The sequence below is a fragment of the Helianthus annuus genome, chromosome 12 (genome assembly GCF_002127325.2).
Source record: "Helianthus annuus cultivar XRQ/B chromosome 12, HanXRQr2.0-SUNRISE, whole genome shotgun sequence".
Lineage (NCBI taxonomy): Eukaryota > Viridiplantae > Streptophyta > Magnoliopsida > Asterales > Asteraceae > Helianthus > Helianthus annuus.
The window spans coordinates 153,332,175-153,404,263 of NC_035444.2; the positions used below are offsets into that span (position 1 = coordinate 153,332,175).

General features: G+C 37.1%; 4 protein-coding genes and 3 long non-coding RNA genes across 8 annotated transcripts; 3 read left to right on the plus strand and 4 right to left on the minus strand.

Annotated features, from left to right (window-relative positions):
• Window positions 1-8,112: 8,112 nt before the first annotated feature.
• On the minus strand, window positions 8,113-10,477 carry LOC110908097. Its single transcript, XR_002574151.2, has 2 exons — window positions 8,921-10,477; window positions 8,113-8,650 (listed from the first exon to the last, which is right to left on the minus strand). It is a non-coding gene; the product is annotated as an uncharacterized LOC110908097 (long non-coding RNA).
• Window positions 10,478-21,463: 10,986 nt separating this feature from the next.
• LOC110908098 (probable LRR receptor-like serine/threonine-protein kinase At1g14390) lies at window positions 21,464-26,470 on the plus strand. Its single transcript, XM_022153004.2, has 7 exons — window positions 21,464-23,048; window positions 24,284-24,417; window positions 24,504-24,747; window positions 24,868-25,061; window positions 25,162-25,214; window positions 25,908-26,019; window positions 26,109-26,470. Exons 1-7 carry the CDS (start codon window positions 21,851-21,853, stop codon window positions 26,340-26,342), a joined length of 2,169 nt encoding a protein of 722 aa, XP_022008696.1. The 5' UTR covers window positions 21,464-21,850; the 3' UTR covers window positions 26,343-26,470.
• A 3,383-nt stretch (window positions 26,471-29,853) lies between these two features.
• On the minus strand, window positions 29,854-31,199 carry LOC110906429 (B3 domain-containing protein REM14-like). The gene is made up of 3 exons (XM_022151563.1): window positions 31,149-31,199; window positions 30,674-31,048; window positions 29,854-30,144 (listed from the first exon to the last, which is right to left on the minus strand). Exons 1-3 carry the CDS (start codon window positions 31,197-31,199, stop codon window positions 29,854-29,856), a joined length of 717 nt encoding a protein of 238 aa, XP_022007255.1.
• A 1,504-nt stretch (window positions 31,200-32,703) lies between these two features.
• On the plus strand, window positions 32,704-33,638 carry LOC110905290. Its single transcript, XR_004873807.1, has 5 exons — window positions 32,704-32,855; window positions 32,951-33,035; window positions 33,132-33,210; window positions 33,337-33,441; window positions 33,525-33,638. It is a non-coding gene; the product is annotated as an uncharacterized LOC110905290 (long non-coding RNA).
• A 26,114-nt stretch (window positions 33,639-59,752) lies between these two features.
• Window positions 59,753-60,944, minus strand: LOC110905291 (B3 domain-containing protein REM9-like). Its single transcript, XM_022151132.2, has 3 exons — window positions 60,831-60,944; window positions 60,325-60,735; window positions 59,753-60,165 (listed from the first exon to the last, which is right to left on the minus strand). The coding sequence occupies exons 1-3, from the start codon at window positions 60,879-60,881 to the stop codon at window positions 59,911-59,913; spliced, it is 717 nt and encodes a 238-aa protein (XP_022006824.1). The 5' UTR covers window positions 60,882-60,944; the 3' UTR covers window positions 59,753-59,910.
• A 2,698-nt stretch (window positions 60,945-63,642) lies between these two features.
• Window positions 63,643-64,903, minus strand: LOC110905293 (B3 domain-containing protein REM5-like). Its single transcript, XM_022151133.2, has 3 exons — window positions 64,726-64,903; window positions 64,213-64,638; window positions 63,643-64,043 (listed from the first exon to the last, which is right to left on the minus strand). Exons 1-3 carry the CDS (start codon window positions 64,774-64,776, stop codon window positions 63,789-63,791), a joined length of 732 nt encoding a protein of 243 aa, XP_022006825.1. The 5' UTR covers window positions 64,777-64,903; the 3' UTR covers window positions 63,643-63,788.
• Window positions 64,904-66,305: 1,402 nt separating this feature from the next.
• Window positions 66,306-68,209, plus strand: LOC110908100. 2 transcript variants are annotated; one of them, XR_002574153.1, is made up of 3 exons: window positions 66,306-66,640; window positions 66,973-67,078; window positions 67,722-68,209. It is a non-coding gene; the product is annotated as an uncharacterized LOC110908100 (long non-coding RNA). The 2 variants fall into 2 exon arrangements; XR_002574152.2 differs by having other exon boundaries at window positions 66,309-66,640; window positions 66,978-67,078.
• Window positions 68,210-72,089: the final 3,880 nt, after the last annotated feature.

Sequence of the window (72,089 nt, forward strand, 5' to 3'; positions counted from 1 at the left end):
GTCTAATGGTTTTCTGTTTTAAGTTTTTAACATCTTGAAGGTCACACATCCAGTGTAAATGTGCGTTTTAATAGAAGACATTAAAAAGCAAGGGTTTTTTTTTTTTTTTTTTTTTTTTTTTTTTTTTTTTTGTGAAGTATCATATTCTATTTGTTTATTTCAATTTTCAATACTTGTCAAGTTACATCAAAACAGAAGGTAGACGGGCAACAAGCTGCGCCGCTATCACTTTCTGAATTGCAAACCCTAATCTAACAAAGATAAAACCCCGTCCTCTTGAGGTTGAGCAATTGTTATGGATGACCCGTTGGACTCTGTAGAAAACATTACAGTAACGTGTTCTCACGATCCTAAAAATAATAAAATATGAGTGTCTACAATCATAAACAAATTGAACACACCAAGCTAGAGTTTGAAGATGGGTCCATCCGACTCATTTTCGGGTTGAATAACACAAATTAAACCACCCGTTTCAGATTTCAAGGCATTGTTTTCATGTGGGCAGTTGTACCTAAAATTCAATGTTCCCGACTTTTATGTGAAGACACCCACAATTTACCAAAACGATAAGGTTATTTAAAAAAGATTAACCCTTTGTTTTAAAAAGAAAGTATTTTTTTTTTATTTTTTATAGCATAGTTTAATGAAAAGACATTTGATAAAAAATCAAATAAATATTTGTTTTTAAAATTTAATCATGAATTTTATTTTAATTCTTCAAACATGAAACATTAAAACCGATAAATCGTACATATCTTTAGGTTAACCAAGCCGGTTGCCGGTCTCTTGACTACAATGGTTGAGTTTTTTCTCTCATTTATAAATTTACTTTTAATTCTTCAAACATGAAACATTAAAACCGATAAATCATACATATCTTTAGGTTAACCAAGCCGGTTGTCGGTCTCTTGACTACAATGGTTTAGTTTTTTATCTCATTTATAGATTTACTATTCATGGCTGTAAAAAAGAAGAAAAGACTCTTAATAGATTCACTCTTTTTTTATGTCATCAAATATTTGTTTCCATGAGTATTTTTCTAAAGAGAGTTATACAAAATGTAGATCATAAAACACCAAAATACTAAACAAGGGCGGACATACATATAGTCCAAGGTGGGCTGGCGCACCCCCGGGAAAAAAAAATTTAGTGCTATTTTCCGTTGAAAATCCCGTCTGCACCCCTTGGATTTTTTCGTCCGCACCCCTTGAATTTTTTCATCCGCACCCCTTGGAATTTTTCGTCCACACACCTTAGGTAAAAAATGTTTTCGATTTATATTTTAAATTTTTTTAGTAAACTCTAATTAAAAAAAACTACCTAAATTATATAAACTTATACTACCTAACTTAACCCAAATACCCAATACCTTAACCCACTATTTCATTAAACATAATTAGCCCACTAATTACTAGCCCATTAACCAAACTCAACCTAAGTTCAAACTATAATAATTAAAATAAGCCCAATAGTCCCTTAGAATTCATCCCGCCCTCCCTCTCTTGGGTCGTCTCCTACCAGCGATCATCGACCACAACAGCAACCACAACAGCACGTCATCAGCAGCCGCGAAACACCGCCGTCCGACACCAAAGGGTAACAAAATTCTTAAATAGGTTTGAAATTTCATGTGTTTTGACGTTGTTTATGGTTGTTTAGATGATTTTTAGGGTGATTATGTTGTTTAGATGATTTTTAGGGTGATTACACACGATTTCTAGGGTTGAAAATTAAAATTGAAACATTATTTTATGGAGCGATGAACTTATGCATCAATATGTTTGTGATAGGAACCATGAGTATGGACGTTATGGCGCAATTTCTTTTGTTTTACATGACCCGACCCGAACCGACCCGATACGAACCGATTTTTTTACTTATATACCTAGGGGCCTAAAATTTTTAAAAATGTTTCGCACCCTCATGGAAAAATTCCTAGGTCCGCCACTGATAGTAAATTGATTTTGATTATATTATAATCTATTCAATAAACAACAAATATCCAAAAAAGTACTAAGAATCTCATTCTTTTACACCCAAAGTCTTCATCTTCTTTTTCTCTAAATTTATATCATCCATTATTTTTGTTCTCATTTTCGATTAGATACATTTTTTTAGGAGTTAAATGCTTGGTTGGTCCCTGTGGTTTTCAAAAATTGCAGACTTGGTCCCAATGGTTTTACTAATTACACGCGTGGTCTCTGTGGTTTTCAAAAATGCACTCGGTTGGTCCCTAGCCCTAACATCAGTTAGATTTATCAGTTAAGTCCATGTTAAATGACCAAATTACCCCTGAGATTAAAATAACGCAATTAAAAAGGAAAAAATAAAACAAAGGGCCCACCCCATCATCTTCTTCATCATCTGCCCCTCCACCCGCTTCCCATCCCAACCCCTTCGTTTCCACCGGCGACCATCCCTCCACCGGAGACCACCCCAATCGTAAGTCCGAGCGCTGCAATCTGTTACAGACTCACCTTCCGATCGTAACTCCGGGCGAAACAGCTCCACTCTTCCGGTTACATTTACACCACCGGTTAAGATCATCGGATCCATTGTTCACCTCTTGAATTTGCCTAATCAAGATAGCAAGGACACAGACACACAGACTCAAAGTTTGAGACTTAATTTAATTTCCAATTTCTATGCCCATTTTTCATTCCAACATGCCTTTTAAGATAGCAGTGACTTATATGAACCATTTGATGCCTTTTAATGTGTTCCTGACTTGTCCTCTGTTTTGAAGAAGGAGAATCGGAAACCGACACTACCATCGGTAGCTGAGAAGTTTGTAAAGCCACCTGCAAAGTGGTTTTCATGATCAACTTCACATTCAGCCCAACAAAATCCTATGAAGAATTATCATTTCGACAACCAAATTACCATTTTTCTCAAACCAATCCACTCAATTCGACAACCAAATTACCATTTTTCTCAAGCCAATCCAATCAATTCGACAACCAAATTACCATTTTTCTCAAACCCAACAAAATCCTATGAAGAATTATCATCTCTCTAACCCACCACCTCCACCTTCAGCCCACATCCTCCACCAGCTCCAGATCTGATCCAATTAGATGAATTAACCTAATTCGCTTCTGGTTTTTTCTCATCAAACATCGGAGCCCTAAGTGATGATGATTTGGAAGTTGTACCGTATAAGCAGACACAACAAGAGAGGAGTTCAACTAATTGATTGAGCCCTAAACCTTTAGGGGAGACGGTAGTCCAGGTGATTGTGGTGGGTTGACCGCGGCTGTAGGGGAGACGACGGTGGAGGTAGGATGACCGCGGTTGTAGTGGATTGACGGTGGTGGAGGTAAGACGGTGGTGGTTGAGGTTGAACAGATGTTCTCCGATGATGGGGAAGGGAGACGGTGGTGGTGGAGCGCTGGAAAATGGGTGGGTGATGGTGGTCTATCATCAGGAGATTAAAGAAGAAGAAGGTGGAGGTGGGGGTGGGGGTGAGGGTGAGGGTGAGGTGGGGTTGGGATGGGAAGCGGGTGGAGGGGCGGATGATGAAGAAGATGATGGGGTGGGCCCTTTGTTTTATTTTTTCCTTTTTAATTGCTTTATTTTAATCTCAGGGGTAATTTGGTCATTTAACATGGACTTAACTGATAAATCTAACTGATGTTAGGGCTAGGGACCAACCGAGTGCATTTTTGAAAACCACAGGGACCACGCGTGTAATTAGTAAACCATTAGGACCAAGTCTGCAATTTTTGAAAACCACAGGGACCAACCAAGCATTTAACTTTTTTTTATTGCTAGCTTTTAGTGTAGGTGGGAGTTGAAAGCAAGAAAATCCACTTGTTTATCCTCCTTTATTTGACTTACCTCGATTACATATCACATGCAATTTTTTAAATTACCAAAGTGACATATGTAATATGAAACAAATTTAATTTATATACATTTTCTTTTATACATAAAATGATATGATATTTTCATATAGTTTTATTATTGTATGCTTTTGCGATAAATGAAGCGTCTAAATAATCATAAAAGATATTATACAGTCTTAATATCATCGATGTAGATGGATCAGTGACGGATTATCACTTTAGTAGTAGTGAGAAAAGGCAAGAAGATGACGACGACGGTTGACAGGCAGTAGACAAACGAGGACTGGAGTAACATGTGTCGGTGTTGGCCAAGGTTAGAGGAGGAGCACGCTAAAATGACGCAAAATATGTGAACATAAAAGATGAGGGGGTCGGGTTTGGAAAAGGACCAGGTTAATGGAGAGGACGATGGTTGTGGGGCTGACTGAATAAGCTACCTATTGTGTCATGTTCACTTATTAACTACTAAGTAAATGCTTTGAATAGGCTATATCATATAGTACGTTGAGCTGAAAAGTATTAATTGGACAACATCTTAGGTAAAATTGATTGTTTTAATATAGAAGATATATTGTATTATTGTTCTTTTAATAAGTTTTTTTTTAATAAACTTATTGAGCCAAAATTCTCTTAGATATCAGCAAAAATATAAACTTCCTTTAAGATAAAAGAAATATAAAACAAGTGTTTCTATAAAGTTTTTATAAGTTAGCTACTGTTACTACATGAAATTTCTACTATATTTATGTTACCCTTCCTCTTATTACTATACTTATTAATTTGCATAGACGATAATTACTTTAATCATATAAAGTTGACGATATTTATAATTTTACCATCGCGTGGAATTGGTAAAACTGCTCACTTCTCACGCTTTGCAATTAAAATTCATTTGTACCTACTTACTTATGCATGTGTAAAAAGGTAACAATCTAAGAATAATCTCAGGGAGAACAACATGACACAGGAAATAGAGACAAAACGTGACCAAAATCTTATTAACCCAAACCAATTAATCTTTCACTCTAGAAACCTTAGATCTTACAAACTGTAAGATTTGTAATGAATAGATGTTCAACAAGATCAACTGATTACAATATCAGTTGATCATCAACAACAATACAAGATCAACTCACGATCACGCAGGTTCAACTACAAACTTCTCTAACAAACCATAACAACAAGAAAGAAAGTGAAACAGGCTGAACAACTTAAAATAGTGAACCATAAAGTTCACTTATATGCCAGCTCTCAACAACTATACATACAGGCCTTTCATAAACGCTCACAAATGATCGCAACCTGATGAAACAGTGGTTAACCAAGAGAGGTTAATTCACTGGTCTCGTCAAGTAGGGTTAATCCCTTCTTTCTGAGGATCGGTGGCTGGATCATCCGCTGATCTGTTTCCTGCACAAGGAAAACACACTGTGACTCTTAACAAGGAGGATGGGGTGGGTGGTGCTCCTTGTTACCACTCTCCGGCATGAGAATCAGTAATTTGCTTGACAGCAAAGTGTGTGATATTAGTAGTAGTAGTGAGAGAGTTTGATAAGCGATACCTCAAACCTGGTCCGGGATGGGTATTTATAGCCGAGGAGTGAAGGAGGGTAATTGAGTGGCTAGACTGACAATGCGCAGCCCCTTTGTAAGTGTGTTAGGCTTGTCGGTTATGGAGGTGATGCCACGTTCTACTGCGGTGTCAGTCTGTTGCTTACGTGTGGGCTGACAGGCAATTGTCATTGGCGCCACTTGTTGTGTGGTGTCAGTCCCACTTGCCTTGTGGGCAGGATGCAGTGCCAGGCCGAATCGCTGCTCGTGGTAACTGCAGTTGTTTCCGTGTCCTTGCTTTGGTCAAGACATGTGCGGGATGCGGTGCTAGGTCGTATCGCCACTTGCGGTAACTGTTTTGTTACCTAGATCCCTTGTCGTGACGAAAATGTTCATAGGATGCGGTGCTAAGCCGCATCGCTCTGTGTAACACCCATTTTCGTACACAAGGTAAGTCTTCTCATCACTTGACCGATTGAATTCGTCCGTTGCGTTCGCGCGTGCCCGCACGGACGCAGATAAGTTCTTGCCGGTGGGGGTTTTTGATAAGGGTAATGGTCACTCGCAACCATGTTGGTGCGAGATCTAGGACCATACCCCTTCACAACCCTTCTAACCTTTGAACATGTGCACGTAAACCCCTCATCATATTTTATAACTTTCCACTTAGCACCTTCATAAACTTCAACTTTACAATCACAACTTGAAACTTCTTACACTGCACATTCATACACTAAAAAATACAAAACAAGTTATAATAATCATAGTTGTTAAAAGCCATTGCCTCTTGCGCCTAGGCCCATTTTTCAGGCGAGGCAAGGCAGTTGTGCTTTAACTCGAGGAAATTACGCTTTAATTCTCCAGGTGATGGTTCAGGTGCACATTACGACGAGATTCCTCGATTCCGGAGAGTTTCCTGTCAAATTCTCTAAATTCCGACAAGATTCTAGCAAGATTTCTACTTTTGTTCAAGGAAAACTATTTTTCTACACTAAAACACTAATGTTTTGGTACTAATTAGATGATATAAAGTGTTACATAACAGACATTGTTTATTTTATTTGAATAATAGTATTCTTTTTCTAATACATAATATATTTTAAAATTTGTTTTATTATGCGCTTTATTTTCTCAGACCCTTGCTTTTTTTGCGCTTTGCGTCTTGGCCCTAGGAGAGGCCTATGCGCTTTGACTGCGCCTTTAATAACTATGATAATAGTAATAATAATAGTAGTAGTAATAATAACAATAATAATAAACGAGTATATGAATGATAATGAAATATTGTATTATTTTAACAGCATGTAACTTGAATGTTTTAAATTCTATGAGAAAATAAACTTTATTGAAAAGAATATTAAAACAATAATAAACAGAAGTGATATGCAGTTAAAACAATAATAAATAACAAACAAATAAAAAAATGAAGGAATTGAAGTTGGGTGTTAATGAGAATGCATGGGCACATGCAGCCATGAGCCACCGGCAGGTCTCCGCCATAAGTCCACCAAACAGAACGAGTCAACATAAGAACCGCCGTAGTATTCTCTGCATGTGACTGATCACTTCTTAAACGTGTTGACTTTTTCTTCACACTATTTCCATATACCTCGCTTGCTTGAAATATAAGTATAAAAGATATATAATAATAGTTATCCTAACGCGAAATGATCTAATATGTGTATATATATAGCATAAAAGATACATAATAATAGTTATTCTGATATGAAATGATCTAATATATACATAGAAAAAATGTATCGTACAAAATGCCTTAACGTACGCTGCGTACGTGATGACAAGTTTGCATGATATAAACAGTGGCGGACCCAGGATTTTTGGACAATGGGGTCCAAAAAAAAACACACAAAAAAAACAAAGAGATTTTTGGACAATGGGGTCCAAAAAAAAAAAAAAAACACACAAAAAAACAAAGAAACATGTATTGAACCCATGACCTTTTGTGTGTTAACAAGGGGTTTTACCACCGCACTAGGCTCACTTTCATTGTTATGGGGTCCAACTAAACTGTTTTATGGGGTCTATAGACAATTTTATATACCGTTTCTACTACTTTTTAAAAAAAGATTGGGGTCCGGGGACCATGTTCCTCGTAACGTAGGTCCGCCCCTGGATATAAACCCGTAGAAGAAGTATCACATGTTATAAAAACGAAAGTTCGCACGTTCAAAAAACTAAAATTCGCATGGTCAAAACAAATACAATTTCGCATGTTGTATTTGAAAGTTGCATGTTGTGATTTAAACCCAAATTCGCATGTTAGTTTACTAGATTTCGCATGCTGATACCCAAATTCGCATGTTAGTCACTAGATTTTGCATGTTGATAATGCATCGCGTACGCATCGTACGTTAAGCCATTTTGTACGTTAACCGACCTCTATATATGTATATATATTAATATATATATAGTATTTTCTAAAAGGTTAAATGAATAAAGATTGTAAAAGGACTTTGAATTTGATGGCGGAACCAAAATATTTTTCTTGAGTCACAGTAGGGTTTTCGTACTCAATTTTCAATAGAGATGTTTTACACGACAGTTTGCCGGATTTTTTAGGTGAACTGAGTTGGTAATAAGAATATTTTTAAATTTTTTTTAGTGTAAATATAGGGTTTTTAATCTTACTAGGTTTCGTCCCGCCCGCGTTGCGGGGCGCTAGACCGAATAAAACGTTAACGTGCTTGAAACCTTATAAAAACAAAAATCTTTATATACGAATTTCCACCAAATAACAATCTCCTCTACCAGCTCCACATTTTTGTAAATTATAACTAAGACTATCCACATCAAGGATGTTTGTAGGTGATTCTTGGCCTATGTGGAGGGTATTTGTGAGAGGGATGGATTAATGGATGTTGTAGAGGATGACATGGAGGGTATTCATTCTTAAAGATTCTTGGGGAAGAATGGGGGAATGGTGGATCCTTTCTTTTTTTTGTTTAGTTTAAATTTAATAAAATAATTATAATAAGGTTGTTTGTGGGAGGGATATATATGTTATTGTTGTGGGTAAAAAGTGTTTGTGAGAAGAATAAGTGAAAAGCTGATGGGGCATGCTGATTAGGCTGTTTGTAGAAAGGATAGCCTTTCACTGATGCGGATAGTCTAAGAAACTATAGCAGCGCGAAACCTAACTTGATTAGTAATAAGTAGACAGAGTACATGATGCTGAAGAGACGTTCTGAAAGTAGTATGCCCAGAAGCAAAGATCCAATCCTACACTCTACCTGAAACAGAAAACATTATAAATTCTTCAAAACACTCATATACATTAACATTATAAAAATAATCAAGTATAATAGGGTGCAAGTCTGGTCAAATTAATAATACAGTACTATAATTTGGGTGGTTGGGCTCTAAGTTAATTTTATTAGCAACCATCACAAAATGATGAATGTGGTCAATAAAATGACTCCAATATAATAATCACAAAATACTTTCAAGGAAAGGTTTATTCTTTGTGCAAGACTACCACACACCTCTCTTCGTGCTCATACCTGGATGTATTCTTCCTTTGGTACATCAGATTGTTCTTTTTGGTTTCACCAGGCGTTTCCCACTTAATTTATTAGCAACCGAATTCGGGTTATTATCTCCCTTTTGTTGAACTTCATTATTGCTCTTCTTGGCTTCACCAGGCGTTTGCGGGAATCGATTGACTTGATTGTGCTCAGTATCCTGTGATTAATCAACAACAGTCAACCAAATACAGAATAACAAACATCCTTTATAGACGGCAACTTTTACGTCTATATATTTTTATACCGGACCCTTTACTTCTAAAATCCAAACCATCATTAGTCGAATCCAAAAACTTATACTTGTTTGGGCATAAACGCGTATGAGATATGCTAGGCCCTGCACTACATAACACTTGAAAGATAGCTTCTGAAGTAGCAGCCATTGAGTTAAATAACAACAAAATTCAAATTCACAAACAATTAAAAAGAAACACACACCTACATGAAAAAAAAAACCCAACCAAATTACAATAACCTAATCAAAATCAACAAAACAAAACAGAAAAATCAAAGAAATTAAACAACAGCAGCATACGATTCTCCACGCAAAGAGCAATGAAAAATGTTATGAAGTAATTGCAACCAGTTGCACAGACCTCCATCGCTAAAGAGTTGCCGATTAAGAGAGTACAAAGCAGTAGATGTTGATTCTTCACAACCGGAAATACTTTAGCTGCCACCAAGATATTGCACCAGATATTAGTGTTCACCAGGACTATTGAATTACCCCATAGAAACCCTAATAAGAAGACAAATGGAGATGTTAATAAAGAAGATTTCTTGTCTCTGGTATAGATTGACCGTGCAAGAAACACATATAGAAACCCTAATCGGAGCTGGCATAAGAATCACCAAATGCAGAATACGATATCAAAACTTGAATAGTTATACAACTTTATCCAACAAATATTTAGAAATCATCTAAAAAATCGTCTCCAAAACCAAATTACCACAACACAACCGATAAACACTACGCTCGACTCATTCTAAGAACGACACTACCCATCTGCTGCCAGAGTTATCCGCCGCAAAACCACCAACGACAACGTCGAGCCAAGCCCCCTTCCATCCGTAATCGACCATCGACACCCTTTACTAACCCTAACCAACTGCCTTTCACCAGCTCAAATCCAAGTAAGAAACATATGGCACCGCGCCGCTAAAATGAAGGAAAGATATACACAGAGGCAGTTAGCAAGTCTTGACGTCGGAGCGTCGTTGTCTACTGTCATCCCCGCCGGAATTTCAGCAATGGAGAAGGGGTTTTCTCTGCTTTTTACACAAATCAAAAAATGAACAAAAAACCCTATCCAGAAGGTGCCCTGACTTCAAAAAGAGGAATAAGAAAAAGAACTATTGAGATTCGAACAGGCGCTGGAGATATAGATTCATAATTGGCCAACCATTACGCCAGAGACTTAATCACGTGAAAATGTCAAATGAAAATCTATTTAGACAATATCAATATCGGAAGATGAACTAAAACCACAGCCAATGGGCATTGCCACATGAGAGGAAAACACTGTTCACAACATTAGAGATTTAATAGATTATATTATTATTTATATATATTATATTATATTATATTATATTATTATATAATATAATTTATAATTTGATTTGTGTGACCTTTTGATGTTGATTTCGATTTCAATTTCGGGGGTATTTTTTTCCTTCTAAAAAATTGCCTATAGTGACTTTAAATTGTCTATTTACTAAATGCAATGAGTACCATAAATAATCATAAATAACATTGCGAATACTATTGAGAACACATGGTGAAGATCCTTCTCAATTGTTGTTAGATTAGAGTAAAAAATCTGCATCATGTGTTCATCTTCAACTATATATGTGGATGAAGAAAAATGTTGTTGGTATTTTAAAAGACAGATAGCAACTTTTATGATTATAATAGGAGTAAATTACAAAAGTCGTCCTTTATGTTAACACTAGATTGCAAAGTGTGTCCGTTGTCTTCAGAAAAGTGCAAAAACGTACTTGATGTTTGCAAACCCGTGCATGTCATGTCCTTTAGCTCTAACTTAGTTAAATTTCATGGTTAAATAAAGGTAAATTGGTAATTTTACTCATTTATTTAAAATCTATTTAATAAATAAAACAAAAAAGAATTTTGAAATATTAAAAATATATAACCAGATAATCTCTTTCCTCTCTCAACTTTTTTTTTTCTCTCTCTTTCTTAACTTTCTCTCTCTCGTTCCTGTTCTCACCACCACCACCCACCCTAGCTACCACAACCACCACCACTATCACCCACCGGCCATCACCACCGCCTAACCTCCCTGACCATCACCACCACCACCTTCCCCCACAACCATCAGCACCTTCGCTCACCACCACTAACACCCACCTACCGTTAGTGGCGAAGCTTGAAAAAAAAGTTCGGGGGGTCGGAAGGTAACGGACCTAAAAAAATTTCTATCGCGTAGTTTCGAGGTGTATGTTCGGGTCGGACGTCGGTGACTCGATTCAGGTCGAGTCGGGTCAGACATTAATATCAAATAAAAAATGTTCTCAAACATTAAAACGTAAACATTGTTTAACAAACAAACGAACAAAGACACCAAAACATTAAAAAGGAGAGAGGAAGGTGGGTACCCGGTTCATTATTCGCTTCATTAACCGATTCACTTGTTGAAACTTTTTAACGTTTAATCTCATTGTTTCCATCAACAATTCCCTCTACTTTTTCTTCATTATTTCTTTTGAAAAAAGAAGTTATCATTTTATTCTTTCCCATAGCATAATCTAATAACAAAACAAGTTAACAAATCACCCTAAATTTCAAACTCTAATTTCTATCTAAATCAAATCATAATAAGATTAAACAAATAAAATTAGACATAGTTACAGAAAGATTCAACAAGTTTAGAGCAAAAATTCAGACCAATTTCACCCTTAATTTCAACCTAAATCACATAAATTGCAGCCCTTAATTAAACCTAAAGATAAAAAAAACACATCCCTTTAACCTTATGGAGATTGAAGAAGTCGAACAAGAGTACAAGACCACAACAACGAGCAGCGTTTTGGCTTCTGTTCTCGAACAAGAAGCTGAAGTCGAACAGTTCTGGAAGACTGGAACCTGCGTTTTCCCCCCTTCTGCAGTTCTGGATTGTGGCTTCTGTTCTTCTGGTCGATGTCCCAAAGTAAACGAATATGAGTTTTTTTTTATAGGGTGGGCTTTTAAGTTGGGCTATATAATGATTTGATTTTGGTTATATAATATACATTCTAGTATTCTACCAAATATAATGATTTGTGCTATAATATTTGGGCTAATTAAATATTTTATTTGGGCTATATAAATAAAAAAAAATTAAAACCGGGGGTCGAAAATGTATATACCTATTTTTTTATAAAACCGGGGGGTCGAAAACGTATATACCTACAAAATTTTATACGAAACGTACATATATAACACTACTGACCGAAAAGTTCAGAGGGTCGGGCACCCCCCCTCGCCCCTTAAATCCTGCGCCCCTGCCTACCGCCACCACCTACCCAACACCACCACAACCTGCCACACACACCATTCACCCCACACAACCTAAAACCCCTAAGAATCCTCAAACCACCATTAGATATGCGACGAAGGTTAACACCCATGGATGTTTGTCATACTATTCCCAATCGACCTATTATACCTGTTTTGACTAAGATCCAAATGAGAAAGCATCTTGAGCCTTGAAACAAAATTTAGAATCGGACCCTCAAAATGGTTGTTCATCATGTAGAGTAAAGATTTATCAGGAATCCGACCTTCTAGATTATTATCACCGATCAAAAGGTGTTGAAGGAAAGAAATTTTTTAGATTTCTACAGGGATGGTGTCTGAAAGATGGTTTTGCCTAAGATCTAACAACACCAAACTAGTTAAGTTTCTAATTTCTTGTGGGATTCCAAGTGATCGGGGGATGTTTGCGCTCGATTCAAAGTGACCAGATCTGCAAGAAGGTTTAACACCCATGGATGTTTGGACTCAGTTCCAGGTTTCAGCAAAGATTCGAACTAGTCGGCGACATATCGGGCAACAACAACTACATGGTTTCGTTCTTAAGTTACATCTGTTGAATATGGTGGCTGATTCAGTCACCCTTTTTCTTGTGCCTATTGTTTGTGTTAGATCGAAGAAGTTCGATGGATATTGTGGGTGGTAAATTAGATTGCAGAGAGAGAGAGAGAGAGAGAGAGAGAGAGAGAGAGAGAGAGAGAGAGAGAGAGAGAGAGAGAGAGAGAGAGAGAGAGAGTATTATTAATTTTTTTTTTGTTTTAGTTGTATAATATAGTTTTGTATTTTAATATATATAATAGGTAAGGGTACTTTAGTAATTTCACAAGCATTGGTCCACTTGGTCTAATTAAACTATGAAAATTAACTGAGTTAGTGCTAAGGACATAACATGCTAGGGTTTGCAAACATTGAGTATGTTTTTTGTACTTTTTGTAGAAAAGAACACAATTTGCAATCTAATGTCAACATAAGCACAATATTTGTAATTTACTCTTATAAAAGATAGAAACTCTTTGCCATTGGTTTCGTTTTTAAATTACGATTTTGCCCTCAGTTCAAATTTACAATTTTGCCATCGTTTTTGTTTTTTCCCCTATCAAATTACGATTTTGTCCCCAAGGTAAAATTACAGTCATGCCATCGTTTTAGTTTGTTTTTTCTTTTTGACAAAACTATGGTGACGTTTTGTTTTAATTGGTTGACTCGGTATAACTTTTGGCGGCTGCCTGACACGTGCTAGTTTGTCCTAGAAAATTACAATTTTGCCTTCAGTTTAAAATTATTGTAGTTCTATCTTTTTAGTTTTTTTAGCAAAAGTATGGCAGTGTTTTATTATAATTGGTTGACTCGAAGTAAAATTTTTTGAAATCGTGTTATGAGTAGTATGTACAAGTATACGAAGTACAGACGTACATATCATGAGAAAGAAATATTCGACTTAGGTAGCGTTTGGTATGCAGGAATGAGAGGTGGAATGGAATGGACCATTGAGAGGTAATGAAGAAAAGAGTGTTTGGTTGGTCGATGGAATGGAATCGCCCATTCCAAAATGCATTCCATTCCCTCAAAATCATTCCATCCCCCCCCCTATTTTTTTCCATTCTATTTCCTCTTTACCCTTCATTAACAACACCACAACCCACTACCGTTGCCACCACCCACTACCACTGTCATCCACCGCCGTCATCCACCTTCACCGCCACCGCCGTCACCCGCCACCGTCGTTGTCGCCACCCACCTCCATCCCCGCCACCGCCGTCGCCGCCATCCACCATCTCTGTTGCCAACCCCGATCACCGTCACCACCCACCTTCGATCATCGCCGCCACCGTAGCCGCTGCCACCTCTGATCACCTGCCACCACCGTCGCCACCCACCTTCGTCGTCACCCACCACCACCACCGCTGTCACCACCCATCGTCGTCTCCACCCACCCCCATCGCCGCCGCTACAACTGCCACCTATCACCACCCACCATCGCTGGCAATCATTGACCACCGCCATCCGATTTTATTCCTACGTCTTTTCTCGCATACCAAGCAACAAAAAGTAATGGTTCATTCCATTCTCACATGGTAACCAAACAAGACATGGAATGGTAATGATCAATTCCATTATCTCATCCATTCCATTACCCCATCCATTCTATTACCTCATACCAAATAGACCCTTAATGTTCCGCATCGCGAGCTGAGAAAAAACTAGTTAATTAATGACATTGGAAGGAATAAAGTATTGAGTTCGGATCTTGTTGTTGGGAATATGGAATTAGTTGGCATATTGTAACAAAATAATATGCCCATTCATTATTCAATTGTTAGATTTTTTTTAATCAATGGTGGTCATTATTTCTCAAATATTTTAATCTCCATTGGGTGGTTTTTAATCAATATCATTTGATTTTGAATCTCATATTGTTGTGCTTATTTCCTACCTTTATTATTTTTAACAATATCATTTGATTTTGAATCTCATATTAGTGTGCTTATTTCCTCCTACCTTTATTATTTTTAACAATTTATTTGATTTTAAATCTCATATTATTGTGCTTATTTCCTACCTTTATTATTTTTAACAATTTATTATTTTTACAAAAAAAAAAATATATATTGGAAGAATTACGCGTTTGCATAAGTTATACTTCTTTTTGTCACATCTAAAGCAAATGATTTGATTTGTTAATATCCATATACCAATCATAATTTCAAAGCTAGAGTTATATCAGATTTTCTTAGTCAATAATGTGAAGAATCATTATAATGCATTATTTGCCTATGGGAAAATAAAAAATGGATGATGAGTTTTATCCGATTAAGATTACAATTATAGGCTAGAAAGGACCATCTAAAATATTTAACTAACAACATATATCCCTTGGGTTGGGGGGGGGGGGGGAGGGTGTGGAGTGGCGTCCCATCTCCACATCAGCTAGTCACACCCTCAACATCGCCACGTGGGTGTTAAAGGGGCTCCAAAAGGGAAGGGGTGTGAGTAGAATGACGGACATGAAAGGAGGGTTAAGAGTGGGCCTCGTTTGCAGCTAAAGTGGACCAATAAGAACCCTTCATTCGGTGTGTGTGTGTGTGGGGGGGGGGGGGGAGGCTTTAAGGGGCTCCATTCTACATCACCCAACCAAATAAATAATGTGTTACAACAATGTGACCCTTATAGTGCTTTATGGATGAGGTATCTTAAGCACTCTTGCAATACAAAGTAAGTGTTATTACACATGCCTTGAATCTATGGTGAGATTAAGTATAAGACCATGTGTAGTGGTAATGCCTTTATCTTTGGGCGTTTTGCGTCATGTAACAGCCTAGTCAACAATGGGGTATTATGGAGTGTTTTCTAAAATGGGTGTAGTGGGGATGTGAGCATTATGGGGTATTATGTTTGTAATAAAATTAAATAAAAAAACATCACAAAATCTTATTAGATAAACAAAAGGAAGATAAAGGTGATTGGACAAAAGCAATGAAGTTGGGCGTGGAAAAAAGCAGGCCAAAAGCAATTTGGGCAAAAAAAAAAAAACGCCCCCGGGTGGAGAAAGGGCGTTGTGGGACGTTTTTAAGGAGAAAAACGCCTAAAATACCCCACTACGAATGGTGTAAGTGTATTGTAAACGAATTAAGATATTAGTGAAGGTAAATACCAAAGCACTTAAGAATGTATGCTTACATGTCAAGTTGCGGCTTGTTTAGCCGGTTCACTAATGACAAGTAATGCATTGGAATATATTTAATGTGTGGTCGCTACCGAATGAGAGGTCCACATCATCATTAATCCGTATGTATGTACAATGCACAGTGGCGGACCCAGGAATTTTTCCATGAGGGTGCGAAACATTTTTAAAAATTTTAGACCCCTAGGTATATAAGTAAAAAATCGGTTCGTATCGGGTCGGTTCGGGTCGGGTCATGTAAAACAAAAGAAATTGCGCCATAACGTCCATACTCATGGTTCCTATCACAAACAAATTGATGCATAAGTTCATCGCTCCATAAAATAATGTTTCAATTTTAATTTTCAACCCTAGAAATCGTGTGTAATCACCCTAAAAATCATCTAAACAACATAATCACCCTAAAAATCATCTAAACAACCATAAACAACGTCAAAACACATGAAATTTCAAACCTATTTAAGAATTTTGTTACCCTTTGGTGTCGGACGGCGGTGTTTCGCGGCTGCTGATGACGTGCTGTTGTGGTTGCTGTTGTGGTCGATGATCGCTGGTAGGAGACGACCCAAGAGAGGGAGGGCGGGATGAATTCTAAGGGACTATTGGGCTTATTTTAATTATTATAGTTTGAACTTAGGTTGAGTTTGGTTAATGGGCTAGTAATTAGTGGGCTAATTATGTTTAATGAAATAGTGGGTTAAGGTATTGGGTATTTGGGTTAAGTTAGGTAGTATAAGTTTATATAATTTAGGTAGTTTTTTTTTAATTAGAGTTTACTAAAAAAATTTAAAATATAAATCGAAAACATTTTTTACCTAAGGTGTGTGGACGAAAAATTCCAAGGGGTGCGGATGAAAAAATTCAAGGGGTGCGGACGAAAAAATCCAAGGGGTGCAGACGGGATTTTCAACGGAAAATAGCACTAATTTTTTTTTCCCGGGGGTGCGCCCGCCCACCTTGGACTATATGTATATCCGCCCTTGTACATGCAATGTTTTAAATACCGGTATGAACCGGCCGGTTATACCGGTTAAACCGGATTCCGGACACGTGCTTGGTACGATAAAGGCTGGTAAAACCCAGATACGGTATGTCTTATGTACCGCCGGTAAATCCGGTTCTACCGGTTCAAACCATTGAACCGGTTTGCATTATCTTAAAATTTGATTTTTTTAAATATAAAAAAATACGATATTAAGGTAATACTGACGTTCCATTGTTGGTAATTAACCTAGTGCCTTCCATTACAATATTTCATCGTTATTGAAACTGTTACTCACATCATCCGATTTAATATTGTTTATAAGTAATAAAAATACTCTTAAAATGCATAACATTTTACAAGAAAACAATTGTTTTTAGATAAAACCATAATCAGTTATATAACTCTTAATTAAGATTGCATTGGTTTTTTAGGTGAATTTGTATTTTATGGAATTATAGTGTTAATTAGTGACCCGGTTGAACCGCCTGATTGAACCATTTCAGAGCCTAACCCGGTATCAATAAAAAACCGGTTTTTAAAACATTGTGTACATGCATTAACCTAGGTATATAGTTGAATTTTGTTTAGACACTTGGTCTAAATGAGGGGGTTGTTCTTCATTCGATCGTTTAGTCAAGATGAGGGGTCGATGCTAGTACAAAAGTCTGGTACCGATGATACATCTTCAATCGTCAATATATATTATTTAAAAATTTAAAAAACAATAAAATAAAAAAATCAAATAACTAAATAAAACTAAAAATGTTCACTAAAAATCAAATCAGTGAGATGGAATAAGTTCCATATTTTCTTTTCAATCTTTTCTTGTTAAATGATATTTTTATAAGTTCTAATCATACATCTAACGCTACATTATTATAATTATTAAAAATTAAATTAAATCTATATATGATAAAATCAAAACTGAATGAAAGTGTTTTGATTTTATCATTTAATACTTTATATTCATTTATTAGGGTTGGGGCACGGGTTGGGTACAAATGTCCAGTGTTTTGATTTTATCATATAATACTTTATATTCATTTATTAGACTATGGGGTATGAGGCGAGTGCTGGGGGCATGGGTTGGGTACAAATGCCCAAGTCACCACCTTGGGTGGGCTTGGGTTTCGGCGTGGCCCCTTGGACGGCAGTTTCAGCCCGGGTGTTGGGCATGACTATCAGTCCTCCGTGGCCGGCTCTCATTGGCTGGGTTGGCTAGGCCATAGCGGCTAGGTTTAAATTTTAAAAAATAACAGTTTGGCTTTAAAGTTTTGATTTTATCATATAATACTTTATATTCATTTATTAGACTATGGGGTACGGGGCGAGGGTTGGGTACAAATGCCCAGTGTTTTGATTTTATCATATAATACTTTATATTCATTTATTAGACTATGGGGTATGGGGTGAGGGTTCGGGCATGGGTTGGGTACAAATGCCCAAGTCACCACCTTGGGTGGGCTTGGGTTTCGGCGTGGCCCCTTGGACGGGAGTTTCAGCCCGGGTGTTGGGCATGCCTAGCGGTCCTCCGTGGCCGGCTCTCATTGGCTGGGTTGGCTAGGCCATAGGGGCTAGGTTTAAATTTTAAAAAATAATCGTTTGGCCAAGCCAAACAGTTCACCCAAGTCATTATAAAAACCCCCAACCCCACCGTCTGTCCACATCGCTACCCCAACCCTTCACTCCACCTACCCGAACCCGCTACCCACACTTGATACCGGCACAACGCGATGAAGGGCCGCCAACCCGGTGAGACCCGTTACTGGCCGGAAGCTTTCGCTAGCTACCGGCACAACATGGGGAATGACCGGAAACTGAATGAACAGTGTTTTTTTAATTCTTTATTATGTGATTTTTTTTTATATTGAGCAATACCTTATATTCATTTATTAGACTATGGGGTATGGGGCGAGGGTTGGGTACAAATGCCCAAGTCACCACCTTGGGTGGGCTTGGGTTTCGGCGTGGCCCCTTGGGCTGGAGTTTCAGCCCGGGCGTTGGGCATGCCTAGCGGTCCTCTGTGGCCGGCTCTCATTGGCTGGGTTGGCTAGGCCATAGTGGCTAGGTTTAAATTTTAAAAAATAACCGTTTGGCCAAGCCAAACGGTTCACCCAAGTCACTATAACCCCCCCCCCCCCCCAATCCCACTGTCTGTCCACATCGCTACCCCAACCCTTCACTCCACTTACCCGAACCCGCTACCCACACTTGATACCGGCACAACGTGATGAAGGGCCGCCAACCCGGTGAGACCCGTTACTGGCCGGAAGCTTTCGCTAGCTACCGGCACAACATGGGGAACGACCGGAAACTGAATGAACAGTGTCTTTTTAATTATTTATTATGTGATTTTTTTATATTGAGCAATACCATATATTCATTTATTAGACTATGGGGTATGGGGCGAGAGTTGGGTACAAATGCCCAAGTCACCACCTCGGGTGGGCTTGGGTTTTGGCGTGGCCCCTTGGGCGGGAGTTTCAGCCCGGGCGTTGGGCATGCCTAGCAGTCCTCCGTGGCCGGGTCTCATTGGCTGGGTTGGCTAGGCCATAGCAGCTAGGTTTAAATTTTAAAAAATAACCGTTTGGCCAAGCCAAACGATTCACCCAAGTCACTATAAAACCCCCCAACCCCACTGTCTGTCCACATCGCTACCCCAACGCTTCACTCCACCTACCCGAACCCGCTACCCACACTTGATATCGGCACAACGCGATGAAGGGCCGCCAACCCGGTGAGACCCGTTACTGGCCGGAAGCTTTCGCTAGCTACCGGCACAACGTGGGGAACGGCCATCACAATTTAAAAGCGTGCCAACACAAGTGGCGCGAGCTACGACCGAAGCTCGACCGTTTTAAAGCGTACTACGATAGCGTCCCAGACGGTGATATAAGTCACGAAGACCGGGTGGCGGTGGCCAACATCGAGTTCCTGGGCAAGGAGCGGAAGCCGTTTGACAAGCTCGTCATGTTCGAAATCTACCTAACGCTTTAGGCTTTTTTTTAATTTTGTATTCTTTTTTTTTAGAATTTTATAATTTTTAGGAATTTTTAATAATAATTTTAGGCTTTTTTTAATTCTGTGTGTATTTTTTTTTAATTTTTGTTTTTTTTTTAATTTTTATAAAACTGGCTAACCCACGAGGGCTAGCCATGCCCCGTCATACCGACCCAACACGTCACTCACCAGCGGGTGGGCTCGAAGTCCACGTGTCAACCTATGCCCTAAACCCCCGCCCCACCATACCCCACGTTCGAAAACACCAGTGCTTTTCGCGCAACGCGCATCATTGAAAAACACTATTAAAATTTAAATTAAAATTAAAACTTGTGATGAATAGTGAATCACAATTTTTAAATATTTATGTGTTATTTTTATTAATAAATAGTAATCGATAAGTTTTGAGTATTTTTATTTTTTATTAGTAATATTTTATTGATTATTTAATTTGCCTTTTAGTGTTAAGTTTTTACAAAAAAAAAAAAAAAAATTAAATCCGTATCTATGTTTATTTATTTTTTTAACATTTCAAGTTATTTGTCCACGTGTTGTGCTGGTATGTTACCGTGTGCATTAGATCGAAATCGGTTCGGTTCGTTACTGTACTAAAACGATACATGCACTTGGTATAGAAATCAACACATGTTTTACATGGCCGAAAACGATAAAAATAAATACCGGTACTAGCATCGATGTTGTTCATACGACACCGATCGGTTTAGAGTGTCAGGGTACTAGTAACGTTATTGATGTTCGGCAGGGTAGGGTAGCTAGCAATACGATGTCAGTTTATCAAAAGAAAAATTATATAAATAAACCCCTAAACCAAAAATGATGTTCTTCGGTTGGGTACAATATTGTAGCAATACAGTGTCAATTAATCGTAAAGAAAATGAAAATAAATAAATGTTGGCACCGATACAGATGTTGTTTATTCGGTTCCAGTTCGGTTTGGTATGATTGCGACACAATATTCGTTATTAAAAAAATTTATATCCCAATGTTGAAAAAAATAAATAAACATAGAATGCAAACCAATTGAATCAATACTAAGCGAACAACATAGGTCTCGGTATCGATATTCATTTTATTTTTTCGAACGATGTAAGGTTTTCTTTTTTGATCACTATAGGCTATTGCGCGTACGAGTACTATAACGAAACGAACATATACCGACCGAAGGGAATCTCACTAGTTTGTCTTTAATTGAAAATGATGGAAAAATCCAAAACAAAATTTATTATTAAATTCCCACCGAGTCTGAACCAAACTTCATATAAAACTTTTTATCTCCAAAATTCTCAAAAATATATCAAAATACAGATAGACCATACACAACAACTCACAAGCCATGTTGGCTTTTAGAATCTCCAACACTTCACACTTCACATTTCCCACCTCATTTTGTCCATCATTCCTCTTATTATTAAAAGTGTTCCTTTTCAATCATTTACATTTCTTTCTCTTTGCAACCCAAAATTTCATGCAAAAGTTTTAATCTTTGCACAAAAAAAAAAAAAACACTTTTTAGCTGTAACCCATCTCCATAAACATTAAATTCATCACTCTTCCACATACTCACTTCTCTAGTTCTCTTAACTCCTTAACTCCTTCATTCATTGCACAAAATCCCAATAATTCAAACCAAGATCCATGAATCCTCAGTAAAGTTTCAACCTTTAAGGTTTGATCAGACCAAAAATGCATAAAAATCTCATCTTTATAGCTTTCTTTACCTTCATTCTTGTTCAAACTTCAACAGCACAACTGAACTCAGCTGATTCAAGAACCTTGTTTCAACTTCAACAAAAACTTGAGTACCCACAAGCTCTTCAATCATGGAACAAATGGACAAACTTCTGTTATCTCCCTTCATCTCCAAATCTTGTGATAGTTTGTTCAGGTAACCACATCACTGAGTTAACCATTGTGGGAAACAAATCAAACACAAACACAAGCACAAAGCTTTCTTCAACCTTTTCCATTGACTCTTTCTTTACAGTTGTTACAAAGCTCTCATCTTTAGAAAAACTTACACTTGTGGGCTTAGGTTTATGGGGTTCACTCCCACCTAAAGTTGACAGGTTTAAATCACTTAAAGTTATGAACTTTAGTTCCAATTTCATTAATGGTGAAATACCCACTTCAGTTTCATTAATCAAGAATCTTGAAATTCTTGATTTGTCACATAATTTGTTGAATGGGAGTGTTCCAGATCTAAAAGGGTTACAGAATCTTGAAATTCTTGATCTGGGTAGTAATCTTTTAGGACCAAAATACCCTTCTTTAAGTTACAATCTTGTAACAGTTATTCTAAACAACAACTCTTTCAGAACCCAAATGGGTATTGACTTTGTTAAGTATGTTCATCTTGAAAGACTTGATCTTTCTGAAAATAAACTTGTGGGTCCCATCCCTACACCTTTGTTTTCACTCAAGTCAATTCAGTATTTGAATCTTGCTAGCAATCAGTTAAGTGGTGCACTGCCTGCAAACTTATCATGCACTTCAAACTTGTCATTTGTTGATGTTTCTAACAATCTTTTGATTGGAAAGTTACCATCTTGTATTGGGTCGAACTCGGCGAATCGGACGGTTATTAGTATGTGGAACTGTTTGATAAACTCAACTTCAAAGTATCAACATCCACATAGGTTTTGTCAAAAGGAAGCTATTGCAGTGTTTCCTAAGAAGAAAAGTGGTGAAAGTAAGAAAGAAGAGGAGACTGTTAAGCTTGGGCTTGTTCTTGGTATCATTGGGGGTATTGTGGGAATTGCAGGGTTGATTGGGTTGTTAATTTTGGGTGTTTATAGAAAAAGAGAAGCTAAAAGGAGTAAAGAATATAGATCTGATAGCTTTGCTTTGGGTAAAAATGCTGCTTCTACTGTAGCAAAAGATGGTAAAGTTTTCTTACCTTTTGTTTCCTTTTTAGTCAATTTAGGGGTATTTTGGAATTTCTTTGTTTATCGGGTTAACAGCGTGTTCAATACAGAACCAATTTTTAAGTCCAGAACTGCAAGAATCGCATAATGCGTTTGTATAGAGTGGTTAAGCGGTTCACATGTTTCTTATTTAAGTTGATTCTGTATTGAACGTACCTTTATCTACTTTTTTTTTTGTTTTTTGTTTTTTTTTTTTTTTTTGCAAAAGCCGTCACATAATTAAGACTTTTGTTCAAAACTAGTAACTTTTTTAGTGCAACTTTTAAAGGGTCGATCGGATTATGTGAATATGAGTTAAATGCCATTTTAGTCCTTGTAGTTTGAGTTATTTTGGCAGTTTAGTCCAAAGGATTCACTTTTCGTCTGTGGGTCCAAAAAGGTTTCACCATTGCAATTTTAGTCCACTAGGTTAACTTCATCCATTTTTATGTGAACGAGAAGGGCAATTCGGTTATTTTATATGTAATTCTGTTAACTAGAAGGACATTTTGGCCATATAAAATGACCGAATTACCCTTCTCATTCATATAAAAATGGATGAAGTTAACCCAGTGGACTAAAATGGCAACGGTGAAACCTTTTTGGACCCACAGACGAAAAGTGAAACCTTTGGACTAAACTGCCAAAATGGCCTAAACTACAAGGACTGAAATGGCATTTAACTCTATATATAATTTTCTAAATATTTAATATGAACCTGTAATTTTTTTTTGAACGTTACAATAATCATACTTCAAAAATATATGAACTTGGAAATAATCTTTTTTTTTACATGGATATTATTTTGAACATGGCAACTTTCCACTCATATGACACTTTTTCTTTTTAGTATTTTGCCTTTATTTTAATGGGTAGGTAATGTTTTGAAAGTGATTATCTAATTATTGTGTTTTTAAGATGTAGATAATCATTTACAATCTATGGGTAAGTGAATATGATTATCCAAGATATTTAAAATAATTAGTTTTCACTAGTAGCGGTAACAAAGTTGATTATGATTATGATTAGCACATATATAACCACCAAGATCATATTCAAACACTATCTTCTACCACACATCTTGTTTTGATTATTTCATATAACATAATTACTTTCAAAAGGCACTTGTAGACCCCACCTAACTATATCATGTCACGAATATTAAGTATAACTCAAATCGACCCATTTTAACAGTAAATCGAACTTTCTATAGGTCGTAGACCACAAACGATGAGGACAGCCGCCCTAGGCCTACCACCATACACCATTTTCACACTCGAAGAAATCGAGGATGCTACAAACAACTTTGATGCAGTGAATTTGGTGGGAGAAGGATCTCAAGCACAAGTAAGCAACTCTAGTGTTATGTTCTTTAAGTTCAATTCAATCCCTTTTTATTTAAACTAATTTATTTAAATTCTTTCGGTTTGTAGCTTTATAAAGGGTGGTTAAGGGATGGTACGACGGTGCTTATCAAATGTTTGAAGCTAAAACAAAAACATTCGACGCAAACCTTGCAACAACATATGGAAGTCATCTCAAAACTTAGACATCGGCATTTAGTGAGCGTTCTTGGTCATTGCATTGTCTCGTACGTGGACCATCCCAACTCGGGTAGCACTGTTTTTGTGGTTCTTGAAAATGTTTCAAACGGGTCACTGAGAGATCATCTTACAGGTATAGCATAATCTACCTATGATTAATCATATTGTTTCAAACGAGTCAACGAGTCAAAAGGGTCGTTTAAAGTTCGTTTAAATTTTATAAAAATAATTTATTTTTTTCGGTTATTGACAGATTGGAGAAAGAAAGAAATATTGAAATGGCCACACAGAATGGGAATCACAATGGGAATTGCTAGAGGAATTCAGTTCTTGCACACCGGAACTCAACATGGGATTTTCGGGAATGATTTGAAGATTGAAACCGTGTTGTTGGATGATAATCTTACCGCCAAAATCAGTAGTTACAACATTTCATTACCATCAAAGGTAACATCTTCAAACCTATGCACATACGTGTGTACACTCGTGTAATCACGTTCATTGAACATAATCTAAACTCGATAGTGTTTAAATTTTCTGTAAGCAGGCTGGTTCAGAGAGTCCTCTAAACGGACACGATACTTCCCAAACTCCTCCTAGGTATGTCATTTGCTTTCTTCTAAATCACTGGCGAAGCCTTTTGGTGGCCCGGGGTCCCATTTTCGCTCGTAGTGTTAATTTTACCGAAAATTTTTGAACTTTTTTTTTTGTAGTGTAAAATATTGGATTTTTAAGAGTTCGCCCCCCACTGATTTTTTGTTCAAGCTCCGCCACAACTAAATCATTTTATTTTAAAAATTAAGATAATTATTGGTATCAGTGGCGAAGCTTGAAAATTTCCACCGGGGGGTCGTTAGTCACCAAACCTAAATTTTTTTTTTTTTAATAAAATCGGGTGGTCGAAAACGTATATACCTAAAAATTTCTACACGAAACGTACATACATAACACTACTGAGCGAAAAGTTCGGGGGGTCGGGTGCCCCTCCCGGCCCCTTAAAAGCTACGCCCTTGATTGGTATGACATGGTTTTTTAATCATGTGTAAAGCGTACAAAGAAACATAAAAATGAATTTACATCGAGATAGATGGTAAACGGGCCAGACTTGTTTTAACTGTTACCCAACCCAAAGAATTTACACAAAGAAACGGATAAAAGAACCGTTTACATGTCAACCCGACCCAGACTTGTTTTACCTGTTACCCGACCCGTCCATTTTGCAAGCTCTAACAAATATTCTAATCCATATCTTGTTGAATAATGTACCTTAATAGAGAATTTCTCATTTTTCAGGGCTGCAAATCCAGAAAAAGACGATATATATCAATTCGGTATCATCATCTTGCAACTCATTACAGGAAAACCGGTCAACTCAGTGGATGAGATAACCGAACTCAAGAACGAGGTAAAAACTTAACCAAGATCTTATCTTGAACACTCTTTTTGTCTTAAAACAACATAAACTAATTCTATATGGTGTCTTTGAACTTTCAGCTAGAGATTGGTTTAACGGAGTCACCGACAAGACTGAAAGAGGTTGCGGATCCATCAATCAGAGGAACTTTTGCGTACGAGTCAATGAAAACCGCGGCTCAGATAGCGATTAACTGTCTTAACGAAGATACGAGTGTGCGCCCGTCGATTGAAGATGTTCTTTGGAACATGCAGTATTCTGTTCAAGTTCAAGAAGGATGGAATAGTAGTGGCAACCTCAGTACAAAACTGTAAAGATTTTCACTTTCTTGGTGGAAAAAAAAACATGATGTTGAGATGTAGTTTTGGTACATTGTCTAGGTGTTGGGCTTGAAATAAAGATTATTCATATATTTTAAATTATTTTTTTTATTTTATTAAAACAAGTATTAACAACAAACTTCCTTGGATCACTTCACTTTCAAATAGGGTGTCATTTTTACCAGAAACCCGACCCGAAGCTCAAGCCACCCAATTCCGAATTAGAGAATACCCGAAAAACCTAAACGGCTAAACTCAAATAACCTAAACCCGACCAACGCAAACCATATTTGTGCCGGTTATCAGGTCGTTTTTTCCTAGCCAAAAACCTGAACGACCAGACCCGAAAAACTTAAAACCAAAAAAAAACCCCGAACAACACCGAAACTTTCAAATTTCCTAGCCAAAAACCTGAACGGCCAGACCCGAAAAACTCGAAACCAAATAAAAAAACCCCGAACAACACCGCAACTTTCAAATATTGTTTCCACCTTAGCAAAAAGTCACATTGTTGGTGGAATGAAAAAAAATATATATGTTCATATATGCACATATTTTCATACTTCATGGAGTTAATTACTGTTTTCGTCCATGTAGTTTGTCAAAAATCACTATTTTAGTCCATTAGTTTAAAATTTGCGATTTCAGTCCCTGTGGTTTCACTTTCGTAACCATTTCAGTCCCTGTGGTTTCACTTTCGTAACCATTTCAATCCATTTATTCTGCAAGTACAGGGACTGAAATGGTTACGAGGTGGACTGAAATGGTTGCGAAAGTGAAACCACAGGGGACTGAAATCGCAAATTTTAAACTAATGAACTGAAATAGTGATTTTTGCCAAACCACAGGGACGAAAACAGTAATTAACTCTACTTCATGTATCATTACATGTATTAAAATTACATGTGTAATATCTTAAAAAAATGGAACCTATTAAAACTAGTTTTTGCCACGCGTGCGTTGCTGCGCCGTTTTTTACATTTAATTTTGCATTTTTTATTACGATTTGGTTCATTATGGTACATCCAAACTTTTTTTTAGATTTCGGCATTGTAAAAAGATCAAAGAAAAAACAGAAAAAGAGAGGACTTTATTAAATTTTGAGGGCTATATAGTAAGCTTTAATGTTTTAAAGAGTTGTAACGTAAATTATTAAAGTTCAAGGTTCTATTTAGACACTTCTAACATACTAAAAAAATAAATTAATAGTTTAGCAATATATACAAACTAAAAAGAAAATCAAAGTACAATAATCCTAGATGTCAAAGTAAAACTGTTGGTAACGATTTTGTTACCTTTAGTGAATCTTTAAAATATGCAGCATTTAACCTGGGTTGGGTTGGGTTGGGTTGAGTTGAAACTTCTGAAACAAGTATGTAACAAGGTAACATATTTACAGATATGTTTCGACTTAAAAAAAGTACGAACAATGTAATTGTGTAACGCAACAATAAAAACTATTTTAAATTATATTGATGACATATACTTGTATCCTTAACGTCCTTACACCGGTTTTAAACAACTTCATCTTCTTCGTCCAGCTAAAAAGCCTCATTATTGAGATGAATGCCAATTCTAAAAATTACTGGTCAAATAGGGGTAGAGGCGCAGCTTATTGCTTGTTTACCTTCTATTTCAATGCAATTCGATATTGTTTTACTTTTTGTTGATAATATAGTTATATAGATTCTTTTGATTGTGCTCTAATATATATTGAAAAATGAAGCCAAACATCATCTTTTATAATTGTTTCACTCAAACATATATATTAGTGTGACTTAGTGATTTGAGAGATTCTAATAAGATACATATACTTTAAGTTACTTTCGAATAACACCCCAAATTTTCAAGTTAATGAAACAAAGTTGCTAGTTATGGGTTTATTGTTGGTAAAAGAAGGATTATGGACCAAAGGCCCAAAAGGAAATTACTTAAGGGAAGCCCATGAGGGCAATGCTGTAATTTTTGTCAAGGCCCTAAAAAGGAAATATGTAGCCTCCATATTCATACAAATCCTTCAAACTTTAGAGAGAGAAATTTAAAGGGAGAAAGTGTAAAATATGGATGAGTATGGTATCGGTATCGTATAGAACCGGTACTAGTACAGAAAATCATCAAAAGTTGGTACCGGTACTTGAAGTTAAAAAATTCGTATTTTATTGGTACCGTACCGAACCGGTACCGGTACCGAAAATGCCAAAAAGTGGGTACCGGTACCGGCACCGACAGTGGCGGATCTAGAAAATTCTTATAGGGGTAACGTTTCGAAGAAAAGGGGTAACGAAATCGAAAAAAAGGTCAAATTTTTCCAAAAATTCACACTAAATTTACACTACCGTCGGAGAATCAAGGGACAACGTAGGTTACCCCTTGTTAAGAAGTAGATCCGCCCCTGGGCACCAGCATCGAAAATGCCAAAAAGTGAGTACCGGTACCAGCACTGGCACCGAAAATGCCAAAAAGTGAGTACGGGAAATTCGATACCAGTAACTAGTACCAAATGTTCATCCGTGAAAAATGGGTTGTTTGGAGCCGAATCTTGAAGTAACGACTAAAGGGATAAACTACTTAGATTGTATCAAATATTCAAATGTAAAGAAGAACTTTGATACTTGTATTTATTTCATAAGTTGTTAATATTCATAGCTTTAATACACTTTGAAATTTTGAACGATTCAAATATTCAAACTAAAGAGAAGTTTTCAATATATATAGAATCAAAACTTGAAATTCTAAAAAAAAAAAACAACTAAACTATCTTTTTTTTCGAACGACAAATTTCTTTAATCTTATCACTTGTAGGACTTGAACACGTGACTTTCAAACCTTTGATGTTCGTAAAGGCTTTGCCTTTATCGTTAAGCTGCTAACCCAATGGTAACAGAAGTATCTATACTACATTTGGTAAATGTTCAGTGATTACAAATCCAAAAACCATTATTGGGCTTGATACCTACCTAGACAATTTAGCCTGATTGTGGACAACTCCTTATTTCTCTTTCTATTTTATATCATATGCAACAAAAAAAAACACATTTGTTGTGATTTTGAACATATTCACATCAGTCTAAAGATAATCATGCTTCACTTTCCACATAAATACATTAACGTTCCTTTGACCCCAATTAATCTTTCTTTTATGATCTTGTCATGCAAGAGAGAGAGAGAGAGGGGTTTTATAGTCTATAATCTTCGCAAGTATGTAATACGATATCATATCAAAAGTCTTCATATCTAAATTTAAATATATTACGATATTGTATTCACTTTCTCTAGAACTTTCTTGTTTTTATCGCTCGTAACTGTCATTATATAAAATCACATAACAAATAACCAAAATACCGATGTTCACACTTTAGATCTTTTGTAGATCTACAATCAATATAAAGAAGCAACAATAATAGATTTAACATACCATATTATCATAACCGATGTTCACATCATAGAAAGTTAACATACCAATATCAACATAACAATATAAAGTTAACACATGTTTATCATTCTCTTAGTCCCTTTCACAACCTTTATCACGTCGCTTGGTGATATTTTTTTTTGTGACTTTTGCTAGTAACAACGTATCTTCTCTTCTGATATACTTAAATAACAATTCATCTCCTTCTGATAAATAATTTTCTCTCCAAAAGTTACACCACCCGGTCGACAAAAGGTATCTTTTTGTTTTAAACGATTTATCCAACTTCAAATCCATAACCCATTTTTCACCATCAAGATTCTTCACCGTCATGGTTCTTTCACCATCTATTCCGACCGCCTCCTCAAATTCCTTCGTGAACCGCTTTTGTACCAACAATGCACAAATATTAAGTTAGTAACATCATGTATAACCAAGTTTTATTCGACTCTTGTGTATCACACACAACAAACAATTAAACAAACGAACACACTCCACATTCTTTACATATTTACTGATTTGCCCTTTGATATACTTCCATGCATGAAATATCCAACAAGTTTCACCCTTTCCAGTTAGAATATGTATGGTGAAAACTTTTCACCATATAGACTTATATATATAAACTAGTTCCATACCTGTCTGGTGGATGTGTATTCTAATTTCTAAAGCCATCATGATGTAATTATCTTTATCTCTAAATTCAAAACAAAAACATTATTCGTTTGAGAAAGAGCCAAAATGTGTGGAATATGCCCGTCTCGTTACAAATAATTTTATGTTTGCTTTTAATCTTGTAAGTAATCATATATGTTATTTGTAATTTTATAAAATTACTGTTAAGATATCTAAAATATGAAATAAATAGTTATAAATCTAAGAAATATATGAGATAAATAATTATAAATCTTACCAAACGTTTTAAGTGGCTTTTAGTGAAAGTCGACACAAAGGAAGGATCATCATCATCATCATGTAGAATGTTTGTAGTCAAGATTTTTTCACACCCATTTTGGTCAGTTTTTGGTTGCAAAATCTTTTCACACCCATCTGGACTATATATTGACATTCTAAAGGTGGACTGATCAACAAGCTTAAATAACAGAAAGTCACCAAAACCCAACTGGATATCTTTAACCACATTGTTCCATCCATTAACAAAACAATAATCATCACCGATTTGTTTGATCTTTAATCGCCACGAATACCCTCCGTTTGCCGATCGGATTATTGGGTTATTTCTGATTTTGTTCACCAGATGCATGGTTACGTACTCAGGTGGCAATGACTGCAAAAGTTTAACCATTTTGTCAAAGAAAATTACATGAAAAAAGATACACATAAACCGGAAGTGTGTGAAGATCGAAGATGAGTATGTATGTACATACCAGGTGGCGGGCGGTTGGGTCGAGCAAGATCTTGTAGAACGAAGTAGCCATTTGCATTACATTGGAGAAGGTATTATTAGAGGATAACAAAGATATATATCATTAGTAAAGTTTGCTTGTCTATTCATGATGACAACACAAGTAACGGTATGCTAGCTTCTCTTGACCTTCATAATCATTCACTCTATACTCTACATATATAGTCTATAATGACAACAACTATTACTTTCATCTTATTCTATATTTTTAAGGTTTTGTTACAAAACACTAAATCCGTCTTCGACGAGTCTTGAACCCTTAACGTTAAGGAAAGCATCATTTTAACTTCAATAGCTTTGCCAATTATACTCAACCCCTCACCTCTAAGGTTCTGTTAATTGATTGTTTATTCTTTCTACCAGTTCATTAAATTTAAAATAGAGTAGGTCGTATCTTTTATTTCGTAAGATATAGGTGTCTTTAATTATGGATTAAGTTATTCTATAAATGCTCATAAAAATTAGAAGTGTATAAAGACACAGTGGATGACACAAGATAACACAATATCGAGCAAAAAATGCCGAAAAATATAACTTAATGTAGAGGAAAAAAGACACAATGAATGGCAAAAAAGACACGATGAAGCAAATATAGAAAAGACATAATGATAATAAACAAAAAAAATAAAAAATCTACAACCTATAAATATAAATATGAAAACCTAAAATCTTACATCGTAGAGGTCAATTGGAGTCTATTTAATACCATTTGTACAACTTATTTTTAAAAGCTTTTATATTTGATCCTAGACCCTTTAATTATATCTATCATACATTATTTTTATTATTAGATAACAACATATCTATATACTATATATAAGCATTTCCTATGTACAAATTTGTAATTTTACTACAAATACAAGTTATTAAGCAACATTTATAAGGGAGTGCAAGCCATTTTAAAGGAATATATAAAGAAAGTCCACATAATTTTAAGACGCGATAGGGTTAAAATAGGGATTTCATCCACCGAGTTTTAGGAAACCCTGAATTTATGTCGCGGTCGTTTCATCTATGGAAACCGCTGATTGAATGCTTGCATCAAATTGAAGAAGGAAACTGATTCCAGACCTCCAATTCATTAATAGGGAACGACCTTTCATTCTCTCAGTTGTATAATTGAAAGTTAAAACTGTGAATATAAAGATTGTTGTTACAGAAGGTGATGAAGAAGGTGGAAGGATTGCAGATTTGGTGTCGCCGATTAGGGCTTTGATTCTCGTCGTCGTCGGTTTACATGATCAGAGCTTTCTCTCCAGGTAAATTTCTTCAACATTTGTATGCTTAATTTCATGATCATTCAGTTTTCTTCAACATTCGTCAACTCTGTTAATCTATGCTTAATGATCTTCATCACAAACTATGGAGTATTGTTTTACTATGTTGGATAGTAGGTAAGGAGAAATCTGGGTTTCTTTTAGCAATATATATGAACAAATTTGTGAAAAGTTTAGTGGGATGAGTTGAATATATAATTATACTATGACTTAATTGAATCATTTTGGTGCTTCATGTAGTTGGTTGGGACAATCTTTGCATCATCCATCTACTTTAAAACATCCTGGTGGCTTGTGAAATACATCTGTGACTCGAGTAAGTTTCATGAAGAAGGAAGCCCATGGACGTGCCCTGGTGACGATGTTTTCTACAACGCTTCAATCATATCGAGGTATGTATGTTAGTACGTATGTATTTTGCTGTCATTTTTTCCATTCCCATTCTCATTTCCATTACAATTCTTGTTTATGATGGTGTTGATGTTAGGTGGGATCGTTCTTGCCATTTCTACCATGTACGTCAAAATTATGGCAGCATTTTTCTGGACAATGACTGCTTATTTTTTTATAATGTAAGTTGCACCAACACGTTTATTGATGTTGTATTTGAAAATAAACCTTCAATGGGTTGCTTAGGTAAATTGTGTTTTATATCATGGGTTTTCTAGGTAAATGGACAGTATCCTAACTATGTTATTGATATGATAGTCAAACACATCAAGAATCATGTCTGATACATTTTCAAAGGTATGTGTACTGTTTGCCAAAGGTTAACTTGGTTCTTTTGTTGTGAGTTCCTCAGAAATTCCATGAAACTTCATTAATTTGCATTTTATTATAATATCTTATTCTGATATATAATATTATATGCAGTATCCGCCTTGTTTAAAAGACACGAGTTTCTGGATCAATGACTCATTCACAGAAAACAACCTTTGCAAAATTGTCAGAGGTGTTGCTGGTGATCTTGCGGAGGAGGTATAAAACTGTCTTTGGTTCTTTCTCTGATTGTTTATTTATTTATTTTAGTATGAATTAACACTGATCTATAACATATTCAGGTAGTACTGATTGACAACTTCACTACCAAGAAAAGAATGACTAGCCATTGTTACAGGATCACATATCGCTCCATGGAGCGTTCTCTTACAGACGAGGAAATAAACGACCTACAGGTAGATTAACATCTTTTCATCAAAACATGTCATTTAAAATCCAATTTTTACTAATGATAACAATAAACATTACGATTTGATGGATGGATATTGATGTAGTTTTTCTATCTTTATTAACCTATAATATTGCTCATTTACAATATTTCATTTTTTTTAAATACAAGGTCTTGAAATTACTGTAGCCATTTATGTGACGGTTTTTCATATCACTTGTAGGCTGGGCTGCTCATCATTAGAACATTATATTTTGGAAGGTACGCAGTTACTATGTATCACTAAACGTGTAGGTTGTATTCAGTAGTATTTATTTATGAATGTTCTAATGAATGTTTTGTCAATTTTCTGGTATTCAACTGACCGTGAAGTAGCTCTCATGATACTTGTAACAACCCGCACCTTCGTGCGTTGTTACTACTCGATACACTCGTTACGCCTAGCACCGGAGATTCGGATCATAATGTAACTATATCAATTATATCGCTAAATCGAAGTATAATCGAATGATTACGCATATTCTATCATTAGTACAAACCTATTTTGCATAACACTCACGATGATGTCGAGTAAAGGCCTAATCTACCCTTCTCGATAAGCGTGAGGTGTCAAAACGTAAGTAATCAACGCTAACAAGGACTATCGGGTGAGTGCTATGACTCCAGCCGTCATGACGATGATAGCAATACGAGTAAGTAGTGCCCCGGTAATCATTGTGGCACATCACATCGAAGAACGCACTCGAAGGCACGCGTAACTCGATCACCGACTGTGAATGATAGGAAGTAACAATGCAATAAAGCTAGTCAATCAATAATCAAGCTAATCAAATCAATCATCGAACTCAAGTGTGGGGATTTTAGTACTTTTTATACGTGTGTGTGAGCCTTATGTGTTACTTGTGCATGTTTACTTTTATGTTAAAGTGTGTGTGGTGAATCAATCAAACCAATCAAGACTCAAAGGTGAATCAAACTCAATCGAAATCGAATCCAAATCATGGTGTGAGGATGCTTGTATGTTAGATATAGTAGTTGGGACTAAAAGTAATTTGATTAGGAAATTCTATCATCCTCAAATCATCATTCTACGTCGGAATACCGAAAATCGTCGCGAAACACTCAAAACCAGGCAAGCCGATCGAACAGGGCAACCTGATCGAACAGGCTAGCCGATCGAACAGGGCAACCTGATCGAACAGGCTAGCCGATCGAACAGGGCAACCTGATCGAACAGGCTAGCCGATCGAACAGGCTGTTCGATCGGGCAGCTGCTCGATCAGGGATGCTGTTCGATCAGCCAACCCTTTCCACTTTTGAAAGCCTATAAATAGGGCTGTTCTTGTCAAGCTTTCCACTTTTGGAAAAGCTCTGACCGACCAGCCTCTTCTTCTCACTAAATCTCAGATTTCTCTCAAACCGGTAAGTATTTCGCTCTAATCCTTGTACGTTTTTGTTCATCAATCGATTCTACATCTTTCTATCTTTCAAAACTTGGATTTCATCCATGAAATCACCAAGATCTAGGTGTTCTTGAGTGATGTCATCATGTGTTCTTCAAGAACACTAAGTTTTGACATCATTCCACCATGAATAGCTTAGATCTAACCGATTTCCACATAAATAACCTAAAATCTACCAAAGATCTTAACATTTCACGGTGGAAAAGGATTGGAGGATGGGTTTTCATCTATCTTTCAACTCTTTTACACTCAAAAAGGTGAAAACGAGACTTGAACCGATTTACAAATCAAACTAAACAAGCACATGGTTCAAGATCCGGGTTCTACCGAGAGATATACCGATTTCGGGTTAAACGTTAAACTTAAGTTCCAAACCGCCTCTGGCCGAGCTTGGGTGATTCCTGCTCGAGTCAGTAGACTAAGTAGGGACTTCAGCTTTGTGGTTCAACTCGTAGTCAAAATATCTCTAAAACATCAACAAATAACGGGAATAACCAAGTGTTAAGTGATAGGTTAACTGAATCGAGAAGCTGGCCGAACGGCTAGGCTGTTCGATCGAACAGCCCAACCGAACGACTATGCCAGCCGATCGACTAGGCTAACCGATCGACTAGCACTTAGTCCCACAAACTCATGAAGTGTAATATTGACAGAGTTCTATTCGATCGATCGAGCCACTCGATTGTAACCATCACTACTCGAATCATGAGATACTACACTTCAAAACACTTAGACTTTTCGAAACATTGGAATGTCACCCGATCGAGCATGCCAACCGATCGAGTGACATATTTGAAAACAATGAAGTGCTAACCGATCGGTTGGGCTAACCGATCGAACAGCTGTTCGATCGGCCAACTTGAAAGGTAGTACAAACCATCATACACAAACACATCCTTCTCATCAAAGGAAGAAACAATCCACTTGAAGGAACCAGCCGATCGAGCCAGCCGGCCGATCGAATGGATGTTCGAACGGACTTTCAAACCAATCGAACAGCCCACTCGATCGAACTGCTGTCCGATCGAATGGCCTACTCGATCCAAGTACATTGTTTACTTTTCCGCGTTAACTCATCGTTGTGTTATCGAACTATTCAGGCTAACCTATTCTCAGTGCTCCTTTCAATCCACAACCAACCACTGTGAGTATACTTGACCCTTTTTATCGAATTTTGGGTGTAACATACGTTCCATAAAAACCAAACTTACCAAACGAATGATTTAATTGGACTATTTATCACCTGCGAATAACTGTTTGCATAGATATACGTGATGCTAGTACATGTATGCTAGGACTTATACTCGTGACGTCCCACCAAGACTAGTATAGTACTATTTCGCCCGACGGGGTCTAGTTATGCCATCAAGAGTCGAGCATCGAGGACTTAGCTGGTAGTATCAGTTTTGTGAGTATATATGTTGTGTATTACGTTTATGCATGTGGAAATTCGCAGCACTTTTAATCTATCACACTATCACATATCAAACCTGTATACTCGCCAATACTTTTGTATTGACAAAGTTTTAACGTATGTTGCAGGTTTAGCCGAAGTTTACATCAAATCAAGCTAGGAAGTCTAGAAACTCATCTAAATTATAGGTTGTCGGATTTGAATTGTTCGAGAGGACAAGAAATCTGTGATAACTTATGTGATTGTATTGTTTGTTAGTATGGGATGACAAATGTAATAAATATTATCGCAATATAGTTGTTATGGATTCTCTTGAGCAATCTGATTCGCCTAGTGCCGCGCCCCGATGATTCCGCCATCGGTTGGGGTGTGACAGATTGGTATCAGAGCCATAACTATAGGGAATTAGGCAAAGTTTGAGACTTGACCTAGTCCGGGTCGATGTCTTAGAGAATTGACCTAGTCTATAGTCTAAGTACCCACAGGCCGACTCTTACGAACTCGTTAGGGTTTGTTTGCGCCAACTTGCTACTCTCGATCGAATTTGTTGAAAGTTACAACTATTGTGTGAACACCGCATACTACAGCTTCACACAAAGAGCCTTTCCTAAGGCTAGGAGGTTACTTAGCCTTTCCTAAGGCTGACACAATACACATGTTTTCAAAACTACTCGCATAACAAAACCAAGTGATCTAGTCGAGACCAGGTGTGAAAACCAATAACTCTCGATAGGATCACTCACTCAGCGTATTTTTCTAGCACGAGAACTCTTCGTTGAGCTAGGAGTGACATCCACATCTCGACAAAAGGTCTCCATTTCGAAATTCTGGTGGAACTCTCGGATTTATTCGATGAGCACAACCACAAATGGGAACGAAGTTTTTAAGCCAGGGGTGAAACCCATACCTTAATCAACTGTTCCACTCTATAAAATGGTTTACAAAAGCTCTCACCAAGGACACGACCATAACAACGACTCAGGCTGCGCGAGACTAGAGAGACGAATGTTAGGAGCTGCATCCCAGTGGAAGCGTGAGTCCTCTAGGTCAACGCGTATGCCCGAACCTGTTGGTTATAGTCGGGTTACTTGGGTAGTCAACGCCTAAACACCCAAGGCATTCCATCTAAATTTTACGTGTATGGTTTACGTCTATGAGTTTTCAAATTTAAGCTTTACGATTTACCGATTTCTCGATTTATCGAATTTACGAACCTCGATTTACAAAGCGCACAACTTGCACAGCCATCGCAATCTAAAACAAAGACCGAATGATCGCAACAAAACAAACGCCTAAGTACTCGAATTCGCTTACGCTATTTCTCTCATCGCGTCCTCGCGAATTCTGAACCAATATCTATGTGTAACCTACAGCTATACCTATACGTACTATATACAAAACGAATCAATTATGTGAGAGTTTAGGAACCTAGAATTTTCCTATGTGGCTCCTATGTGTTTAATTAAATTCTATACCGAGTTTTGATCGAATCGAATCGCATCAAAAGTTCAGAAATCATTATGATCGAATCTCATTCCGAATCCTTCTGTCTAGATGCCTTCCAACAACTCGATCTCGAGACGAGTAGCTAGGAGAAGAGCCCAACGACGCGCCGATAAGAGGATTGCCTCGATTGTGACCAAAGAAGTGGTCAAGCTCATTCCTCAAATTGTCGCGCAAGTGCACTCTCAGAGCCACTCTCGAGCCCCGGAAGACGTCAAGACGGAATCTGCATTCCTCTACAAACACTTCAAAGCCTGTGATCCGATGCCTTTCACGGGTGAAGGAGATGTTTCTCAATTACTCCAGTGGTTCGATGCCATCGAGGTTACCCTTCGTCAGAGTGGGTGCCCCGAGGACCTTCAAACTACTTGCGCCACCGGAGTATTCCAATCACGAGCACTCGATTGGTGGACCGCCGAACGCAACAAACGTGGGATCTCCGCAGCTTACGCCCTCTCATGGGGTGAGCTGAAGAAACTCATGAAGGAAGAATATTGTCCCCCTCACGAAGTCCAGAAGCTAGAGAACGAATTTTGGGAAATCAAGCAAACCGAAGGTGACAATGCGAGCTATACAGCAAGGTTCAAACAGCTCAGCATAATCTGCCCAAGTCAAGTCGACACTCCGAAGAAAGCTATCGCAAAGTATATTCGTGGCTTACCAGAGTGTGTGGGTGATTTTGTCGAAGTTGCAAAACCTGCTACCATCGAAGAAGCCTACCGTCTAGCCGCAGAGCTCAACAGCAAACGAGTCGTGGACGGGTTCTCCTTCAAGAAGCCTGTCAAACGAGCTCATCAAGCAATCATCATCAACTCATCCGACGATTCCTCTGGAGAATCGGTCGATGGTTCATCTGACAGTTCCTCGGAGGATTCTTCTAAGAATTACTCCGACAATGCCTCCGCTAAATCGTCAGGCGAATCCGAAGACGACGCCGCATCAACTCAGGAAGCCCAACCGAGCCGCAAACGAAAGACCGTGAGCCCAGACTCTTCAACAACTGGACTGCCGCAACCCGAACCTCTCCGATCAGTTCCAGTTCAGTCAAAGCGAGCTTACAATGGATCTCATCCCCTGTGTTTCACATGCACGTATCATCACCCGCTAGAAGCAAAATGTCGCTATTGCGCCAATTGCAACTGGTATGGGCATTATACGTCGCAGTGCCGTACAGGACCGTGACCTGGAAGGAAGTCATCAACAACCGCCGTCTCCGCAAGTATCCACAACAACGTTATTTTGATCCTAATGTTGTTGTAATAATCCGACTTATCGCTATCATTTCTGGAACTTATTTCATATATCATCGTGTGTGGATTCTATTTCTCTTACAATCGAGCACTATCTAGACGCTAGCACTATGTACTATATTATGTATTTTATCCCTATAACACTCTTAGAATGAGCTACGGTATACGTGCAAGGGACAACTAATCACGGGTGCACACGGGATTACCTTGGTCAGTGCACGGAGATCGTAGTGAAGTTCTAATGGTGCCATAACGTTTAAAAGCACGGTCAAGGGTCTTGGTCGTGTCAACAAAGTGTGACACCAAAGCACGGGGCATAAGTAGTAGGGGTGACGCGGGGGTACGCTTTACCATGCTACCGAAACTTCGTGAAGAAAGTGCCATAACGTTTAAAAGCACGGTCAAGGGTCTTGGTCGTGTCAACAAAGTGTGACACCAAAGCACGGGGCATAAGTAGTAGGGGTGACGCGAGGGTACGCTTTACCATACTACCGAAACTTCGTGAAGAAAGTGCCATGTGGAGTTGGACGTTATTAGACCTATTATACTATTATGGTTAATTTGACACTCTACCATCAATCACAAGGCGTAACAAAACTAAACCGCATCACTGCGAGGCTCCTCGTAAGTCCGCGTACACAAATTGCCACATCGATGAACTTAGGTAAGTTCACCCCGAAGAGCAATTGGAGCAACGCGAGACTGGTCGTAAAGTCTAGAACGCAACTTAATCGCAGTTTTGCCGGATCAATCTCGCAATCAAATCATTCGATAAGTGGCTCGAAATCGCAATCGCATCATGTGTTTGTCTAGAAATCTCTGACGCTAGTTGTTGTCAATTGTGTGAACCTCTATCAGCTGGTGTGGATCGCCTATTGTGGATTCGCTAGACGAGTATCGACAATCACTCGCCGCCTTCCACTATTAACGCGCCTCGCACCTAATCCACCAACTCGATACTCTTATCATGGTTCGCTATTACTTATCAATGCACGCATTCTACGTGTCATGTTAGCGCACAAGACCTCGCTTCACGAAACGAAACTAACAAGGTTGAAACATGGTGATGTTTTGACCATATTAGTTGACTTTGTGGAAAAAGGCCGTGTGGGTTAGCCTTAGTACTATTCGTGGTGTAATCAGTTCAATCAATCGTCTATCACTCGCAACGCAACAATCGTCGCTTATCAATCTGTTGAAATCTATTGCCTATCGATGTTCAAATGTTACTTGGAAGTCATCGCAGGTGGTGTAATGTTAGGGTGCATGACATTGCTTCACAAGATAAAACTAATATGGAAACATGGTGTTTGTCATATTAGCAAGTCTTGTGGAAACGTGCCATGCGAACTTCGTGTGGAATCAAATCGAAATCTCATTTACCCGAATCAAAATCGTGTCATTCGTTGCCCAACCAAGCATACCATATCAGCGTTGTGCGACCGGACTACTCGCACCCGCTGCCTACGCTTGGTTTGCATCCAACTTATTTCTATTCAAAACTCGGTCTAGCACCTCATCGCTAGGATCAAGGGAATCGAAATTCTATCTGTGTCGTATCGGCACACGTGACACCGCCGCACGAAACAGAGATAATATGGGTAAAACATGGTGGATACGCCGCTGGTACTTCCTATATATAAGTGTTTTAGTCATATTAACAAACTTTCGTGGGAAAGTGCCACGTGGGGCCCGATGTAAATTGTTTTCTGTATTATTAAAGAAAAACCCAATTTATAAATTTTGTTAAAAACCGTTGGACAGGTGAAATTTCCTCATAACATGGAGCAGACATCAAAGCAGGTTAGCTCCATGCCCAATGGAAGATTCATAAGTCCCGATCCTTTTCTTAAAAACTTTTGCAATGACAGAAAGGAACCTTCCCGAGAACGAGGGTTTGACAACCGAGTTCAGCTCAAACCCACGTTGTAGGAAAACTTTCTTAAAACTTATTTTGCCGCCGAATTCTTTTAAAACGTATAACTCACAACCTATTATCAACTAACAAAAACCCTCCCCATAGCGCTGGGGTGGACATCGATACAGTCAACGCCGCGTCATGAGGAGATTTTCCTAAATAACTTCGAAGATTAATCGAGTATTGGTAAGTTTAAAACGCTATGGAATTGCTTTTTGTGTGTGTTATCACTTTTAACTAATCGAATCGTATCTTCTCTCCGTTCTCACTCGTCAAATCTTAATCGATCGCTCGTTATCTAGACGCTATTAATCTCTACTCTCAATCGCATCAACTCTTACGACCCTACTATTGGATTAATTTCGGGACGAAATTTCCTAAAGGAGGGGATACTGTAACAACCCGCACCTTCGTGCGTTGTTACTACTCGATACACTCGTTACGCCTAGCACCGGAGATTCGGATCATAATGTAACTATATCAATTATATCGCTAAATCGAAGTATAATCGAATGATTACGCATATTCTATCATTAGTACAAACCTATTTTGCATAACACTCACGATGATGTCGAGTAAAGGCCTAATCTACCCTTCTCGATAAGCGTGAGGTGTCAAAACGTAAGTAATCAACGCTAACAAGGACTATCGGGTGAGTGCTATGACTCCAGCCGTCATGACGATGATAGCAATACGAGTAAGTAGTGCCCCGGTAATCATTGTGGCACATCACATCGAAGAACGCACTCGAAGGCACGCGTAACTCGATCACCGACTGTGAATGATAGGAAGTAACAATGCAATAAAGCTAGTCAATCAATAATCAAGCTAATCAAATCAATCATCGAACTCAAGTGTGGGGATTTTAGTACTTTTTATACGTGTGTGTGAGCCTTATGTGTTACTTGTGCATGTTTACTTTTATGTTAAAGTGTGTGTGGTGAATCAATCAAACCAATCAAGACTCAAAGGTGAATCAAACTCAATCGAAATCGAATCCAAATCATGGTGTGAGGATGCTTGTATGTTAGATATAGTAGTTGGGACTAAAAGTAATTTGATTAGGAAATTCTATCATCCTCAAATCATCATTCTACGTCGGAATACCGAAAATCGTCGCGAAACACTCAAAACCAGGCAAGCCGATCGAACAGGGCAACCTGATCGAACAGGCTAGCCGATCGAACAGGGCAACCTGATCGAACAGGCTAGCCGATCGAACAGGGCAACCTGATCGAACAGGCTAGCCGATCGAACAGGCTGTTCGATCGGGCAGCTGCTCGATCAGGGATGCTGTTCGATCAGCCAACCCTTTCCACTTTTGAAAGCCTATAAATAGGGCTGTTCTTGTCAAGCTTTCCACTTTTGGAAAAGCTCTGACCGACCAGCCTCTTCTTCTCACTAAATCTCAGATTTCTCTCAAACCGGTAAGTATTTCGCTCTAATCCTTGTACGTTTTTGTTCATCAATCGATTCTACATCTTTCTATCTTTCAAAACTTGGATTTCATCCATGAAATCACCAAGATCTAGGTGTTCTTGAGTGATGTCATCATGTGTTCTTCAAGAACACTAAGTTTTGACATCATTCCACCATGAATAGCTTAGATCTAACCGATTTCCACATAAATAACCTAAAATCTACCAAAGATCTTAACATTTCACGGTGGAAAAGGATTGGAGGATGGGTTTTCATCTATCTTTCAACTCTTTTACACTCAAAAAGGTGAAAACGAGACTTGAACCGATTTACAAATCAATCTAAACAAGCACATGGTTCAAGATCCGGGTTCTACCGAGAGATATACCGATTTCGGGTTAAACGTTAAACTTAAGTTCCAAACCGCCTCTGGCCGAGCTTGGGTGATTCCTGCTCGAGTCAGTAGACTAAGTAGGGACTTCAGCTTTGTGGTTCAACTCGTAGTCAAAATATCTCTAAAACATCAACAAATAACGGGAATAACCAAGTGTTAAGTGATAGGTTAACTGAATCGAGAAGCTGGCCGAACGGCTAGGCTGTTCGATCGAACAGCCCAACCGAACGACTATGCCAGCCGATCGACTAGGCTAACCGATCGAATAGCACTTAGTCCCACAAACTCATGAAGTGTAATATTGACAGAGTTCTATTCGATCGATCGAGCCACTCGATTGTAACCATCACTACTCGAATCATGAGATACTACACTTCAAAACACTTAGACTTTTCGAAACATTGGAATGTCACCCGATCGAGCATGCCAACCGATCGAGTGACATATTTGAAAACAATGAAGTGCTAACCGATCGGTTGGGCTAACCGATCGAACAGCTGTTCGATCGGCCAACTTGAAAGGTAGTACAAACCATCATACACAAACACATCCTTCTCATCAAAGGAAGAAACAATCCACTTGAAGGAACCAGCCGATCGAGCCAGCCGGCCGATCGAATGGATGTTCGAACGGACTTTCAAACCAATCGAACAGCCCACTCGATCGAACTGCTGTCCGATCGAATGGCCTACTCGATCCAAGTACATTGTTTACTTTTCCGCGTTAACTCATCGTTGTGTTATCGAACTATTCAGGCTAACCTATTCTCAGTGCTCCTTTCAATCCACAACCAACCACTGTGAGTATACTTGACCCTTTTTATCGAATTTTGGGTGTAACATACGTTCCATAAAAACCAAACTTACCAAACGAATGATTTAATTGGACTATTTATCACCTGCGAATAACTGTTTGCATAGATATACGTGATGCTAGTACATGTATGCTAGGACTTATACTCGTGACGTCCCACCAAGACTAGTATAGTACTATTTCGCCCGACGGGGTCTAGTTATGCCATCAAGAGTCGAGCATCGAGGACTTAGCTGGTAGTATCAGTTTTGTGAGTATATATGTTGTGTATTACGTTTATGCATGTGGAAATTCGCAGCACTTTTAATCTATCACACTATCACATATCAAACCTGTATACTCGCCAATACTTTTATATTGACAAAGTTTTAACGTATGTTGCAGGTTTAGCCGAAGTTTACATCAAATCAAGCTAGGAAGTCTAGAAACTCATCTAAATTATAGGTTGTCGGATTTGAATTGTTCGAGAGGACAAGAAATCTGTGATAACTTATGTGATTGTATTGTTTGTTAGTATGGGATGACAAATGTAATAAATATTATCGCAATATAGTTGTTATGGATTCTCTTGAGCAATCTGATTCGCCTAGTGCCGCGCCCCGATGATTCCGCCATCGGTTGGGGTGTGACAATACTCATGGCTTATCTTTCTTACATTACAACTGAAGTAAGTACATGAAAATATTTACATTAAATGGATTAAATTCTGGCCTCTACTGTAAACCTTTTTAGTCATTCCTGGGTCTTGACAAGCATGGATCATCTTGTTCAACATGCCACCCATGCCCATACTCCAACATTCTCTGTCTTTCTGATTATGCTCGATCCAGTGGATACAAATTCTGACCCAACCTGATCAGTTAAGCTGGTTCGAATAGGGGTTGGGCATTATAGTTTTAAATAGGGCCCAAATAGGTAATCAGATGAATAAAAATATATAATTTGACATTTTTAGTATATAAAAATAAACTAAAAATGCTAACTTTGATCTTTTATATATATCCTTCCCTATCCCTAATAATTGTTTACACTGTACGTTTTATTTATACTACTTAGGCATCTGGTTATGTGATCAGTGATTCAAACATGCTTAGCTTCTCTTGTATGTGTATTGTGCCTGTACTGTTGCCATTCGCCCTTAGATAAATCGGCAGTTTGTATTCTAAGAACTTTTAAAGTCATTATAATGATAAAAAACTTAATGAAGACTTTATTTCAATGGGCTTTTTGGTCATGGAACCGATGAGCCTAATTATGAAGGTAAACATGTAATTATAAATGTAATTTGTTTCAACAATCATCGACTCTTATACATCCTCCTACTTATCAAACACCATCCAACCCAGCTACGGCCATCACAGAGTCCTTTTTCGGACAATTTTCGACTTATCGTTTCTTGGTTTGGGCTTGTTTAACTTGGTTAAATTAATGTATTATTATTATTATTATTATTATTATTATTATTATTATTATTATTATTATTATTATTATTATTATTATTATTATTATTATTATTATTATACAACTTGATATATTAGATTTTTTTAATGAGATGGTTTAAAAGTTTTGGTCATCAGATGTTAATTGGATAGTTACAAACTTATAAATGCTAATTATATTTTTTTTGGACGGTAGGTTCATATATTATGCTTATCGAGTATTATAAATATATGTACTTATTATATATGTGTATCATATTTAAGTACCCCACTGCAAAACGCCAGTGCTTTTATATAAATATGAAACTTCTATAAGTTTATTTTTAAAAGGTTTGTATTATGTTCTCGCCCCGTATTATCGATTTCCGCGGCAACGCGCGGGTTTCCCACTATTATAGTATTGGTTTATCGTATGGAAGTTGTTAATACTATATTGGAAAATGACCGGCAATCTTCTTGCCATTGTTTTAGAGAAAATTATGTAGTATCATTTTGGATTATAGATAGCTGCAGTGTTTGAACTGAAAGTTTATACAAGTAAAGAGGGTTTGTTAGGTATAAGTTTGCAATAGTTAGGTTGTAGGATGATGACTTTTATTGTTTTGGGTCACGGGTGAAAACAACCGAGTGGAGTAAAATGAGTTTGGGTTAAGCAAGGTCATCTTAAAATAACTATCAATTTAGTTATGGAAATTCGAAAATTTGTTAGATCTTGAAGATTTTGTCATTTTGTGTATTAATTTGTTTTGTTTTATTTTGGCAACTTAAAGGAAACTAAACAACTCATAAACGCAATATCAAAGAAGATAATGAAGGCAGAGCTGAGGTAATTTCTTGTTAACACCTATGGTGTTTTGCAATATTGAGTACTTCATATGTGCAGTCTCTTCAAGGGCAAAAATCATCATCTACTATTTCTAATAAGGTTCCACCACCAAGCACCTTTGTGTCTTCAAATGGTCATGTTAAAATTTAAGATGTTCGTTTTGACCCATTGACTAACCTGAGGTGACCTAAATTAATTCGGGCTAATTTGAGATGACCAAAAATTGACCCGTCGTTGACTAAACTTAGGTGACCAGATTAACCCATATACATTTTATTTTTGCCCTAACCAACCCATTCTTTGAAGATGACATAGTAAAAAAACTTACTTGTACAGGTTGATTGAAGCGTGTTCACAGGTCAAGATTGCGCACATTGCTGGGCTGATTGAACTTCCAGTAGATCATGTGCAGAAGAAACTATCACATATGATATTGGACAAGAAATTTGATGGAACACTAGATCATAATGTAAACTTGTATATGAATTTTCTAACATTTTAAGGGTTGAGTTATGTTCTCACACCGTATTGTCGACTCCGCTGCAACGCGCGGGTTCCCCACTATCTTTTAAAAGGTATTTCAATTGGAAAAAGCAATTTAAAACAAACATTTATTTAAATTTCGTATGTTACAACAATAATAATATGGGGTGAAGATACAATAGGAAGTTTATTTGGCTAGGAAATGATCTTGACCATCCATTAAGTTAATCAAGGGCTAAGATTAAATCAGGGAAATTGAAAGGAAGAAAAGAGGCGTGTGAGTTTGTTCAAGGGCATTCTAGTCAATGCAAGCCAATAGTTTCTCTCTCCTCCAATTCCCCCCACCCCCATTTTTTAAACGTTAATAACTCTTTCATACGACATTATTTTTTTATAAAAATTGCACCAAAAAAACGAGCGTTTTTTATCTTTAAAACGAGTATACTATTGCTATATTTAAAAAAAAAACTTTAAACCTAGTTGAATAAAACGCAATAGAAAAACCACCAGTTACGTAAAACGCAATGAAAAAAAACCTAAAAATGACATTTTTCTAAAACGCAATGCACCAAAAACACAAAGAAATGACTTATTTGTAAAACGCAATGGTCAGAAAACACAAAGAAATGTCTTATTTGTAAAACGCAATGGCCAGAAAACACATAAAAAAGTGTTTTACCTAAAACGCAATGCACAAAAAACACATAAAAAAGTGTTTTACCTAAAACGCAATGGCCAGAAAACACAAAGAAATGTTTTATTTGTAAAACGCAATGGCCAGAAAACACTTAAAAATGTCTGTTTTCTAAAACGCAATGACCTAAAAAAACAAAAGAAAGTGTTATCTGTAAAACGCAATGGACTGAAAACACCTAAAAATGTGTTTTACCTAAAACGCAATAACTAAAAACACTTCAAAAATGTGTTTTACCTAAAACGCAATGACTAAAGATACTTAAAAATGTGTTTTTTCTAAAACGCAATAGCCAGAAAACACATAAAACTCTCTTATTTCTAAAACGCAATGGACACATAAAACTGTTTGTGAACTGTTTGTGAATTGTCTGTGAACTGTCTGATTGTCTACGAATTACTGTCTTCGAAATGAGTCAATTTCTGGAAAATTAATTTTCTGATGCGTTTTTAGTACAGCAATTTAATCGAAAAAAAAGAATTACTGTCTTCAACCCCAGCCAGGGGCTCTGCCCCTTGGACCCCGCTGTAACACCCTTAAATTTATACTAGAATTAATTACTAATTATACCAAAAGATGATAGCTTAACATAAGTTTTAGAAGCATTATACGCCTTAGTCAACTAATGACTAAGGTAGAACATACAAAGTCGTTTGAGAATTTGTTTACAACCCAAGAACAACTATTTAATAAGTTTCAAAACATAGCGGAAGCTTCAACAAATTGTGTTCGGTTCTTCAACATCGCTTGACCACCATCCGTACGATCCATCTAAATCACCTAGAATCAAAACCGTTAAAATATTAGTTTTGACATTATTGAACAACGCATAAACATGAGACTCAACATCAATAAAAAAAAAGTTTTGTTTTCTGGTTCCACCGTAAAACAGTAGTGAACCACCATAAATCTCTGACCTCTACCGTAATTTACGGTACCACCGTAAATTACGGTAGCACCTGGGAATTTATGTTTTTGTTTGGTTTGGTTATTGCACCAAAACCCAATCTCTCGGATTTTAGTTTTCTAGAATGCCAATACGTTAAATCTCGAAATTCTAATATGTTATATAATATCCAATATCAACAAATCAATCTATCACATTCCGGAGCATTAGCCATGCCTTACTTGTTTATCCGACCCGTTTGGCTCGTCTACGGAATTTCTTCCTTTTGACGACTACCAACGAGTTCTAGCCAAGTTTTGACCAATTATTCAATATAGCGATATCATCGCCTAAATTCATAGCAACCTTTATTCCAAAATTCAACTATGCATATTATGATAATTCAAATTTACTTAATGTAACGGGTCAAGTTACATACCTTAGCGCACGCCCTTCAACCGTGAGTCACCACCGGCTTGTCCACTCGACGTTCCGGTATCTTGTCCTATAGAGTTCAATTCAAAACATGTTTAGAACTCTCTTCAAATCATAATTCGCATAATACACCGAACATCATGATTATGCGTTTAAACTCGAAATTTCAGTTTTTAAGCCTTCATAGAGGCATTTCAACAAACACTTCATGAGCAGATTTTTACATGTTTAAACATCACATCTTTAGTTTATCATTTAACCCTATTTTCATATAAATCAACCAATTTACATAAATGTTAGCTTCTAATTGCTGAAATCACTTCCAGATTGCTAAATTACACTAGGTTAACAATCTACTTTCTAGTGTTCATCCAATTGCACATAACCCATTAGTCACCTATCATGGTGATTATGGATTCACCCAAAATTTCTTATGATCTAAACTTCTATTTGCCTAGGGTTAGTCCCTAAACATTCTAGTTATTCCAAAATCATCACAAGGCACACATGCAACTAACAAATTCAGAATTTCCCAAATTACATGTGAAATTCAAGTTGAGAGATTTCATGAAATTTCACATACCTTGTAACCCTCTTGTGATGAGGATCACGAATCTCTGTTTTGATTTCGATTTAGAACGAGAATTAACCTTCAATTGATTGATTTTGTGAAGCTTAGGGTTTGAGAGGGAGTGGGGGTCGCTCCTGAGGTTTTGATCGACCAGACATCTCCTTTGTGGGGTGTTTGGTTGGTTTTTATTTGTTTCAAACTATCAAGTTTTTAATTTAGGCCCCTCAACTTTGTTTTACTTATTGTTTATTAGCCTTTAACCCTTCATAAGCTATTTCTAGTCTTTTAACTAACTAGGTTAAAAGTTTCTAGCTAGTAAATTTTCCCGTTTATTTATACTTTATAAATTTTAAGATAACGTTTTATATTTTCGGGGTGTTACAATCCACCCCCCTTAAAGGGGTTTCGTCCACGAAACCGAAATACGTACCAAATAATAAAGGGTAGAGTCGTCGCATTTCTTCCTCGGACTCCCACGTAGTGTCCGAGCCTTTTCTATGCTCCCATCTGATTTTGACTTGATCTATTTGTCTATTTCTTAAGTATTTGACCTTCTGATCTAAAATCTCTACCGGTCTCACCGCATAATTCAGGCTATTATCTACTTCAATATCATCGAAATGAATATAAGCTGTTTCATCTGCTAGGCACTTTCTTAATTGTGACACGTGAAACGTGCTATGGATTCCACTTAGTTCTGCCGGTAGCTCGAGGCGGTAAGCTACTTTGCCGATCTTTTCAATAATTTTAAATGGTCCAATAAACCTCGGGCTTAGCTTCCCCCTTTTTCTGAATCTAATAACACCTTTCCATGGGGAGACTTTTAGCATGACCATGTCACCAACTTGGAATTCAATCGGCCTTTTCCTTTTATCGGCATACGCCTTTTGCCTGTCTTGAGGCGCCTTCAAGTGTGCCCGAACTTTATCGATCTTTTCATTCGTGGCTCGTACTATATCTTGGTGGGCGAGTTCTCGTGGACCCACTTCACCCCAACATACCGGGGTTCGACACTTCCTACCGTAAAGCATTTCGTATGGTGCCATCTTAATACTAGATTGGTAACTGTTGTTATACGAGAACTCAACTAACGGTAGGTGAACATCCCAACTACCTCCAAAGTCGATTATACACGCCCGTAGCATGTCCCCCAATGTTTGTATCGTTCTTTCACTTTGTCCATCCGTTTGAGGATGGTACGCAGTGCTAATGAACAATTTGGTCCCCATTTGCTCTTGGAAATCTCTCCAGAAATTCGAAGTAAACCGGGTATCCCTGTCAGACACGATAGACACCGGCACCCCATGACGTGCTATTATTTCATTCGTGTAAACCTCCGACATCTTTTCTGACGTATAAGTCTCACGTATTGGAATGAAGTGAGCACTTTTCGTCAATCTATCTACCACTACCCATATGGCATCGAAACCACGACTCGTTCTAGGCAACTTGGTTAGTAGGTCCATTGTGATATGTTCCCATTTCCAAACCGGAATTTCTAACGGTTGGAGTTTGCCGTATGGTTTCTGATGCTCCGCCTTGACTTGTAAACATGTCAAGCATTTTTCCACGTACTTCGCCACATCTCTCTTCATTCCGGGCCACCAATAGTTTTGTTTCAAATCATTGTACATCTTAGTCGCACCCGGATGAATTGAATAACGCGATTTATGAGCTTCATTAAGTAGAAGTGCCTTCACTCCACAGGTATGTGGGACCCATATCCTTCCGGATCGAGTCTTTAACCCGTGATTCCCATCCGACAAATCTTTCAGCTGACCAATTATTCTTTCTTTCTTCCAATTCTCTTCTTTTACTGCTTCTAATTGCGCCCCTCGAATACGTTCAAGTATACCCGAGGTTACTACGAGTTGCATCGATCTTACTCGTATCGGGACATAATCCGTTTTTTCTGCTCAAAGCATCTGCCACCGCATTAGCCTTCCCTGGGTGATAACGTATTTCGCAATCGTAGTCTTTCACCGTTTCCAGCCATCTCCTTTGTCGCATATTTAACTCCTTCTGATCGAAGAAGTATTTCAAACTCTTGTGGTCGGTGAATATGGTGCACTTTACTCCATACAAGTAGTGCCTCCATATTTTTAATGCAAACACTACCGCCGCCAACTCGAGATCGTGTGTAGGATATTTCTTCTCGTGTATCTTCAATTGCCTCGAGGCATAGGCTATTACCTTGCCCCGTTGCATCAACACGCAACCGAGTCCCGATAGTGAAGCATCCGAATAGACCTCCATGTCTTCGACTCCGTCCGGCAATGTCAGTACCGGAGCTTGAGTTAGCTTTTCTTTTAGCGTTTGAAACGCTTTTTCTTGATCAATTCCCCAAATAAACTTTGCTTTCTTTTGGGTTAGCTTGGTTAGCGGTGACGCAATTTTGGAGAAATCTTGAATGAATCTCCTATAGTACCCCGCAAGCCCCAAAAAGCTTCTAATTTCTGAAGGGTTCTTCGGGGGATTCCATTTTGACACTGCCTTTATCTTTGACGGATCCACCAATACTCCGTCGGCATTTATGACATGGCCTAAAAATTGAACCTCTCGTAACCAAAAGGCACATTTGGAGAATTTTGCATATAACTTCTCTCGCCTAAGTGTCTCTAACACTTCTTGTAAGTGGTGTGCGTGTTCAGCTTCACTTTTCGAATATACCATTATATCATCGATAAACACGATGACCGACTTATCCAGCATTGGCTTGCAAACCCGGTTCATGAGGTCCATGAAAGCCGCGGGTGCGTTTGTTAGCCCGAATGACATCACGAGGAATTCGTAATGTCCGTATCTTGTGCGGAAAGCCGTTTTCGGCACATCTTCTTCTTTGACCTTTAGTTGGTGATACCCCGATCTAAGATCAATTTTGGAAAACCAATTCGCACCTTGTAGTTGGTCGAATAAATCATCTATCCTCGGGAGCGGGTATCGGTTCTGTACCGTGAGTTTGTTTAACTCCCGGTAATCGATACACATGCGCATGCTCCCGTCTTTCTTTCTCACGAACAATACTGGTGCGCCCCAAGGAGACACACTCGGCCTTATGAATCCCTTGTCAAGCAGGTCTTGGATTTGGGACATCAACTCTTGTAATTCCGACGGTGCAAGTCGGTACGGGGCTTTTGCTACGGGTTTCGCGCACGGAATCAATTCGATCCCGAACTCTATTTCCCGTTCAGGCGGTATCCCCGGTAAATCTTCCGGAAAAACATCTTCATAATCTCGTACTACCGGAGTACCGGTACATCTCCAATCTTTCGTGATTCTTTTTCGGGCTCATTAGCGTATATCATGAATGCCTTGCATCCTTGCTTCATTAGCTTGTGAGCTTTCAACATTGAGCATACTATGGGATTGCCTCCTTTTTCGCCATAAATGGTGACGTGTTTCCCGCTCGGAGATGTCAGTTTTATCTCTTTACGGAAGCACACGACCTTTGCATGGTGCCGAGATAGCCAATCCATCCCAACGACTACTTGAAATTCTCCCATCGACATCGGGATTAGATTTATCAAATATTCTTCATCGTCAATGCTCAGTTTGCAATTTTCACATACATCACAAACAATAAAGCTTTTATTATTACCTATCTCTACTTCTAAGGGCACAGGTAATTTAGTTAAAACAAATGAAGGATGTTGAATAAATCCATATGAAACAAAGGATTTATTCGCACCCGTATCAAATAACACACGTGCAGGAATCGAGTTTATAGTAAATATACCTGGGACCACGTCAGGTTCAATCTTTGCTTCTACGGCGGTTAGTTGAAAAGATCTTGCCTTTGCTTTAGGGGCTTCACCTTTCGGTTCCTGCCCATCCTTCTTTCCAACCATTTCCGGGCATTCAGACTTCTTATGACCCGTTCGATAACAATTGTAACAAACCGTCACTTTCTTCGGGCATGATATAGCTATATGTCCCGTTTTCTTGCATATGGGACACGGCTTATCCTTGTAACGACATTCGCCTTTATGACCCTTCACGCAGATCCTGCAACTTGGCGACCCGCCTTTTGTATCGGATTTCTTCGCGCGTTCGTTTGTTCGTGCCTTCTTAGTAGGGCTTGGATTCACATCTTGCGCTCTCCGTTCACCCCTTTCAATATTCTTTTTCAACTCGATCTCCCTTTCCCGTGCAGCATTTATAATCTCGGTAAGGGTCTCGTATTTGGAAGGGGTGATAAATTCCCTATATTCGGCGCTTAACATGTTATGATAGTAGTATATCTTTTGTTCTTCGTTCGTCACTAGATCGTCACAGAACTTCATCTTATCCATGAACGTTGCCGTAATCTTGTCTATGGTCTCGTTTTTGTGCCTAAGTTGCATGAATTCTTCCTTGATTTTATTCACAACCGCTTTGGGGCTATGATGCTTAAGAAATGGCGTCTTGAATTCTGCCCAAGTCATGACCTTAGCAGCTTCAATACCGACCTCTCTCTTTTTGTTATCCCACCAATCTTTTGCTTGATTTCTTAGTTGACCCGTACCATAGGCTACATAGTCTTCTACATCACAATGGGTCCTCTCGAATACCCCCTCAATATCACTTAGCCACCTTTGGCACACTATTGGGTCAACCTCTCCATTATATATTGGTGGTTTACAAGCCATGAATTCCTTGTATGAACAAGGCTTTCGTCCTCCATGTTTTTCCTTTGTTATATTTGAGTCATCTTCTAGTTTCTTGATTCTATCTTCTACCATTGATAAAACTGTGTTTTGAATTCTATCAATGAAGCCTGTCAAACTGTTTTCTATCGCCTTTCCAACCTCTTCGGCAATCACTTCTCTCATTTGTTCGGTGACTCTTGGCACCGCATCATCGTTACCTTTATCAGCCATCTCTATTTCTGAAATGTTTACACAAGTTTTTAAAACATTCCATTTATAACACATGCTTTACTTGTTTGATTCAATCAAGTTCATAACTTGATTTAATCGCTCTTGCTTTGATTCAATCAAGTTCACAACTTGATTTGATCGTTCTTGCTTTTGATTCAATCAAGTTCACAACTTGATTTGATCGTTCTTGCTTTTGATTCAATCAAGTTCACAACTTGATTTGATAGTTCTTGCTTTTGATTCAATCAAGTTCACAACTTGATTTGATCGTTCTTGCTTTTGATTCAATCAAGTTCACAACTTGATTTGATCGTTCTTGCTTTTGACATTTCTTGTATTTAAATGAGCTTACTTGCTCTTTTCATGCATATTTGTTCATTTCTCATTCTTTACGTAATATAAAATTTATTAACTGAAGTTAGTTCTTACAGGACGGTCGATCAAGCTTGAACCGAACACTTTGTAGACAACCTTAGGCTCTGATTACCAACTTGTAACACCCTTAAATTTATACTAGAATTAATTACTAATTATACCAAAAGATCATAGCTTAACATAAGTTTTAGAAGCATTATACGCCTTAGTCAACTAATGACTAAGGTAGAACATACAAAGTCGTTTGAGAATTTGTTTACAACCCAAGAACAACTATTTAATAAGTTTCAAAACATAGCGGAAGCTTCAACAAATCGTGTTCGGTTCTTCGACATCGCTTGACCACCATTCGTACGATCCATCTAAATCACCTAGAATCAAAACCGTTAAAATATTAGTTTTGACATTATTGAACAACGCATAAACATGAGACTCAACATCAATAAAAAAAAAGTTTTGTTTTCTGGTTCCACCGTAACTTACGGTGTCACCGTAAGTTACGGTGAGTCTTGGAAAATTTTGGGGCCACCGTAAAACAGTAGTGAACCACCATAAATCTCTGACCTCTACCGTAATTTACGGTACCACCGTAAATTACGGTAGTACCTGGGAATTTATGTTTTTGTTTGGTTTGGTTATTGCACCAAAACCCAATCTCTCGGATTTTAGTTTTCTAGAATGCCAATACGTTAAATCTCGAAATTCTAATATGTTATATAATATCCAATATCAACAAATCAATCTATCACATTCCGGAGCATTAGCCATGCCTTACTTGTTTATCCGACCCGTTTGGCTCGTCTACGGAATTTCTTTCTTTTGACGACTACCAACGAGTTCTAGCCAAGTTTTGACCAATTATTCAATATAGCGATATCATCGCCTAAATTCATAGCAACCTTTATTCCAAAATTCAACTATGCATATTATGATAATTCAAATTTACTTAATGTAACGGGTCAAGTTACATACCTTAGCGCACGCCCTTCAACCGTGAGTCACCACCGGCTTGTCCACTCGACGTTCCTGTATCTTGTCCTATAGAGTTCAATTCAAAACATGTTTAGAACTCTCTTCAAATCATAATTCGCATAATACACCGAACATCATGATTATGCGTTTAAACTCGAAATTTCAGTTTTTAAGCCTTCATAGAGGCATTTCAACAAACACTTCATGAGCAGATTTTTACATGTTTAAACATCACATCTTTAGTTTATCATTTAACCCTATTTTCATATAAATCAACCAATTTACATAAATGTTAGCTTCTAATTGCTGAAATCACTTCCAGATTGCTAAATTACACTAGGTTAACAATCTACTTTCTAGTGTTCATCCAATTGCACATAACCCATTAGTCACCTATCATGGTGATTATGGATTCACCCAAAATTTCTTATGATCTAAACTTCTATTTGCCTAGGGTTAGTCCTAAACACTCTAGTTATTCCAAAATCATCACAAGGCACACATGCAACTAACAAATTCAGAATTTCCCAAATTACATGTGAAATTCAAGTTGAGAGATTTCATGAAATTTCACATACCTTGTAACCCTCTTGTGATGAGGATCACGAATCTCTGTTTTGATTTCGATTTAGAACGAGAATTAACCTTCAATTGATTAATTTTGTGAAGCTTAGGGTTTGAGAGGGAGTGGGGGTCGCTCCTGAGGTTTTGATCGACCAGACATCTCCTTTGTGGGGTGTTTGGTTGGTTTTTATTTGTTTCAAACTATCAAGTTTTTAATTGTCACAACTTAGGCCCCTCAACTTTGTTTTACTTATTGTTTATTAGCCTTTAACCCTTCATAAGCTATTTCTAGTCTTTTAACTAACTAGGTTAAAAGTTTCTAGCTAGTAAATTTTCCCGTTTATTTATACTTTATAAATTTTAAGATAACGTTTTATATTTTCGGGGTGTTACACCCGCCAGGGGCTGCTGCCCCCGGACCCCCGCCAAGATCGTAAAACGCAATGACTAAATAAAAACCCAGATCGTGAAAATGAAATTAAAGAATTTCTTACATGGATCGAAGCCGGTTTCTTCATTAATTGACGAAATTTGAATGATAGAAACACTTATCAGCGATTGAGTCGAACAAATCAAGTGATTATCTTCAAAATCACCATAAAAAACGAGATTTTGAATGAAATTAAACTGGGTTTTCTTCGAAAAAAGCTGAAGAACACGTTGATCGGGTTTTAAATCATTGATTGGTGATGAAAATTGCACTATAATGTAGTGATTATTGAGATAGAAAGTAAAGAAATGGTTGAAGATGGTGGGTTTTGAAAATGGTGGGTTTTGAAGTTACTGGGTTTTGAAAAAGGAAGAAGAAGGAGTTGGATTGACTAAAATACCTTTTTTCTTTATTTTAAATGTTGCCACATGTCATAATTCTATGACTTCCTATCCTTTTTAGCCAAAATTAACTTTCTATTTGATCTTTTCCCTAATAATATGATTGGGTAAAATAGAATTGTTAGAGGATAAAATTGTTGCTTATTATTCGGGCTTTCCACAAATGATCATTCAGAAGGAGGTACGGAGACGTTACTTCATGAAGGAGCTTTGTCAACCGATTTTTTTTTGTATAAATATGAAGTTTGTGAACATTTGACAAAAACATTTTTTTGCAAATGTTGAAAATGGAACAACTTTATAAGGTTTCGACATGTTATCTCGATGAATTGAAAAATAAATAAAAAAAAAGGTAATTTATGTAGAGAGTTAGTCTATGAGAAAAGTTACGTTATGACTCTCGAGTTAAAAAGTTCTCTTCCACCATTGACGAAACGAGGGTTGAACCAAGAGCATGAGTTAAAGATTGTTTTATTATAATGTTCAAACCCCATTTCATGGTCTCAATCCAATCACTTCGGCCGAACTCCTCAATAAATATCCATATTTAATGTAGGAGATTTCCTTTGTACGAAATTATTGGAAGACTATCTACTATCGTGAACAATTTTCACAACCGGTTGCCAGATGGATAATAGGACAAAAAATTTGAGCAATTTTTTTAATAAAAAATTCACCATGGTGAATGACCGGGTTGTTTCACCAACCAAAGTTTGCAACCTAACTTTACAATATTTAATTGCTTTTCTCAATTTTCATGATTTAAACAATAATTATAAATCATATTTATATAATAAAATATTAGTTTAGGTTGGGTTGTGAATGTGGGTGAAAAATTGGATTGGTTTGGGTTGTGTAGGTGGAAGAGAGAGAAATTAGTATTTTATTGAAAGATTGGGTTGGATTGGGTTGGGTTGGGTTGGGTTGTGATAGTGGATAGTCGAAGAGAACCCTTTTGGTTAAGAAAATTTATGTATATTGTTCTGTCGTCAATTTTAAAGTATACCCTTTTAGCATCAGAGGTCCACTTCCATCTATCAAGTTCATTTGAAATGCATCCAATTGATTTACCTCTTCCCGATCCAATAACTCAGTAAGCGTTTTCTTCATCACCACTTCCAACAAACATTATCTTCACTTTAACCACACAATCTTTAACCAAAACATTTTTATTTTTTTCAAAGCAATCTCGGAAATAAACGCCCTAAGATCATGTGTAGTGGAAGACACCTCACCCTTGGGCGTTTTGCACCACGTGTCAGTCCAGTCAGCAATGGGGCATTATGGGCGTTTTCTAAAATGGGTGTAGTGGGGATGTGGGCATTGTGCGACATTATGTTAAAAATGGGTGTTAAACAATTAAATTAAAAAAAAAAAACCATCAAAAAAATATTATTGGCCAAACAAAAAGGATATTAGATGTGATTGGCCAAAACAAAATCAACCAGGCGTGAAATAAAGAACGCCTCAAGCATTTTCTTGGAAAAAAACGCCCTTGGGGGCCGTATGTGGGCGTGGTTGGGCGTGCATTTGTAAAAAAACGCCCGAAAAATGGACAACTACGCATGGTCTAAGGGCTGATTCAAGACCCAAGAAGAATCAACCCGAAAACGTATCTTATCCCATCCCAACTTCGCCCTTAATCAGCTCAGAAAGATCCAGATTAGAATCAAGCAATTTTTTTTCCAAACGTGACAAGGAGTTGTACCGTAGTTTTTTTCATTTGAACGAACCCTTTTATTTTTTTTCTTTTATTCCTTAATTACTTATTTTTTTTTCTCTTACAATAAAAGTTATCAAAATATCTACTTAATGATTGGTGAAAGTTCATTGTGGACCGATAGATTGAAGGAAGGTTCAAAAGATCATAAAGCGTTTCATGGTTTTTTGACACGTAGCACCCAGGTATCCTCTCATATATTTGTCCGTCCGATCAATCTAATCATCAACTTTACTCCATACTAAGATTCTTCGAACCTTGAGGTTGACATTCGATCGTTATTAGTTTGTTAAAGTACCACTATGATACTGACGTTTGGAATATGCAATTAAAACATAGAAAGCACACTTATATGATATGGTTAGAATCGATAAACATCCAACAGTTTAGTTTCAAACCAAAATTATTTCAAGGCATATCCCAAAATCAAACTAACATTACAAACCAATCAAAAAAACATCTTTTTCATTCTTTCAACTTGAAAGTGTATAAAATACCATCAAATTTAAGAAAACAACCCACAAAAAATAAGGATTAAAACATTGAATCAATGACTCTGAAGGCGCAGACCTACATTAGAGCCTTAGAAGCTCAGGAATCCGTCATAGCTTAAAAAAAGCTAAAGTACAAGCAATTAGGGTAAATGTATGGTTTACCCCATGATCGTCACCACCCTTTTGATTAATCTCAGATGAAGTTAGCATCATCATCATCAGTTTTATCTCGGATAAACTTCAATTCATCATGGCCACTGATTGGAAACACAACACGACGGAATAGGGTCGTCGGTAAACAACAACACCATCGCGGTATCAACAACTCAAAGCAAAAGATTTAAAGCGAGAAACAGAGAGCAAATCTAAGGCACCACCTTGCTTAAGCTATATCGAAGCGAGCTCGAGCCAAGCTTTTAGCTCGTTTGAGATTGTTTTCAAATTGCCTCGAGAAGCTCGATCTTTGAGTTTTACTCATGTGCCGAGCTCGATCTCAAGATAGTAGCCTCGAAACAAGCTGAGCTCGAGCTTAAAAAGAAAACCTAACGAGCCGAGCTCAAGTTGTGGAAGGCTCGGCCTCGACTCGCCTCACTTTCAGTTACACCGCCTCGAAATATTAATATGTATCTACTGATTTACAAAGCCAGCCTATTACAGCCCAATGGAGTGTCCTCGAAATCGAACTAGCAATCGGTATTAATTCTTGAAATCGTCATCTTGTAATTAAGTTGAGTATGAAACAATCATAAAGGTGAGTTTGAAACAATCAAACATATGCCAAAGACAAAAACACACTCATGTTCGAACAATTCAAGTTAGTCATATTTGTAAGTTTCCAAAATACATAACACTAAATTTTCATTGAGAGACATCCACAATTCACAGTCTTAGGTGGATGTGCTTCATAACCTCTACACCTTCTTGATCTTCTTAGTCCTTTTCACCACCTTTGTCTTCTATTTTTTCTTGGTGACTTTTGCTAGTAACAATTTGCGTTCGCTTTTGATGAACTTGAATACACATTTATCTCCTTCCGATAAATTATTTCCACGCCTGAAACTCCACCACCCGGACGACAAAAGATACCTTTTTGTTTTAAACGTTGTGTCCAACTTCACATCCGTAACCCATTCTCCTCCATCAAGGTTCTTCACCCTCATGGTTCCTTCACAATTTATTCCAGCCTTCGCCGCAAATTCCTTCGGAAACCGCTAAAAGTATTCACAAGGACAAACGTTAAATTAGTAAATTCAAGTGTAACCATGTTTTATTTTTGGAAAACTACATTAATAAATGTTTTCACCTTTATGAACAAATGCTCAAAAAAAAAAAAATGTAAATAAACTGAGATGAATTATCATAAATCTTACCAACCGTCTTATGTGGCTTTTAGTGAAAGTCTTCACAAAGAAAGGATCATCATCAACATTTTCAAACTCACCCGAAACATCTTCATCATCGTCATCATGTAGAATTTTTGGAGTCAAGATTTTTTCACACCCATTTTGGTCAGTTTTTGGTTGCAAAATCTTTTCACACCCATCTGGACTATATATTGACATTCTAAAGGTGGACTGATCAACAAGCTTAAATAAAAGAAAATCACCAAAACCCAACTGGATATCTTTAACCACATTGTTCCATCCATCAACAAAACAATAATCATCACCGATTTGTTTGATCTTTAATCGCCACGAATACCCTCCGTTTGCCGATCGGATTATTGGGTTATTTCTGATTTTGTTCACCAGATGCATGGTTACGTACTCAGGTGGCAATGACTGCAAAAGTTTAACAACTGTGTGAATGAAAATTACATGAAAAAAGACATAGAAACTATAAGTGTGTGAAGAAGATGACTAGATGAGATGAGTACCAAGTGACGGGTTGATGGGTCTAGCAAGATCTTGTAGAAGGAAGGAGCCATGAAAATCTAGAGAAAATGAGGGGTGAAATGAGAGTGATAATATGTGTGTATTTGTTAGAGAAGTTGAGGGTGAAAGAATTTTTTAACTAAATTGTGAGTTATATACTTAGCTAAAGTAAATATGTAACATCACGGGAGGAGGGGTGGTTCACTAGTGATAGTTTCTATCACTCACAAGCACCAATCAAGTTCCGCCATGTCATTAACCATTTTTCCATCACTCACAACCTTTCTTGGTGGCAACGGTCATCACTCACCACCACACTCAACAATTTCCCCCCAACCAACAATTCCACTCACAAAATCTGGCCATCACGGCGTTAATTTTTCCACGCGTTATACTTTGGAACATGCCATCACGCGTTAATTATATGGCGGCGGTGGGAACTTTGAATCTACCACGCGTTATACGAAAGTATAACGTCACCGCCCCGTGCCTCCTAAGGGATCATAACATGTCAGTTTATAGACTACTTTCAGATATTTCAAATTAATATCTTGTAACAATGAAAATTAATAATAACATGAAATTCTTTAAGAAAATTGTGTTACTGATTTGCAAAAACTAAAAGTAATTATTTTCTCGAACAATAAATTTAATATTTTAGGATAATGTATAAGTACGATGCTAAAAAGATTGTACACCAAACATGAACTTTAAAAAAATTATACACCAAACAGAACAATAAATTTTATATTATGATGTCATTTGATTTCTAGCATGTATTAATACTGTACCAAACCAATTCATTTCCGACCGTGTTATATCGAATTTCGGATGCATCACGGCTGGAGAACACCCCTAGTTAAATACTATAACTAAGACTAACTCCAATGCATCCTTTAGAGGATTCCCTTGGAGGCCCTTGCATGTCCTTGCCCATTGTAAAATTTCATCTTTAGAAGCCCTTAACAAGTATGCCCTTCCATAAGAGCTTTGCTTTTCCTTGGTTTTTACATGGGGGTGGCCCAAAATAAAGGAAAAAGCGTTTTATTTAAATATTATGTGTAGTGTGTAAGTAATGAGGTGTAAATTAAAAAGGGTAAGGATATTTGTAGGGGTTGCAGATCAAATAAGAGTTTTTAAGGATTTGTAAAGATATAATGTGTCAAACGACGTGACAGCTACGGACGCCTAAGGACACACGTAGCATTGGAGATGTTAGGGGAGTGGGGGCGGATACGTTATCCCCCGTGATAGCCAAATTCAACGCGTGGAACAAACAAATCTTCCACCGCCACCACAAATGTTAACGCGTGATAGCAATGTTCCGTGATAATGTTAACGCGTTATGAGGTGAGAGTGATAAATGGATGTGAGGGAGTGTGAGGGTTTATTGTTGGGTGTTGTGAGTTATGACTATTGCCATTAAAAAAGGTTGTGAGTGATAGAAGTTTTGCAAGTGATACCATCTCCACTCCCTTGTAATGGTCAATCATTGGTTTCTCTTTTTCTAAAGCATTTCACATAGTCCCTATAGCCAAGGTGTGATGTCAACTTGTCATCCAAGATCTTTATTTGTCAAATGATTTCTTTCATCCTTTTATTAATTCATCTACTTTTAGAGAACCCGATTTTGAACTTTATTAACTTGCATGTTTATTTAATTGTTTGATTTTATTTATGTTTTTATAAAATTTGAATTTCGAAACCACACTTTACATAAGGTTAAATGTAAAGAATACACTTTTAGTTTTATTTTTAATGGTTTCATTCAACATTAAAATAAAATCTGAATCGCTTAAAATTTTTAATTCATTTAGGGTTCAAGTATAATGCTATGAATATAAATCAACATGTTTTTATTCATTTGAAAAAGAAAAAGGAATACATCACCTTTAGTGTGACTAGGGACCAAAAATAAAACAAAGTTTGTTAAGGTGTTGTAAGTACATGTATATATCATTTCAATCTACCGAATAAATGTTGTTGAGATATGTTAGTTACATATAGGAGAAAATTGGAAGCAAGGTTGTTGATTGCCAAAAAAGTAAAATGAAATCAATTAAACTAATCTTGAATGATGATCGGACTTTTGAAACCTTGAATCGTGAATGTTGATCGATTGTGAGTTGTTAGTGTTGATAGATGGTGAAAATTCAAATCCTTGGTCCGATTGTTTACTTACCAAGTCTCAAGAGTTTATTGTGAGTTTTTTCGTGTCATCAACCTCATTTGGTTCATTTCTGGGTGTCAATTGCTCAAGCCGCGATGCTCGCCCTTCGTTGCGCATGTTGCCTCATTCTTTTATGTGACAAGTCGCTTGAAGTTATCGAGTTTGCAAGTTTTCAAGTAAAATCATGTTTGGTACCAACATAATTTTCTAGTAATTTAGTGTAAGAGAAACAAAATAAAATACAAGAAAAAGGATTTTGTGGGTACTATTGTATAAAGGTGCCTTCATTATCTTTAAAATAAAATCATGTTTGGTACCAATTATATAAAGGTGTCTTCGTGATCTTTGAGTTTTACCCACGAGCCAAACTCAATCTCAAAATAGTAGTAGGCTTGAAACGAGTTGAGCTCGAGATCGAGCTTCAAAATTACATGACGAGCCGAGCTCGAGTTGTTAAAGGCTCGGGCCGACACGTTTACATCCCTAGAATATATTAATATGCATCTATTAATTTACGAGGCCATCAAATTGAGTGTTCTCGAAATCGAACTACCAATCAGTATTATTTCTTGAAATCGTCATTTTGTAGTAAGTAAGGTAAGTTTGAAACAATCAAACATATGCCAAAGACAGAAACACACTCATGTTCGAACAATTCAAGTTAGTCATATTCGTAAGTTTCCAAAATACATAACACTAAATTTTCATTGAGAGGGACATCCACAGTTCACATAGTCTTAGGTAACTTCTACACCTTCTTCTTCTTAGTCATTTTCATCACCTTTGTCTTCTATTTTTTCTTGGTGACTTTTGCTAGTAACAATTTGCGTTCGCTTCTGATGAACTTGAATACACATTTATCTCCTTCCGATAAATCATTTCCCCGCCAGAAACTACGCCACCCGGACGACAAAAGATACCTTTTTGTTCTAAACGTTGTGTCCAACTTCACATCCGTAACCCATTCGTCCCCATCAAGGTTCTTCACCCTCATGGTTCCTTCACCATTTATTCCAGCCCACTTAGCAAATTTCTTCGGAAACCGCTAATAATATTCACATGGACAAACGTTACATTAGTAAATTCAAGTGTAAACCATGTTTTATTTTTTGTAAAACTACATTAATAAATGTTTTCACCTTTATGAACAAATGCTCACAAAAAAAAAAAATCTAAATAAATTGAGATGAATTATCATAATTCATAAGTCTTACCAATCGTCTTATGTGGCTTTTAGTGTAAGTCTTCACAAAGAAAGGATCACCATCAACAACATAACAATCATCATCATTATCTTCCTCTTCCTCTTCCTCTTCTTCATCAACAACATTTTCAAACTCACCAGAAACATCATCATCATGATCATCATCAGTTTTTGGGGGCAAGATTTTTTCACAACCATTTGTGCCAAGGATTGTCATATGAAAGGTGTATGGATTAACAAGGTGAAAGACAAGAAAATCTGCAAAATCCAAGGGGATATCTTTCACCACATTTTTCCATCCATTGGTGAAATAGTGATTATCTCCACTCTTTTTTGTCTTCACTGTCCAAGAATGCCCTCCACTCGCTGATATGATTATTGGGCCATTTGGGATATTGTTTACTAGATGCTTTCTTACAAAAGCAGGTGGCAATGACTACAAGTGAAAAGATTTTGTTAATGGGAATTACAAGAATAAAAAAAAAAACACATAAATTGGAAGTGATGTGAAGAAGGCGAGTACCAGTCGAGAAGCGGATGGATCGCGCAAGAACTTGAAGAATGAAGGAGCCATTACTTTAGCAGGATTAATACTGGACCAATTGAGTTGCAGAGAAATTGTTTACGGAGAAGATGAAGTATGGTATAATATAGTATTGTAAATGCAAAAGCAAGTCTGCAATGTCATTAGAGTCAACGGTCAAATTTTATTTGATTTCCTATTGTATTTAGATTTAACCATTTAGTTTTATTTTTTTTATAGGCCAATATTACTAAAACCAAAAAAGTATACAACAGAAGCAAATATATATAAAAAGAAAAAAACAATTTACTTTAATTAATATTTAACCATTTATTTAGTATATTATATTTGTTACTGTAAACAGTTTGTCTTATTTTTTTTAATTTTTTTATTAATCCTTTTATTTATTAAGTATTAGATTTACTTTATTATAATTTTGGTTCTTTTTTTAAGCTATTTTTATTAGAGACTTAATATATTTATAAAACTTCTTAATAACATTTAAAGCTTAATAAAAACAATTTATAACCTTCTCGTGTGACCATGGTTTCATAGCCTAGTGGCATCTTAGGGGTGGGATAAATCTTTGGGACCAATAAATACTGTACTGTGTTCGATTCCCACAAGGGGGTTTTCCCATATTTATTGGGTTTCCTACTGAATTGGTGTAGTCATTATGCCTAGTAGAGATGTATATGAACGGGTGACTCTTTAATTCTCAAGGATGGCCGTAGGTAAAAAAAAAAATTGAGGATATCTTTCAATTTTTCTTCTAGGTCCGCGCCACTGATATTGGTATGGATACTTTAGAACTTTGGTAGAATGTGGTGTGTTTAAGGTTTAAACTAGTGAAGGAAGATATAAAGTAAAAAAGATAACAATGTAAATGCATGCAGGTAGCTGGAGGTTACTATATTTGACATGCATACGTAAAAGCAACTTAACCTTAAATTATCCATATATCCATTTTAGTAGTTTACCCTTATACCCCTCTCCTTTTTCTCTATTTACTTGCACAAAATTAACCATTCTTTATATGAGATATAAAGATGACATATTGGTGATACAGGAAGTATATTATACCTGTTATTCTATTACACTCAATGAGGAAATGACATTTTCATCATGAAAGCATATCCATGGCCAGGATGTCTTGCCATCCAAAATCCTTATTTCATTGTTTGATTTTATTGGTGAGAGCATATCCTCCTTATTTCAATTGAGGAGATGACATTTTCATCATGAAGCATATCCATGTTTTATTGCATTTAAATTTGGAAACAGCCTTTACATAAGGGTTTGATGTAATGTAATGCTTAAATGGTGAGAAAAAATGTTACTAATTATCATATTAACATAAACAAACTTATCGTTGAACGGTTCACGACCTATTTGTTGAACGTTCGATTCGTTCACAACCCTGCTTAAAACCAAACCCATGCTTTAGCCCTCCTACTTAAAACCAAAACCCATGCTTTAGCCCTACTATCTTATAGAATAAATACCCTTTTTAAACATAATAATAATATTATTAAAACCTTATTAATAAGCAACAACTTCAAGCTAAGGGTAGTTGTACTTTTGGCTTTGGGTGTTTTTCAAAAAAATTTGGATATCTGATTCTGCTTCATACACGTGCATCCCTCCTTCTTCCCCAAAACACTGCATCTTCTCTTCTTCTTCCTCCCAAAACCCTTTTCTATTCTCTCTGTCAACACAAGAGTTTGACAGATAAAGTCAGTTTGCTTTCCAGTTTCCTTCAACTTTTCACGGTAGAGACCGAAAGAAACATAGTCGGCTATTTTCCGGCAATTGGCTGAGCTCCGTCGCGTGGTAGGCCTCAACCCACTGAGTGGAGACTAAGGAATATCATGATGGTGACGGATCTCCGGCGGTGTAGATCGACGCGGTTAAGGTAAGTTTGATGAACCCTAGCTTGATTCCTACTGAGTTTTGCACCATATATTCTCTGTTTCTTTGTTTGATTTTGCCTATAGTCAGATTCTTTTGGCAGTTTCGAACGTTTGTTAGTTGATTCTGATTTAGGGCTTTTGTTTTCAAGCTTTTTAACTGGATTCGTAGGTGGGTGATTGGGGATTTCACCATAAGTTTGATCTCATTTCATCTACCACAATCTCGGTTCATTCTGTTCTGCTACACCTACACACTAACCGATCCAATTATTTGAGTTATTTCATTTCCTATTGTAACACATATTGTAATATCGGTTTTCTTTTTGTGACAAAGAAAAGTGTATGCATCTTGAAAGAAGCGGATTTGAAGGTGAAACTTGAAAGCATACTTTATTGGTGAACAGAGAAAGAGTTGTTAGTTACTTGAATTCTTTGGGAAGGTATACCTTTTTTTGTTATTTTATTCTCTTGACTTTCCTATAAATACTTTGAGATTGACATGAATTTGTGGTTCAACATGTGGCATTATATGTTTACACAGTTAATCCTACTTTTATATCAAAATTTGACTTATTTCATCACAAATGTGTAGATAGCTTTGTTGATTTGAACATGGATCAGACTCGAATTAAAGAAAAGAAAATTAAAATAAGAGGTGCCCATATTTATATATATATGAGATAGATAAAATTTATTTGTTTCTGTATGCAGTGTATGCAGTATGTTGAGTGAAGATGCTTTAGAGTTGGGTTCAACTCAATTATAAGAAATGTAGATGAGTTGTTTCATCTTGGCATATTGTTTATTCTATTTATTTGCTGAAGATGACTTTGCCTCAATGAGATTTATTGTTGCTGCTCAACATGCTACTTCATGTACTCTGAATGATTTGAAGAAATCATTGGGTTTGCGATATAAATTGTTGTTTATCAATATGCTGAAATGGATATTAATGCTCCAATTGTAGTGAAAAGTGGATGACTGTAACAATAATTCATCATATTTGTTCATTGATGATCTATTAGAATAGAAATTAATTCGGTTATTATATATGAATACTTATATTTTGTTAATTGGTTTCAGATGCGTTTAATTTTTGAGCTGACATGGGACTGAGACAATGTGATATAATTCATGCCCAGAGGTGAAGATTAAGTCGTTCACCACGTAAGGGATGGGTTGTGTGTGTCGTTGAACATGTCCCTGTTCGAGATATAGGATATGAATTTATGGTTTGAGTATTGATAATAGAAGGGAAATGGGAGAATGAGCATTATATCGCTGGGATACGTGTGTCAGAGGGCTTCCACAGGGAGCATCATATGATCAAGAGGGAGATGTTGGATGGAGGGCTTCCTATGAAAACAACGGTTCGTTCCGTGTATATCGCTACATGATTAACACATAAAACTGCTAGCTATAGATATTTTAATGTTAGTTCTAAAGCTAAGAAACAATGAATCAGTGACTTTAGTAGCTATAGGTAGAAATTAAATGAATGTGGCCATCAACTCATATTGTGATTTGATAAGAGTTATTAGGGTCCTGGAATAAAAAGGGTTATTGGATTATTGGGTTCCTGTGTGGCTAAGAAATCTACACTTATATTGTGATTTGATATGAGCAAATGGTACCCGGTGCCGGTATCGTACCGGTACCGGTACCGAATTTATCGAACCAGGTACACTTTTGGTATCGATTCGGTACCGACTTTTGAGATTTTCAGTATTGGTTCGGTACCGGTATTTACCGGTTTTTACCCTCAAATACTGGTACGGAACCGTACCATACCGTACCGGGTATATTCGGTACCGGTACCCACTTTTGGGGATTTTCGGTACCGGTACTTTCGGTTACGTACCGGTTGGTACTGAGCTCATCCCTATTTGCAAGAACCCTATATTTTTTTATCGCACTTGATTACAGTTTGCACGAACTGAAATCTATAAATATGTGTTTGCTTTTTGCTATGGTTCTTTATCATCATATTATGTGTTCAACTCAAAAAGCCCCGCGGCGCAGCGCGCGCGGGTCTTTATCCTAGTTATAATTAAATGTGATCATAAAGTTAATATAATAAGTGTGAATTTGTCGTTAATAGCCATCCACATAGTCACTTAGGTGTCATTTCAAACGGTCGCTTCATCACCTCTACACTCGATCCATATCCACATCAATACTTTTCACACCAATGACTGAAAAGTTTATTAATAAAAATATCAATTAATGTGAATTGAGAGAATAAATGGGACCAACATGAATACGAAAAAAAAATTGTATTGGTTGATAAACGTAACGGTGGCCATTTTGACACTAACTACTAAGGCCACACGGGGCGGTTCCCGTGATGGCATTTATAATGCGTGGAAAACCCATAGTTCCCACCCCGCCTGCTTGCTATAACGCGTGATAGTTTAACGAATTAAATCAGATTTTCGTGATTTTTTCAACGCGTTATGGTTTTTTTTTGTGAGTGTAATTGTTGGTTGGGGGGAAATTGTTGGGTGTGGTGATGAGTGAACTGATGACCTCCCTCACTAAAAATGGTTGTGAGTGATGGAAAAATGGTTGCTGACATGGTGGAACTTGATTGATGCTTGTGAGTGATAGAATTCTATCACTAGTGACCACCCCCTCCCCTAATGAAAGGGTCTTTTAAGTTACGTTTTAGTCAAACAATTAAAAAGAAAAAAAAAAGATTAACTTATATGAATCAAAAGAACTAAAATTAACTTGCATATGCTATCTGCTATTTTACAAGACCAGCCAGTTAGAGCCAAATAATGAACAAAAAAGAGAACTAGGTTTGGTCCTTTCTAGTTTGGACGTGCATAAAACTGTTTTTTGGGCCAAATTGAATTGGTTTAAAACCACTTCAGATTGAGTCAACGAAAGTCAAAACTAGATCATCCCAAACCGGATTAGTTTGAAATGGGTTTTTTTAAGGAAAATCATACCTGATAAGTTTGAAAACCGATTTCAACGTATTATTTAACTAGCGGTTTTCCCAAACCAGTTTCACAATCAGATTCGTATCTTCTAGGATCCGATTTCGGATCTTGATCCAGTTTGTTGTGCACCTCAAGACTTCATATTTGATCGACGAGCGACGCTTGAGAAAGAAGTGAATCAGGAAAATGGATGGTCGCGACTACCAACTACAAATAACGCATACATTTTTTTTATTTGTTAGATACATGATATTGTTATAAGCTATTTGAGTAGTTTTGCTTTTATAAAATCTAACCTTATTGTCAACCACTTCTTTTGTTACCTTACTTTTTGTAAGCTTCATTTTTAAGATTTTTTTTGTTCAAAATAAAACTAACCTTATTTTCAACCACTACTTGAATTTATCATATCTTGTTTACAAAAAAAAAATTGCCCTTATTTACTATCCATTCGATCGGTTTCGCGCTTATGATGATTTGGTGATTCTCCAAGCTCCTCCTAGGCAAGAACTCATATGCCAGCGTTCTTAGATCATCTACAATACGATAACCGATCAATTTTGATCACAAACCATCTAGGTATGAATTATGATAAGATTATATTATAATCGAAATTATCAAAACACTTATAAAGAGACGGCTCAACCATTTTAGAATCATAAAACATACTGAAAATTCAAGGCCATTAATTTGAGTATGAAACAACCAAACATATGCCAAAGACAAAAGACACTGATCGTGTTCCAACAATTCAAGTTAGTCATGTTTGCAAGTTTCCAAAATACATAACACAAGATTTTCATTAAGGTGGACATCCACACTTCACCTAATCCTTCACCACTTTTGTCTCTTCGCCTAATAGTCGTGGCGTTTTTTCGGCTTTTTTCTTGGTGACTTTTGCTAACAATAACTTATGTTCGTTTCTGATGAACTTGAACACACATTCGTCTCCTTGCGATAAATTATTTCCCCGCCAGAAACTACGACACCCGGACGACAAAAGATACCTTTCTGAGTAAAACGTTGTGTCCAGCTTCACTTTCGTAACCCATTCGGCTCCATCAAAATTCTTCACCCTCATGGTTACTTCACCATTTATTCCGGCCCACTCCGCAAATTTCCCCGGAAACTGCTATTAGTATTCACATGGGCAAATGTTAAATTAATTAGTAAATTCAAGTGTAACCAAGTTATATTTTTTTTTTTTTTGTAAATCTAGATGAATACATGTTTTCACCTTTATTAACACATGCCCAAAAATCAAAATAAATTGAGATAAATAATTATCATAAATCTTACCAACCGTCTTATGTGGCTTTTAGTGAAAGTCTTCACAAAGAAAGGATCATCATTAACATAACAATCATCAATCATGTCAAACACTATTGCTGCGTCTTCATCTGGATCATCTGCTGGCCTGTACTGCTACAATTAGGTATGTTATTCATGTTTTCCATTATACCTAAAACAGAACTGATTAACATTAAGTTCTGAACCATTAAGAGTCTTATTAAAAGGTAAACAAAAAGTCCCTAAGCCAAACACTGCAGAAATGTGTCATTTCAAATATAATAACACCAGCCAACTTTATGAAGCTAGACGTACACATTATGTGTCATTTCAAATGGTTGCTTCATCATCACCTCCACACTCTCTTATGTAAGATCTTATCCACATCACCACCTTGTTCATGACCCCCTTGTCCCCTCACCTTTTTCACGACAATGACCCAAAAGTTTATTAATAAAAATATTGGTGTGATATGGCTAGTGATCTAAGAGCTTGTAAGAACATATACACACCTAAGGCTTAGACCCACTCAACACATTTGACCCATTCTACTTAACTAATTTCCAATTATTCCATATTATATATTGTGAATAAGTTCTTTAACTAATAGATTACCCATTCTACTATGCTCAAAGAGTGGCATCATTTAAGGTTCAAATGACCGCATTATATATTGTAAATAAGTTCTTTAACTAATAGATGAATGTTGGTCACGTTTCGCTTATGTAAGGAGAATAAATGGGACCAACATGAATAAGAAAAAAATAGATTAAAAATCTCGTAACGCAACTAGTTACTAATAAATTAGTAACTGGATGTGTCACGTGTTAAGAATGGTAATGTAAATTTAACATTCATACCATTGTATTTTATCATCAAACAATTTACTTATTAACTAGGGCCAGCCTTGTTCATAATTATTCAGACCGTGTCTTTGGGCCTCCATTTTAATTGGGCCCAAGTTTAAAATTAACTTACATCTATTTTTTACAAGACCAGCCAGTCAGAGCCGAATAATGAACAAAAAAGAGAGCTAGGTTTGGTCAGTTCTAGTTTGGACTTGGTTAGAGGTGCATAAAACTGTTTTTGGGCCAAATTGGATTGGTTTAAAACTGCTTCGGATTGAGTCAATGAAAGTCAAAACTGTATTAGCCCAAACCGGGATTGGTTTGAAAAAGGTTTTTTTTTAAAGAAAAACCATACCTGATAA

Bases quoted from the DNA above. Each gene is read 5' to 3' on its own strand.
- LOC110905293 (XM_022151133.2), bottom strand. From the start codon at position 64,776: ATGGCTCCTTCATTCTTCAAGTTCTTGCGCGATCCATCCGCTTCTCGA. The intron at 64,639-64,725 runs GTACTCGCCTTC...TTTCACTTGTAG, and splicing joins ATCCATCCGCTTCTCGACTG to TCATTGCCACCTGCTTTTGT. The intron at 64,044-64,212 runs GTAAGACTTATG...GAATATTATTAG, and splicing joins AAAGCCACATAAGACGATTG to CGGTTTCCGAAGAAATTTGC.
- LOC110905291 (XM_022151132.2), bottom strand. From the start codon at position 60,881: ATGGCTCCTTCCTTCTACAAGATCTTGCTAGACCCATCAACCCGTCAC. The intron at 60,736-60,830 runs GTACTCATCTCA...AAACTTTTGCAG, and splicing joins ACCCATCAACCCGTCACTTG to TCATTGCCACCTGAGTACGT. The intron at 60,166-60,324 runs GTAAGATTTATG...GAATACTTTTAG, and splicing joins AAAGCCACATAAGACGGTTG to CGGTTTCCGAAGGAATTTGC.
- LOC110906429 (XM_022151563.1), bottom strand. From the start codon at position 31,199: ATGGCTACTTCGTTCTACAAGATCTTGCTCGACCCAACCGCCCGCCAC. The intron at 31,049-31,148 runs GTATGTACATAC...AAACTTTTGCAG, and splicing joins ACCCAACCGCCCGCCACCTG to TCATTGCCACCTGAGTACGT. The intron at 30,145-30,673 runs GTAAGATTTATA...TTGGTACAAAAG, and splicing joins AAAGCCACTTAAAACGTTTG to CGGTTCACGAAGGAATTTGA.
- LOC110908098 (XM_022153004.2), top strand. From the start codon at position 21,851: ATGCATAAAAATCTCATCTTTATAGCTTTCTTTACCTTCATTCTTGTT. The intron at 24,748-24,867 runs GTATAGCATAAT...GGTTATTGACAG, and splicing joins ACTGAGAGATCATCTTACAG to ATTGGAGAAAGAAAGAAATA. The intron at 26,020-26,108 runs GTAAAAACTTAA...TTGAACTTTCAG, and splicing joins TAACCGAACTCAAGAACGAG to CTAGAGATTGGTTTAACGGA.